The sequence below is a fragment of the Aegilops tauschii genome, chromosome 1 (genome assembly GCF_002575655.3).
Source record: "Aegilops tauschii subsp. strangulata cultivar AL8/78 chromosome 1, Aet v6.0, whole genome shotgun sequence".
Classification (NCBI taxonomy): Eukaryota; Viridiplantae; Streptophyta; class Magnoliopsida; order Poales; family Poaceae; genus Aegilops; species Aegilops tauschii.
This window is the reverse complement of record NC_053035.3, coordinates 126,452,933-126,525,021: the sequence shown is the minus strand read 5'-3', so window position 1 is coordinate 126,525,021 and position 72,089 is coordinate 126,452,933.

The following is a 72,089-nucleotide window of genomic DNA, read 5'->3' as shown; positions in this document are numbered from 1 at the left end:
TACGTATTGTTTTTTACGAACGCCTTTTGGGTTGAAGAGCGCTGGTTCAACATTTGCAAGAGCAGTCCAAATTGGTTTTGAGCCTCAGCTACATAGAAATATGGAAGCTTATATGGATGACATAGTGGTCAAAACCAAGGACAAGGCAACACTCATACAAGACTTAGAAGAGACGTTTGCGAATTTGTGCAAAATCAACCTCAAGCTGAACCCTGAGAAGTGTGTCTTTGGTGTTCCGTCCGGCAAACTTCTTGGGTTCTTTGTGTCACAGCGTGGGATCGAGGCGAATCCAGACAAGATCAAGGCCATTGAATAGATTGAGGCGCCCAGGCGGATCAAGGATGTGCGTCGGCTTGCTGGCTGTGTTGCCGCCATGAGCAGATTCATCTCCAAGTCTAATGAGCGCGCCCTTCCCTTTTTCAAAATCTTGAAAAAGGCGGGCCCAATGGAATGGACCCTAGAGGCCGAGGCAGCGCTGCGGGATTTGAAGAAATACCTCTCCTCCACGCCAATACTGGTTGCACCTAAACCACAAGAGCCGTTGCTGCTATATCTAGCGGCAACAAATCAAGTGGTCAGTGCTGCGCTAGTGGCGCAAAGGGAGGTCAATGCGAAAGTGATAGCAACGGCAGGGCTGACCAGTGGTGAGGTAGAGCACCCGGTAGAATCTGACGCCACCGGAGCAGAAGCGACACAACCAAATGAAGTAGTGCAGAAGAAGAAGATGATGCAGCACCCGGTCTACTTTGTCAGCTCCCTCTTGCAGGGGGCTAGGTCAAGGTACTCCGGTATGCAGAAATTGCTCTTCGGCCTCCTTATGGCCTCGAGGAAGCTGCGTCATTACTTCCAAGCACACGAGATCACTGTCATCACCCGCCTCCCGGTGCAACGGATATTGCATAACCCAGACGCAACCAGGAGGATTGTGGAATGGGCCTTGGAACTGTCGAGCTTTGGTTTGAAGTTTGAAAGAACTTCGACAATCCAGAGTAGAGTCTTGGCAGAGTTCATTGCAGAATGGACCTCAACGCCCGACGAAGAGATCCAGGAGACCTCTCTCCCCGGCAAGGAAACAAGTCGCGACTGGGTTATGTACTTTGACGGGGCTTTCTCGCTGCAAGGCGCCGGTGCTGGTGTGATGCTCGTCGCACCCACCGAAGAGCACCTCAAGTATGTAGTCCAGATGCACTTTCCCAGGGAGATGTCAACAGACAACACTGCCGAATACGAGGGGTTGCTTGCCGGTCTCAGGATTGCGGCAGACCTCGGAATCAAGAAGCTCATCATCAGGGGTGATTCACAGCTTGTCGTCAAGCAAGTTAACAAGGATTACCAGAGCCCGTTGATGGAGGCCTACGTAGATGAAGTGAGGAAGCTGGAGGAGCATTTTAATGGTATACAAGCGGAGCATGTTCCTCGAGTGGAGAACGGCATCGCTGACTACTTGTTGAAACGCGCTGCCCTCAAACTACCTGTGGAACCAGGTACCTTTGTGCTTCGACTAACTCAACCATCCATTGAGCCATCGACGAAGCAGAACAAGCGGAGGAAATCAGGTCCCGACAAGTACTTTTCCTCCAAGCTCCCAGGAGCCGCCGCCAGAAATGTTGCTGGGGACGCAGAGCCTGCCATGGGGCAACAGACTCCGGCAGGGCGTCAAGCCCTAGCCGTGGAGACAGCCGCCCCCATGGCAGAGGAGATGCATTTAGTCCTTGCCGTCGAGCCTCCGGCTCCAGCATGGGCACAACATACCGTTCGTTTTCTCCAAATAGGAGAACTCCCTGAGGAGCAGGAAGAAGAGGAAAAAGTAGCCCGTCGGTCTGCCATGTATCAGTTCGTCGATGACGTTCTGTACAGAAAAAGACCGAACGGTGTGAAATTGAAGTGCATTCCCCGGGAGGAAGGACTGGAGCTGTTGGCAGAGATACACGGAGGCGTATGTGGCTCCCACATAGGGCCAAGGGCCCTTGCCGGCAAGGCATTCCGGCAAGGTTTCTTCTGGCCCACAACCCTCCAGGATGCAACGACACTAGTAACCAAGAGTGAAGCGTGTCAGTTCCATTCAAAGAAGCTTCATCAACCAGCTCAAGCTCTCCAAACAATCCCTGTTTCCTGGCCATTCTCGGTCTAGGGGCTCGACATACTGGGGCCCTTCCCCCATGCTGTCAGGGGCTTTGAGTACTTGTACGTCGCAATCGACAAGTTCACAAAGTGTCCAGAGGTGGAAGCAGTGAGAAAGGTGATAGCACAATCAGCCGTCAAGTTCTTCAAGGGGCTAGTCTGCCGTTTTGGTGTACCAAACAGAGTCATCACCGACAATGACACGCAGCTCACAAACCGCACCTTCATGCAATACATTCAAGACCTCGGCAGCAAGGTCAGTTTTGCTTCTGTTGCACATCCTTGGAGCAACGTATAGGCGGAGAGGGCAAATGCTGAAGTACTGCGAGGCCTTCGGACAAGGACTTTTGACAGGCTACATAAGTGCGGAAGGCGCTGTATTGATGAATTACCAGCGGTTCTTTGGTCAATCAGAACGACACCAAATCGAGCCACCGGCCAGACACCCTTCTCCCTCGTTTACAGGGCAGAAGCAGTTCTCCCCACGGAACTCACATACGGATCACCCCGAGTGCTCGCTTATGATGAGCTTGAGAAAGAGCAATTGCGGCAAGATGACGCAACACTCCTTGAGGAAGATCGTCTTCGGGCGGCTGTGCGAGCAGCACCCTACCAGCAAGCCTTGCGCCGCTACCACAGCCGCAAGGTTCATGCCCGAAGCTTTGAGGAAGGCGACCTTGTTCTTCGGCGCGTTCAGTCGGCCAAGAATTCCAACAAGTTGACACCGAAGTGGGAAGGCCCTTATCGGGTAATACGAGTCACCAAACCCGGCGCAGTCCGCCTGGAAACTGAAGATGGTATTCCAATAAGCAATTCCTGGAACATCGAACATCTTCGCAAGTTTTACCCGTAAGGCGCGGTTGCTGGGCCCCCCGACAGACCACCTTTTTGTACAAGCCTTGCCGGCAAGGCATGTAACCCTTTGTACAAAGCCAGGCGCAGACCCTGAGCATAAATAAATGAAGCGCTGGCGCCCTAAGTTTTAGCATGCATGCTAGGTTGAGTCTCTCTCTCGGGTAGGGTTGATAGTGCTTAGCAGCGACTAACCCCTAGCATAGAGGTTGAGTGTGTGTCCTCTGTTCCTTCCCGTCCTTTTTGGTTTGCAGGGTGCATGGACGTTTCTGCCGAGCTGTTTGGAGGAAAGAGAATAGGCCGGCGCCCCAACCCCGGCAAGCCAAGGTTACCGGGGGCTGCAGATCCAAAGATCCGACCACGGCAAGCCAAGATTGCCGGGGGCTACAAAATCAGATGTCTTTCATCCCCCACTCCCTACTTCCATATGAAACTTGAACGTACGAGACTTCGCTCACTCTTATACCATCATGCTCCCTCTTTCCCGTGTCTAAAAACCTTACTTTGGGCCGGAACTTGGTCGTAGCGCAGTGGGAAGGGAGCGGGCGAAGGGCCCAATCCTACTTTGCCCCTATCTCCACCAAGGGCGTGAGTGTAGTCGAGCTATAGAGCAGCAGGACGGCAAGGTCTGTTGCCGGGTTACAATGTTTATCTTAAGATAACGAGGACTCGTTCCTTGGTGCGGGCCTCACCCACGCACAAAAGAAACCCGGCAAACACCCTTCTCTTCATTAATACGTTGTTAACGAGTACAATTCATACGGAATGCATACGTGAGCAAGGGGGTTACAAGGTTTAAATCTTACAAAGGCCCGTAGGCTTAAAAACTGAAAAGAGATAAGGTGCCCGTAATCCCTTTCTTGTCCCTCTCCTCAGGAAATAGAACAAGAAGGCGGAAGGGCAAAAGGAGTGCCTAGGCGAGGTACGAGCGGCAGGAGACACCAGGAGAACATCCTGGTGGCCGTCCCGAAGAGGGCTGGTGATGATAGTGCCGGGAGAAGAGCCGAAAGATGAGGCAGCGGGCCGGCAATACGCGATGAAGGCATCGGTGCCCGCGTACTCCGACTTGACGGCGCGCCACCCGCCTTTTTCGCCTTCTCCGGCCTTCCCACGCCAGCCGCCCAAGGAGGCGACCCCGAGAAGTTCAAGGAGCTAGCGATGTAGATGATGGTGCTGTCGGCGTCGCCCAGGGACGGTATGTCCGACGCCTGGTCGGACCCGTGCTACCTCTTGAGCACTGCGTTGGTTTTCCTTGAAGAGGAAAGGGTGATGCAGCAAAGTAGCGTAAGTATTTCCCTCAGTTTTTGAGAACCAAGGTATCAATCCAGTAGGAGGCCACGCACGAGTCCCTCGCACCTACACAAACAAATAAATCCTCGCAACCAACGCAATAAAGGGGTTGTCAATCCCTTCACGGTCATTTAAGAGAGTGAGATCTGATAGATATGATAAGATAATATTTTTGGTATTTTTATGATAAAGATGCAAAGTAAAATAAAAGGCAATAAAAATAGCTAAGTGTTGGAAGATTAATATGATGGAAAATAGACCCGGGGGCCATAGGTTTCACTAGTGGCTTCTCTCGAGAGCATAAGTATTACGGTGGGTGAACAAATTACTGTTGAGCAATTGACAGAATTGAGCATAGTTATGAGAATATCTAGGTATGATCATGTATATAGGCATCACGTCCGAAAAAAGTAGGCCGACTCCTGCCTACATCTACTACTATTACTCCACACATCGACCGCTATCCAGCATGCATCTAGAGTATTAAGTTCATAAGAACAGAGTAACGCTTTAAGTAAGATGACATGATGTAGAGGGATAAACTCATGCAATATGATATAAACCCCATCTTGTTATCCTCGATGGCAACAATACAATACGTGCCTTGCTGCCCCTACTGTCACTGGGAAAGGACACCGCAAGATTGAACCCAAAGCTAAGCACTTCTCCCATTGCAAGAAAGATCAATCTAGTAGGCCAAACCAAACTGATAATTCGAAGAGACTTGCAAAGATAACCAATCATACAAAAAAGAATTCAGAGAAGATTCAAATATTGTTCATAGATAAACTTGATCATAAACCCACAATTCATCGGTCTCAACAAACACACCGCAAAAGAAGATTACATCAAATAGATCTCCACGAGAGAGGGGGAGAACATTGTATTGAGATCCAAAAAGAGAGAAGAAGCCATCTAGCTAATAACTATGGACCCGAAGGTCTGAGGTAAACTACTCACACATCATCGGAGAGGCTATGGTGTTGATGTAGAAGCCCTCCGTGATCGATGCCCCCTCCGGCGGAGCTTCGGAAAAGGCCCCAAGATGGGATCTCACGGGTACAGAAGGTTGCGGCGGTGGAATTAGGTTTTTGGCCCCGTATCTGGTAGTTTGGGGGTACGTAGGTATATATAGGAGGAAGAAGTACGTCGGTGGAGCAACGTGGGGCCCACGAGGGTGGAGGGCGCGCCCAGGGGGGTTGGCGCCCCCCTACCTTGTGCCCTCCTGGTTGATGTCTTGATGTAGGGTCAGAGTCCTCTGGATCACGTTCGTTCCGAAAATCACGTTCCCGAAGGTTTCATTCCGTTTGGACTCCGTTTGATATCATTTTTCTGCGAAACTCTGAAATAGGCAAAACAACAACAATTCTGGGCTGGGCCTCCGGTTAATCGGTTAGTCCCAAAAATAATATAGAAGTGTATAACAAAGCCCATTAATCATCCAAAACAGAATATATTATAGCATGGAACAATAAAAAATTATAGATACGTTGGAGACGTATCAACCATCCCCAAGCTTAATTCCTGCTTGTCCTCGAGTAGGTAAATGATAAAAAGAGAATTTTTGATGTGGAAAGCTACTTGGCATAATTTCAATGTAATTCTCTTAATTGTGGTATGAATATTCAGATCCGAAAGATTCAAGACAAAAGTTTAATATTGACATAAAAATAATAATACTTCAAGCATACTAACTAAGCAATTATGTCTTCTCAAAATAACATGGCCAAAGAAAGTTATCCCTACAAAATCATATAGTCTGGCTATGCTCTATCTTCACCACACAAAGTATTTAAATCATGCACAACCTGGATGACAAGCCAAGCAATTGTTTCATACTTTTAATGTTCCCAAACTTTTTCAATCTTCACGCAATACATGAGCGTGAGCCATGGACATAGCACTATATTTGGAATAGAATGGTGGTTGTGGAGAAGACAAAAAAAGGAGAAGATAGTCTCACATCAACTAGGCGTATCAACGGGCTATGGAGATGCCCATTAATAGATATCAATGTGAGTGAGTAGGGATTGCCATGCAACGGATGCACTAGAGCTATAAGTATATGAAAGCTCAACAAAAAGGAACTAAGTGGGTGTGCATCCAACTCACTTGCTCACGAAGACCTAGGGCATTTTGAGGAAGCCCATCATTGGAATATACAAGCCAAGTTCTATAATGAAAAATTCCCACTAGTATATGAAAGTGATATCATAGGAGACTCTCTATCATGAAGATCATGGTGCTACTTTGAAGCACAAGTGTGGTAAAAGGATAGTAACATTGTCCCTTCTCTCTTTTTCTCTCATTTTTTATTTTTTTATTTGGGCCTTTTCTCTTTTTTATGGCCTCTTTTTTTTAGTCCGGAGTCTCATCCCGACTTGTGGGGGAATCATAGTCTCCATCACCCTTTCCTCACTTGGGACAATGCTCTAAAAATGATGATCATCACACTTGTATTTACTTACAACTCAATACTTAGAACAAAATATGACTCTATGTGAATGCTTCCGGCGGTATACCGGGATATGCAATGAATCAAGAGTGACATGTATGAAAGAATTATGAACGGTGGCTTTGCCACAAATACAATGTCAACTACATTATCATGCGAAGCAATATGAAAATGATGGAGCGTGTCATAGTAAACAAAACGGTGGTAAGTTGCATGGCAATATATCTCAGAATGGCTATGGAAATGCCATGATAGGTAGGTATGGTGGCTGTTTTGAGGAAGGTATATGGTGGGTGTATGATACCGGCGAAAAGTGCGCGGTATTAGAGAGGCTAGCAATGGTGGAAGGAAGAAGAGTGCGTATAATCCATGGACTCAACATTAGTCATAAAGAACTCATATACTTATTGCAAAAATCTACAAGTTATCAAAGCAAAGTATTACGCGCATGCTCCTAGGGGGATAGATTGGTAGGAAAAGACCATCGCTCGTCCCCGACCGCCACTCATAGGGAAGACAATCAATAAATAAATCATGCTCCGACTTCATCACATAACGGTTCACCATACGTGCATGCTACGGGAATCACAAACTTTAACACTAGTATTTCTAAAATTCAAAACCACTCAACTAGCATGACTCTAATATCACCATCTCCATATCTCAAAACAATTATCTAGTATCAAACTTCTCATAATATTCAACACACTCATAAGAAAATTTGTTTTACTAATCTTGAATGCCTATCATAATTAAAGCAAACTACCATGCTGTTTTGTAGGACTCTCAAAATAATATAAGTGAAGCATGAGATAACAATAGTTTCTATAAAACAAATCCACCACCGTGCTCTAAAAGATATAAGTGAAGCACTAGAGCAAAAACTATATAGCTCAAAAGATATAAGTGAAGCACATAGAGTATTCTAACAATTTCCGAATCATGTGTGTCTCTCTCAGAAGGTGTGTAAAGCAAGGATGATTGTGGTAAACTAAAAAGCAAAGAATCAAATAATACAAGATGCTCCAAGCAAAACACATATCATGCGGTGAATAAAAATATAGCTCCAAGTAAAGTTACCGATGGAAGTAGACGAAAGAGGGGATGCCTTTCGGGGCATCCCCAAGCTTTGGCTTTTAGGTGTCCTTAGATTATCTTGGGGTGCCATGGGCATCCCCAAGCTTAGGCTCTTGCCACTACTTGTTCCATAATCCATCAAATCTTTTACCCAAAACTTGAAAACTTCACAACACAAAACTTGGCAGAAAATCTCGTGAGCTCCGTTAGCGAAAGAAAACAAAACACCACTTCAAGGTACTGTAATGAACTCATTCTGTATTTATATTGGTGTTAAACCTACTGTATTCCAACTTCTCTATGGTTTATAAACTATTTTACTAGCCATAGATTCATCAAAATAAGAAAACAACACACGAAAAACAGAATCTGTCAAAAACAGAACAGTCTGTAGTAATCTGTAACTAACGCAAACTTCTGGAACTCCAAAAATTCAGCCAAAATAGGAAGTCCTAAATAATTTGTTTATTGATCTGCTGCAATTGGAATCAATATTTTATCACGTTCTGGTGATTTTTAAAAATTGTTTTCGTGTACAGAAAGTTTCTGGAATTTTCAGCAAGATCAAATAACTATCATCCAAGAAGATCCTATAGGTTTAACTTGGCACAAACACTAATTAAAACATAAAAAAAATCTAACCAGAGGCTAGATCAAATATTTATTCCTAAACAGAAGCAAAAAGCAAAAAACTAAAAATAAAATTGGGTTGCCTCCCAACAAGCGCTATCGTTTAACGCCCCTAGCTAGGCATAAAAGCAAGGATAGATCTAGGTATTGCCATCTTTGGTAGGCAATCCATAAGTGGCTCTCATAATAGATTCATAAGGTAATTTTATTTTATTTCTAGGGAAGTGTTCCATGCCTTTCCTTAACGGAAATTGGAATCTAATATTTCCTTCCTTCATATCAATAATTGCACCAATCGTTCTAAGAAAAGGTCTACCAAGAATAATAGGACATGAAGGATTGCAATCTATATCAAGAACAATAAAATCTACGGCACATAGTTCCTATTTGCAACAATAAGAACATCATTAATTCTTCCCATAGGTTTCTTAATGGTGGAATCCGCAAGGTGTAAGTTTAAAGAGCAATCATCAAAATCACGGAAACCTAGCAAATCGCACAAAGTTTTTGGGATCGTGGAAACACTATCACCCAAATCACACAAAGCATAGAATTCATGATCTTTAATTTTAATTTTAATAGTATGTTCCCACTCATCATAAAGTTTTCTAGGGATAGAAACTTCCAACTCAAGTTTTTCTTCATAAGATTGCATCAAAGCATCAACGATATGTTTACTAAAGGCTTTATTTTGGCTATAAGCATGAGGAGAATTTAGCACGGATTGCAACAAGGAAATACAATCTATCAAAGAGCTATTATCATAATTAAATTCCTTGAAATCCAAAATAGTGGGTTCATTAAAATCTAGAGTTTTGATCTCTTCAATCCCACTTTTACCAATTTTTGCATCAAGCTAAAAACTCTGAATTTTTGGAACGCCTTCTAGGTAAAGGTGGATCATATTTAGTCCCATCATTATCAAGATTCATATTGCAAAACAAATATTTAATAGGGGACACATCAATAACTCTTAGATCTTCATCTTTATTTTCATAAAAATTAGAAGAGCACGCTTTCACAAAGCAATCTTTCTTAGCACGCATCCTAGCGGTTCTTTCTTTGCACTCATCAATGGAAATTCTCATGGCTTTGAGAGACTCATTGATATCATGCTTAGGTGGAATAGATCTAAGTTTCAAAGAATCAACATCAAGAGAAATTCTATCAACGTTCCTAGCCAATTCATCAACTTTAAGCAATTTTTCTTCGAGCAAAGCATTGAAATTCTTTTGTGAATTCATTAACTCCTTAACACTAGTCTCAAATTCAGAAGGCATCTTATTAAAATTTCCATAAGAATTGTTATAGGAATTACCATAATTATTAGAGGAATTACCAGGATACGGCCTAGAATTAAAGTTTCCTCTATACGCGTTGTTACCAAAATTATTCCTACCAACAAAATTCACATCCATAGATTCATTATTATTCTCAATCAAAGTAGACAAAGGCATATCATTAGGATCAGAAGAAACACTTTTATTAGAAAATAATTTCATAAGTTCATCCATCTTTCCACTCAAAACATCAATTTCTTCTATCGCATGCACTTTCTTATTAGTAGATCTTTCAGTGTGCCATTGAGAATAATTAACCATAATATTATCTAGGAGTTTGGTAGCTTCTCCTAAAGTGATTTCCATAAAAGTGCCTCCCGCGGTCGAATCTAAAAGATTTCTAGAAGCAAAATTCAATCCAGCATAAATTTTTTGTATAATCATCCACAAATTCAAACCATGTGTAGGGCAATTACGTATCATTAATTTCATCCTCTCCCAAGCTTGTGCAACATGTTCATGATCAAGTTGCTTAAAATTCATAATATCATTTCTAAGAGAGATGATCTTAGCGGGAGGAAAATACTTAGAGATAAAAGCATCTTTGCACTTATTCCAAGAATCAATACTATTTTTAGGCAAAGACGAAAACCAAGCTTTAGCACGATCTCTAAGCGAAAAAGGAAATAGCTTCAATTTAACAGTATCATTGTCAACATCTTTCTTCTTTTGCATATCACACAAATCAACGAAGCTATTTAGATGGGTAGCGACATCTTCACTGGGAAGGCCGGCGAATTGATCTTTCATGACAAGATTCAACAAAGCAGCATTAATTTCACAAGATTCAGTATCGGTAAGAGGAGCAATCGGAGTGCTAAGGAAATCATTGTTGTTGGTATTGGTGAAGTCACACAATTTAGTATTGTCTTGAGCCATAGTGGCAAGCAAGCAATCCAACACACAAGCAAACAAGAGGCAAGCGAAGAAGAGGCGAACGGAAAAGAGAGGGCGAATAAAATGGCAAGGGTGAAGTGGGGGAGAGGAAAATGAGAGGCAAATGGCAAATAATGTAATGCGGGAGATAAGGGTTTGTGATGGGTACTTGGTATGTTGACTTTTGCGTAGACTCCCCAGCAACGGCGCCAGAAATCCTTCTTGCTACCTCTTGAGCACTGCGTTGGTTTTCCTTGAAGAGGAAAGGGTGATGCAGCAAAGTAGCGTAAGTATTTCCCTCAGTTTTTGAGAACCAAGGTATCAATCCAGTAGGAGGCCACGCACGAGTCCCTCGCACCTACACAAACAAATAAATCCTCGCAACCAACGCAATAAAGGGGTTGTCAATCCCTTCACGGTCATTTAAGAGAGTGAGATCTGATAGATATGATAAGATAATATTTTTGGTATTTTTATGATAAAGATGCAAAGTAAAATAAAAGGCAATAAAAATAGCTAAGTGTTGGAAGATTAATATGATGGAAAATAGACCCGGGGGCCATAGGTTTCACTAGTGGCTTCTCTCGAGAGCATAAGTATTACGGTGGGTGAACAAATTACTGTTGAGCAATTGACAGAATTAAGCATAGTTATGAGAATATCTAGGTATGATCATGTATATAGGCATCACGTCCGAAAAAAGTAGGCCGACTCCTGCCTACATCTACTACTATTACTCCACACATCGACCGCTATCCAGCATGCATCTAGAGTATTAAGTTCATAAGAACAGGGTAACGCTTTAAGTAAGATGACATGATGTAGAGGGATAAACTCATGCAATATGATATAAACCCCATCTTGTTATCCTCGATGGCAACAATACAATACGTGCCTTGCTGCCCCTACTGTCACTGGGAAAGGACACCGCAAGATTGAACCCAAAGCTAAGCACTTCTCCCATTGCAAGAAAGATCAATCTAGTAGGCCAAACCAAACTGATAATTCAAAGAGACTTGCAAAGATAACCAATCATACATAAAAGAATTCAAAGTAGATTCAAATATTGTTCATAGATAAACTTGATCATAAACCCACAATTCATCGGTCTCAACAAACACACCGCAAAAGAAGATTACATCAAATAGATATCCATGAGAGAGGGGGAGAACATTGTATTGAGATCCAAAAAGAGAGAAGAAGCCATCTAGCTAATAACTATGTACCCGAAGGTCTGAGGTAAACTACTCACACATCATCGGAGAGGCTATGGTGTTGATGTAGAAGCCCTCCGTGATCAATGCCCCCTCCGGCGGAGCTCCGGAAAAGGCCCCAAGATGGGATCTCATGGGTACAGAAGGTTGCGGCGGTGGAATTAGGTTTTGGCCCCGTATCTGGTAGTTTGGGGGTACGTAGGTATATATAGGAGGAAGAAGTACGTTGGTGGAGCAACGTGGGGCCCCCGAGGGTGGAGGGCGCGCCCCCTACCTCGTGCCCTCCTGGTTGATGTCTTGACGTAGGTTCCAAGTCCTCTGGATCACGTTCGTTCCGAAAATCGCGTTCCCGAAGGTTTCATTCCGTTTGGACTCCGTTTGATATCCTTTTTCTGCGAAACTCTGAAAGAGGCAAAAAATAGCAATTCTGGGCTGGGGCTCCAGTTAATAGGTTAGTCCCAAAAATAATATAAAAGTGTATAACAAAGCCCATTAATCATCCAAAACAGAATATAATATAGCATGGAACAATAAAAAATTATAGATACGTTGGAGACGTATCAACCCGTCATCCTCCCGCCCGCTGCCCGCTGCCCTCGTCGTCGCTGTCGCTGTCCTCCCGGTCACTGTCGCTCGAGGAGAAGCTTTCGTCATCGGACGATCTCTCCGCGCAGCACCCTAGCCTGTGTCCCGAGCGCCCGAAGACTTTGACGGAGAGCAGGTCGCTCTCCGCTAACTTGAAGCAGAGGACGTGCCCCTCCATCAAGCAGTGGGCACGCGCGAAGGTTTTCCAGCCCCGACGGAGGAGCATTACATGAGGGGCGGGGAACCTTGTGTTCGCCCACATGGCGCCATGGCAACACCCCTTCATGCGAACGCTTCAGGAAGACGGAGGCGGCTGCGCGGCGGCTCGCGCAGTTGCTGAATGAACTCTAGCGCGGTATCCCCGACATGGCCGCTTGATGAAGCGGGAGGAGACGGTGGAAGAGATGGAGATGGAGACGATGACGACGCGGGTGTCCCCCATCCACGCCCGCCTCTGCCTCGACCACCTCGCCGACCGTGGCCCGGCCGGCGCCTCTGCCTCTAGCGTGGCCTTCATCTTGGGCGTCCGGCTTCTTTGACCACCGCCGCCCTCTGGCGGGAGGAAGACCTGGTCGCCTCCGCAGGGGCACGGCCCCGACCATGCCCTCTCGCCATGACGAAGGGAAGAGAAGGGATCAGACTGAGAAAATATGGGTGCGAGAAGGCGCTGTCCCTCTCCCCTTATATAGAGGGACGAGGCCGAACGAGCCTGAACGCGACCGCCCCAATCGACCAATCCAGTCGCCGGAGGCACAAGGGGACGGGGACGACCCGCTGCCCCAATCAGCGGCGCCCGGCCCCCCGCCCCGGCATTAAAGCCCATGCCGTCTGTGTCCACCGCCTGCCCTTCCCGACGCATGGAGGACACGTGGCGGGCGAGCCAGGACCCAGATGGCAAGAAGAACGGTCGTTTCGCGCCCCGTGATCGTGGGGCGTGGGTGCCATAATGGCCACGACCCGAGTCCACTTAGTAAATGAACCGCGCCCCTGCGGCTTCCTCTATTCTTCATGCGGAAGGCGCGGGCCGCCTCTTTACCATTTACTACGATGTGACGCGTGAGGGCAGCAACCGCCCCACGCATGACCCCCACGTCACGCACGACCCCCACGTCGCACATTCAACGCAAATCGTGGGGAAGCGCAACCAGTGGAGAAGTTACCGCAGTAAAACTCCGCCCCACATGCCCGCGCACCGTTCTGGGCCCAGCCCAACAACGCATTGCGCTTATGTGTGGCCCAGGCCCGGGGGCTCCTGTCGGTGTACAAAAGTAGGGGCTCTCTTTTATACCCCTTCACTTGTGCGTGGGCAGTCAGAGCCGCGCCTGCGGCCACACTTAGCTGGGCAGAGGAGGGAAGCAGAAGTACAAGACTACCAAAGCGGCGCTCCAACCAAGGGCGCAGAAGATAGAGCAACAGGATGGGCTTTCCCCCGGCAAGACCCTTGCCAGGGCGGCCTACGCAGCCCCGACAAGAGCCTTGCCGGGGCAAGTTGCCCCAACGCCAGCATTGCAGCCACCCTTGAGCCTGAGAGTTCCGACACCATCGACAACGTTGGAACCAAGGCTCGAGAAGTGCCTGCATGGTGGCATGTAGATCTTTGTGAAGACAGAGAGCCTACAAATCCTAGATGAGGACCAGAAGACAAGGCAACCGCAAGGCTCCTTGCCGAGGATGCCCACGAGGCCCCGGCAAGGCACCTTTCCAAAGACACCCGCAAGGCCCCGACAAGATTCTTGCCGAGGGCGCTCACAGGGTCGCGGCAAGACCCTTGCCGGGAAAAAAACACAAGACCGCGGCAAGCCCTTGCCGCCCCATCGCCGCCCCCGAACAGCGGCCAACCTACCAACTAAAGCAAGTACCCACGTAGCAGTACGTGGGTACTAATCCAACTAGCCAAGCACCTGCGTGGTGGCATGCAGATCTTCATGAAGACCCTACCACCACGCCAACTCAGCAGCCTGCCAGCCTACATGGCGCTCGACGCCTCGTTGGCCTAGACGCGTGTCGAAGCAAGAAGGAGCGGCGACGGACGGGACGGGCCTCGTTACCGTCCCCGATAAAGCAGGGGGACACCTCAGGTGCGCATTTAATGCGTTTTGTCCCGTAATGACAGACGATAAGCTTGTACACTGTACATACCTTTCCACCTCCTGTGTGCCACTGTGGCGGCCCCTTTGACTATAAAAGGAGGCCCGAGGCATACTGAGGGAGGATTCGGATCTTTTGGAGGACGCGCACACCGTAGCTAGTTCAAGAGCTCAAGAACACTCAAATATACACCAAAGCATGACTAGGGTATTACGCATCCTCGCGGACCGAACCTGGGTAAACGATCCTCATGCTGGCTTCTAGACCCGCTCTTTGCACACCCCGCGCCCGCCAACCGTAGAAGGGATCCCAGTGATCCCATAGGTGTCATTTCCACCGACAAGCCCCATCTTTCGGGTGCCTCATATACCTATCCGCAATTCGCTCATCATGATGCCACCGCAACCTCTTTGCCTCTCTAGGGTTTGCAAACAAACGCCTTAACCTTGGAATTAAAGGCAAGTACCAAACAACCTTGAATTGAACTCCTGTCTTGATCTCGTCGTCCAATTTGTACTTGTCCTTTTCTCTCCTGCACTTGTATCGTGCATGCTTGCATGTGGGACATGCACGAAAATCTTTGTACTCACCACGGTACAATATACAATCATTCACACAAGCGTGTATCTTCTGTACTTCAAGTTCCAATGGGCAAACAATTTTCTTCGCTTCATTCGTGCTTATGGGGAGCACATTATCTTCCGGAAGAATTTCTTTCAAAAGACCTAACATCTCTGTGAAGCCCTTGTTTGATGGACCGTTTGCTGCTTTAAATCTGAGAAGCGCCAAGGTGGCACTCAACCTGGAATATTTCTTTTTGCAACCTGGATAAAATTCTTTCTTGGAGTCCGCATCAATGGTTGGCAAATCCTTGTACCCAATCATATGCTTATCTGGGCCCTCGAAATCTGCAATCATAGCAGCAAAATCTGGCATATCAAGAACGTCGTCATCTGCGTCGACGTCTTGGTTTTCCAGTGGGCGTTTCGGCTTTTCGGTGTTCCATTGGTAGCTTGACGCCTGTGCCCCGATGTTAGATTCAACATCCATGTGACACGGATCGGGGTTTGGCATCTCACTGCCCAGGGTATCTTCATCCATGACCTCCTCTTCACCGTGTCTGGTCCAACGTGTATATCCATCCATGAATCCCCTAGAGACTAAGTGCATCTGGACATCTGCAACTTCATGTGACTCTGTATTGGTACAATCAGTACATGGACACATGATGTAATCCGCATCACCAATTCTCCTCTTTGTACTTTTATCCAAATTCATGAACTCTATCACGCCACTGATAAAATCTGCGGTTTTCCGACTCTTCATCCATCGAGATCGTTCCATCTGCAGCACACGAATGGTAATTAAAAACAAAACAACAACATTAATACATAGATTAACTACTGTCCAAAGATGCATGCATAAATCACAAGGTTTTATTTTAATAATTCCTGAGGGCGCTCCATGTTGTTATCCAGACGTGCTATGACAAAAGTTAATGGCCAGTCAATTCACATACAGAGTAATAGTACAACACTACACTTAGGAATTGAATACCTAAATTTAGCCACTCACGAAAAGAATACCTTAATTAATTAGCCACGCGGCGACCTCCACCCAGCAGACAGACAAGCGCGATGCGGCGGCACACCGAGACAGCAGGGTCGAGGAGCAAAGCTTAGTGCGGCTGCCGCCTGAAGTTCGACCTCCACTATCCCGCCATCGACCGCGATGGATGTGCTCGAATCACGCCGCCACCGACCTCGATGGTTGAGCTCCTCCTATCTCCCACCGTAGAGCGAGGATTGACCTCCTATGACGCCGCCACCGCCCACCGACCGAGGATTGACCTCTTCTCTGGTAGCCGCTGCCTAGGCCGCCGCCGCCATCTCTATATGCAGAGCGGCTGTTTTTTTACGGATATCCGCGGAGCGGCTGTTTACACGGTATCTCACCGTAACTCAATTATATGGACAGGGTAGTACATCACATATGGTTATGTAACGGCACCCGTGTCTAACCTACGTTGTCTTCTCACACGGTTGGGTGCGGAAAGCGTGTGTGACGTTGTAATATCTAACACAAACGACATGTACAAACAGTGTGCCATATACAACTATATATAGTGTCATTAGTAGTTCCCGACCGTTAGCTTATCTCCACGGTTTCCCCATTTCCCCCAAATCCCTACATAGCCTCCAAATTCCCTCGCGTGGCGCTGACATTGGGGGAATGCGGACGAGTGGTGTTGATGGTTTCGGTGCGGCTACTCCTGCTCGTATCGCGGCCACGACGGCGGTCGCCGCCGAGCACTTGCCTAAGGTCATCAGAAGGCAGGTGTACTACGGATCCGAATCGTCTTGTCAGGTTCCAATCCATCCCGATCTTTTTTTACCATGTCCAAAGTATGGCTCCTTGCTGAATCCGTCCTGAATGACCCCCCCACCCAGGAAAGCGATCTGCCGCCGGATCCGGAGCTTGACTCCAGACTCCCGCAACACGAGTTCGACTCCGAGTTTTGCGCCGCCGAGAAGTACCAAAAGCTGAGTTGTGTGCACGGGCACACTCCCGCTCGACGTGTATGCAGGGATGGATTCGACATTGGCAGGCGGTTTCTCAGTTGCCCTTAGAGGTTAGTGCTAATTAAGTTCGTTATTTTACTTCATTTAATGCCACCGCTCATCCAGAATACTATTTAACATTGGCAGGGATATGAGGCTTGTGCCTTTGTTAACTGGCTGGATGAAGAATGGCATGGTAGGGCTCGGAGTGTTATCACCATGCTCGCAGAAGATAACGTAAAGCTGAAGAAGAAACTGGCTGATCTGGAATGTATCAGTACGATGAAGCAAGAAAGAATCAATCACAGGCAACAGATGAAAGCAAGAGACAAGAAGGAACTAGCATATGTAGTTGTGGTTGTCGCATTAGCCATGTTCTGTGCGCTGTTTGCAATCAATATTAGGGGTTTTGTTTGACAGTATTGCTAAAGCACATCTAGATGTGCTCTAAGTAATGCACATCTAGATCCTATATATGCCATTGATGTTACGCGAAGATTCGTGCAGATATTTTTCTTTGTCTTTTTTCTTTTCCTTTCTAGTTTGATTATTATTGGCTTTATCAATAAGAAGAGCTCAGTGTATTGCTTGCCAACTGTCCTACTCTGTTCGTACTGGTACCGGTGCATAATCCCAAAACTCGTTCCTTGTTTTTGTCCTGAAAAAGGAAACCAGCCAAATAGCCAATAGGAGTCCTACGCAACCCCGGGAATTTGGAGCGACTGGGTACAAATAATTACGGTTGATTATATCAGCGGTTAGATAATACGTCAACCCCCGCTTCAATCCCCGCTTCAATTGGAAGTTCCTCTTCTCTGCATACCCCGCTTAAGTGTCCACCATCTTCATCGTCCCCGGCAGGCCGCGCTACACACTGGCACACACTCTACAGCCATGTCGAGCGATAGCGAGGACGACAGTTCGGCCAGCAGTCTGGCGCCCGATGATAGGTCAACATCAGAATCATCCCGCTCGTCTTCCATGAGTCCGGCGTCGAGCCCAGACCTCGATTATATCTGGTTCATGGAAGGGACGCCGCCTCCGGAGTCGTCAGATGACAACCAGACGGATGAGGAGCCGTCGGAAGACGAAGAAGAGGACGACGATGATGAGGAGGAATGGTCGAACGAGGAGGAGGATGACGACAGCAACGACGATGATGACGGCGACGGCGATGAAAAGCCAACGGTCAGCGGCAAGAAGCGTCCTCGCCAAGACGATGTCGCGGGGCCATCCAACAAGAACAACAAGAAGAAGAAGGACTAAATTAAGCAGACTGTATATATCTCTGTTTATCCTGTCAATCTCATCGCAGACGGTTAGTAATATGTATTCGACAGAGATCTTCTACATTATCGCCAATAGGTTGGTTTGTTGAACTGTGTGCCCTGACGAGCACACAATTCACAAAAAAAGACCGTATGGGCTGTCTATAATGATCGCACACAATTCTTATTACCGACCTGTTTGCTGGGTATCACACACATCTTGTTACACCGAATTGTTTGTGTTCACCTCACTCATCGCAAATGGTTCATCAGAGTGAACTGTATGTCGTATATCGCACACACCTTGATCTGGCTGCCCGTTTCTGTTGTTCTGTCTCATCGCAAATAGTTTGTACAGATCAACCATATGCCCCTCATCGCACACGCAACTATAATCTGAACCGTGTTTGATGTATCATTCATCGCAAACGTTTTGCATCATTTCTGACGGTTTTCATACACCACCGTTTGCGATTATTGCATTGCACATAGTTTCTCGAAGGGTCTCTGAACGTAGTGTCGCGTTAGCAGCATCCTGCAGTAGTGGGTACCCATGAGAGGATATGATATTGAGTTGCCACCTGCTTTTCTAGATTATGAGGCTATGGTACGCTACCAGTTTCTTGAGATGAATGACCAGTTCCTCCAGTATCGACTAATATTTGACAGATGGCGTGCCGTCTATGTTACCCTTCCTACTCCTGCTTTCTTTAACTTTCAGGCAAATGGGAGATATTTTATAACTAGAGAGGAAGCAAACGAGTATGAGAGGACAAGGGAGGCTGCTCGTCTTCAGGAGGCAGCTCGCCTAGCGGTAGCTGCTGCAGCACAGTACGACCCAACTATGATTCCAGATATCATCCAGGCCAGTGGTGGCCATAGACCAACTTAGGCCAAAAGCCTAAGCTTGGGGGAGTACGTATTTCTCACCGACATTGCATTCATGTTCACACACTCATTTCAGTTGTCGGTGTTCATACTTTTTCATTGTAATATCCATGATTAGCTTATTTCTTTTTCCGCTTTCTTCTTCTATGTTTGATTAAACCTTAAGAAAAACCAAAAAAAAAGTTAGTTTACTTTCTCTGCATGCTTAATAGTAATATTAAAAGAAAACCGAAAAAGATTTCCCGTTCTTCTTTTGCTTGTTGGGAGCTTTCTCGTGTAAATAGTCTTTCTCGTTCTTGTTTTACTTTCTTCAGAAAAACAAAAACTCCCAAAATATTTCAGTGTGTATCTTTGAAATTCTTTTCTTTTCTTTGGGGGTCGAGAGGAGAAGACAACGATGAAAATGTTGAGTGGCTCTCATATGCATTATTGTTGATCTAACAAAGAGCCCATGTTTCCTTGTCTTCTCCTTTGAATAAATGTTTGCAGATTCCAGTTTAGTCCAATGCACGTGCACCATTATTATTACCCACACCGTTCTGTCGTGCGAGTGAAAGGCAAGAATGACGGTATATGATGAAATGATTGATATGAGGAAAAGTTGGTATGAACTCGACCTATCTTGTTTTTGTAAATATGATTAGTTCATCGTTCCTGATTTAGCCTATTATGAATGAAACATGTTTGCAATGACAATTAGAGATTATAGTTACTCATGCCATGCTTAATTAGCTAGGAGTTTATAATGGTTTACCTTGCGTGCCAACATGGAAATTAAAATGGTTGTGATGTAGTATGATAGGATGGTATTCTCCTTTAAATGATTCGAGTGGCTTGACTTGGCACATGTTCACGCATGTAGTTGGAACAAAGTCAACATACCCTCTACGATATTTATGTTCATGGTGATTTATATCCTACTCATGCTTGCACTCAATGTTGGTTAATCTCAATGCATGTTTATGACTGTTGTCGCTCTCTATTTGGTCGCTTCCTAGTCTCTTTCTAGCCTTCACTTGTACTAAGCGGGAATACTACTTGTGCATCCACTTCCATAGACCCCAAAGTTGTTCCATATGAGTCCACCATACCTTCCTATATGCGGTATTTATCTGCCGTTCCATGTAAATTTGCATGTGCCAAACCCTAAACCTTCAAATGATAATCTGTTTTGTATGCTCGAATAGCTCATGTACCAACTAGGGCTGTCAATATCTTCCATGCTAGGTGGGTTATTCTCACGATGAGTGGACTCCGCTCATCATTCACGAGAAAATGGCCAGTAACCGGGATGCCCAGTACCATGCTCAAATCAAATCAAAATAATTGCAAACAAAACTCCCCCGTGACTGTTGTTAGTTGGACGGTACCCGTTGTTTCAGACTAGCCGTGGAGTGTGCTTGTTGGTGGTGGGGGAGTATAAACTTTACCATTCTATTTGGGAACCACCTATAATGTATGTAGCATGGAAGATACCGAGGTCTCTTAGTTGTTATGTTGACAATGAAAGCATACCGCTCAAAATATTATTTATCTCTATTTCAAAACTCGAGCCCTAGCACCTCTGCAAATCCCTGCTTCCCTCTTCAAAGGGCCTATCTATTTAGTTTTACTGATGAGTCATCATCGTCTTATAAAAAGCACCAGTTAGAGAGCACCATTGTCGTTTGTATGCATTATTATTAATTTATATTGAGTATGACTGTGACTGGATCTCTTTTACCATGAATTACAATTTCTAGCCAGTCCTTGATTTTCAGGGTGCACTGCATTTATGTTTTGCGGTCTTAGAAAGGGCTAGCGAGATACCATCTTGTTATATCATATCATGATTGTTTTGAGAAAGTGTTGTCATCCGAGATTTATTATTATTGCTCACTAGTTGATTATGCCATTGATATGAGTAAATGTGAGACCTAAATGTTATTTTGAATATGGTTAGTTCATGATCTATGCTGAAAACTTGAATGCCGGCTTTACATACTTGCAACAACAAGATCAAACAGAGTTTGTAAATTTTTTTCTTTATCACTTTCAGTTTGTCAACTGAATTTCTCGAGGACAAGCAATGTGTTAAGCTTTGGGAAGTTGATACGTCTCCATCGTATCTACTTTTCCAAACTCCTTTGCCCTTGTTTTGGACTCTAACTTGCATGATTTGAATGGAACTAACCCGGACTGGCGCTGTTTTCAACAGAATTTCCATGGTGTTATTTTTGTGCAGAATAAAAAGTTCTCGGAATAACCTAAAAGTTCACGGAGATAACTTTTGGAATTAATAAAAAATATTGGCGAAATAATCAACAAAAAGGGGCCCACACCCTGGTCACAAGGGTGGGGGCGCCCACACCCCGGGGCGCGCCCTCCGACCTTGTGGGCCCCCTGCACCTCCACCGACCTCAAATCCAACTCCATATATTCACATTCGGGGAGAGAAAAATCAGAGAGAAGGATTCATCACGTTTTACGATACAGAGTCGTAGCCAAGCCCTATTCTTCCTCGGGAGGGCAGATCTGGAGTCCGCTTGGGGCTCCGGAGAGGGGAATCCATCGCCATCATCATCATCAACCATCCTCCATCACCAATTCCATGATGCTCACCGCCGTGAGTGAGTAATCCCATCGTCGGCTTGCTGGACCGTGATGGGTTGGATGAGATTTACCATGTAATCGAGTTAGTTTTGTTAGGGTTTGATCCCTAGTATCCACTATGTTCTAAGATTGATGTTGCTATGACGTTGCTATGCTTAATGCTTGTCACTAGGGCCGGAGTGCCATGATCTCAGATCTGAACCCTTTATGTTTTCATGAATATATTTGTGTTCTTGATCCTATCTTGCAAGTTATAGTCACCCACTACGTGTTATGATCCAGCAACCCCAGAGTGACAATAGTCGGGACCACTCCCGATGATGACTGTAGTTTGAGGAGTTCATGTATTCACTAAGTGCTAATGCTTTGGTCCGGTACTCTATTAAAAGGAGGCCTTAATATCCCTTAGTTTCCAATAGGACCCCGCTGCCACGGGAGGGTAGGACAAAAGATGTCATGTAAGTTCTTTTCCATAAGCATGTATGACTATATTCGGAATACATGCGTACATTATATAGATGAATTGGAGCTAGTTCTGTGTCGACCCAGAGTTAATTACATTGGTTGAATCTAATCCTTCCCATGGTTATGAAACTAAAACTGTTGTGGCACATCTTACTAAGTTGAATGACATAGCCACCCTTTTTACTCATGATGAGAAGACTCATTATTATTTTATTCTCAAATTATTTCCATTCTCATTAAAGGGTGATGCTAAAGCTTGGTACAATACTCTTGCTCCTGGTTGTGCGCGTAGTCCCCAGGATACAATTTAGTACTTCTCTAAAAAATATTTTCCTGCTCATAAGAACAAGCTGCCTTACAGGAAATATTTAACTTTGTGCAAACTAAAGAAGTGAGTCTCCCACAAGCTTGGGGGAGGCTTTACCAGTTACTTAATGCTTTGCCTGATCATCCTCTGAAGAAAAATGAAATATTTGATATCTTCTATAATGGACTAACTAATGCTTCTAGGGACTTCCTAGATAGTTGTGCTGGTTGTTGATATGTCTCCAACGTATCTACTTTTCCAAACACTTTTGCCCTTGTTTTGGATTCTAACTTGCATGATTTGAATGGAACTAACCCGGACTGACCCTGTTTTCAGCAGAATTGCCATGGTGTTATTTTTGTGCAGAAACAAAAGTTCTCGGAATGACCTGACACTTCACGGAGATTATTTTTGGAAATAATAAAAAATATTGGCGAAAGAATCAAGGCTAGGGGGCCCACACCCTGTCCACGAGGGTGGGAGGCGCGCCTGCCCCCTGGGCGCGCCCCCTGCCTCGTGGGCCCCCTAGAGCTCCACCGACCTCAACTCCAACTCTATATATTCGTGTTCGGGGAGAAAAAATCAGAGAGAAGGATTCATCGCGTTTTACGATACGGTGCCGCCGCCAAGCCCTAATCTCTCCTGGGAGGGCTGATCTGGAGTCCGTTCATGGCTCCGGAGAGGGGAATCCGTCGCCATCGTCATCATCAACCATCCTCCATCACTAATTTCATGATGCTCACCGCGGTTCGTGAGTAATTCCATCGTAGGCTTGCTGGACGGTGATGGGTTGGATGAGATTTATCATGTAATCAAGTTAGTTTTGTTAGGGTTTGATCCCTAGTATCCATTATGTTTTGAGATTGATGTTGCTATGACTTTGCTATGCTTAATGCTTGTCACTAGGGCCCGAGTGCCATGATTTCAGATCTGAACCTATTATGTTTTCATGAATATATGTGAGTTCTTGATCCTATCTTGCAAGTCTATAGTCACCTACTATGTGTTATGATCCGGCAACCCCGAAGTGACAATAATCGGGACCACTCCCGGTGATGACCATAGTTTGAGGAGTTCATGTATTCACTATGTGTTAATGCTTTGGTCCGGTACTCTATTAAAAGGAGGCTTTAATATCCCTTAGTTTCCAATAGGACCCCGCTGCCACGGGAGGGTAGGACAAAAGATGTCATGCAAGTTCTTTTCCATAAGCACGTATGACTATATTCAGAATACATGCCTACATTACATTGATGAATTGGAGCTAGTTCTGTGTCACCCTATGTTATAACTGTTACATGAATAATCGCATCCGGCATAATTCTCCATCACCGATCCAATGCCTACGAGCTTTTCACATATTGTTCTCCTCTTAGTTACTTTTCCGTTGCCACTGTTACAATCACTACAAAACTATCACTGTTACTTTTGCCACCGTTACCGCTACTATCATACTACTTTGCTACTAAATACTTTCCTGCAAATATTAAGTTATCCAGGTGTGGTTGAATTGACAACTCAACTGCTAATACTTGAGAATATTCTTTGGCTCCCCTTGTGTCGAATCAATAAATTTGGGTTGAATACTCTACCCTCGAAAACTGTTGCGGTCCCCTATACTTGTGGGTTATCAGTTGTGTTTTCAGGGAACGAACTATTGGACAGGCTGAAGAATTATTGATAACATATTGAAAAATTATGATGATTGGACTCTTCCTGAACCACCACCTAAACCCATTCCGAAGAAGAGGGGTATATTATATTTCAGTCCTGAAGATATGCAAGAGGCAAAGAAATCTATGAAGGAAAAAGGTATTAAAGCTGAAGATGTTAAGAATCTACCACCTATTGAAGAGATACTCGGGCTTAATACGCCACCACCGCCTAAGGTGGTAGAGGTAAATTCTCTAATGAAGTTCAGTGATAATGAAAATCCTCACAATATGCACCCTAGCCAATGCCTTTATGAGTTTGAAAATTACATTATAAAACAAGATCACTTCAATGCAAATGTTAGGAAACAATTGGAATACAATTCTCATATGATTGCTCACTTGAGTGACTTGTTATTTAGAATCTCAAATGATGTTAGAGGTGTTGGAAAACATGCTTCTATGGTTCAAACCCAGTTAGAACAAGTTGCTAAATCTCAAAGAGAGTTGCTTGATGAAATGAATAATAATATACATGACTTTGCTATTAGAGTTGCAACTAGAGAAGGTAAAGTGACTCAGGAACCACTTTATCCCGAGGGACACCCAAAAAGAATTGAACATGATTCACAAAGGAACAACACCACTGCACGTAGTCCTTCTAAAAAGAAGAAGAAAAAGGAAAAAGATAGGACTTTGCATGCCCCTAGTGAACCTGAAATAGAAAAACCTCCTGATAATGATAATGATGTTTCTATCTGTGATGCTAAAACTCAATCTAGTAATGAACATTCACCTAGTGATAATGAAAAAGATAATGCTGATGTTCATGAAGACACTTGAACAAATGAAAAAGAACTAGATAATGATGTTGAGATAGAACCTCCAGTTGATCTTGATAACCCACAACCTAAGAATACACAATATGATAAAAGAAACTTTGTTGCTAGGAAACACGGTAAAGAAAGAGAATCGTGGGTTCAAAAACCTATGCCTTTTCCACCCAAGTCAAGTAAAAAGAAAGATGATGAAGAATTTGAACGCTTAGCTGAAATGCTGAGGCCAGTCTTTTTGCATACTCGCTTGACTGATATCCATAAAATGTCTCCCTATGCAAAGTAGATGAAAGACATCATCACCAATAAAAGAAAAATACCGGAAGCTAAAATCTCCACTATGCTTGCTAATTATACTTTTAAAGATGGAGTACCTAAAAAACTTGGAGATCCGGGAATACCAACTATACCTTGCTCTATCAAAAATAATTATGTGAAAACTGCTTTATGTGATTTAGGAGCTGGTGTTAGTGTTATGCCTTTCTCTTTATATAAAAGACTTGATTTGAATAAGCTCACACCTACTGAAATATCTTTGCAAATGGCTGACAAATCAGCTGCCATACCTATCGGTATTTGTGATGATGTGCCCGTTGTTGTTGCTAATGTTACTATTTTGACTGACTTTGTTATACTTGAGATGCCCGAGGACGACAATATGTCGATTATCCTTGGTAGACCCTTCTTGAATACTGCAGGGGCTGTTATTGATTGCAATAAAAGCACGGTCACTTTTCATATCAATGGTAATGAGCATACGGTGCACTTTCCGAGAAACAATTCCAAGTGAATGGTATTAATGTTATTGAAAAATCTCCGACAATCACTATTGGAAGTTTTCAACTACCTCTACCTACTGCTATGAAGAAATATGAAATGCTTATTGTTGGGGATATTCACATCCCCGTTGAGGTAACTTAGTGATTTACAAAAGTTCTTCTGTTTCATGCTAATCGAAAGTGGTTGTTAATAAGACTTGATCAACCTTAGTAATGGATCATTTTTGAGAGGTATGAAGTTGATGAATTTAGTAAGCACTACCTTCTGTCCCTATCTTTTGTTTTTTGTTTTTATTAGTTAAATAAAATAAAATTCCATGTTTTGTCTGTTTTCTGAATTTCTCGTGCAATAAAAAATGACCCAAAAATAAAAGTTCTCAGAATGCTCTGAAAATTTAATACTATTTTTTCCGAATATTTAAGAATTTCTGGTGCAAATAATATCAGATGGAGGTGCACCAGGTGGGCACAACCCACCTGGGCGCGCCAGGACCCCCAGGCGCGCCCTGGTGGGTTGTGGTCCCCACGTGGGCCCCCTCACTTATCCCTTCACACCACATCATCACTTACCTCCAGAAAAATTCTCCATTGCTCTCTCTCTCTCTCTCTTGTGTTCTTGCTCTCAAACCCGCAGATTTCGATCTATTTGCTCAAAGCTTCATTCCCGAAACTGTTTCGGGAGATTGTTGCTTGGTATGTGACTCCACCATTTGCCCAATTAGTTTTTGTTTTAGTGATTTATATTTTGAATAATTAGCTACTCTTGGTGCTGCTGTAGATGAGCTTGCATGCTGAATTCTTAGAGTTCTAAGTAGTTTGAATGCCTACTATGGCCTTTATGTATCTCTTTGAGTAGTTGCTATTAATTGTATAAAGTTTTGTTGATAAATTTTTTTCACCCAAAAAATTTCAGAAATTTGTACGCAAACATGATGAACCTATTTGGAAGGAGTTCTTCGAGGAGGAGATCCTCCGGGGCATCTTCTAGTGACAACTCTGCTCGCCGGTCTTATGTCGAACCAAGTGAAAGTTCCGTTCGAGATGCAGCCACCAAAACATGCTTATGGCCTTGCGATGACTATATGATGCGTGTGGGAATTAAAGAGGAATTTGAGCAATATGTTCACAATGCTGGTGTCGGTCCCTACATTTCAGATAAGTGCGAGCAACACCACACCCTCACTGAATCATTTGTCAAAGGATTTAAATTCCATCCCCGTGAGTCTAGGGTGTCATTTAAACTTTATGAAAATCCATTTACCATTTCATTAGAGAATTTTGCTCACCACTGCAAACTCCCATTCTGGGGTTCGCTTGATGAACCGCCAAGCGCTGAGTACCAATCATTCTTGACTAGTCTTTGCTACGGTGAGACGAGGGGAGTGACACAAGGTAGAATAAAGAGCATTCATTTTCCCGCAATTCAGTACTTTGCTTTATTTAATGAGAAATGTATTGTAGGCAAACAAGATTGTAGCACACTTTGTGCTCCAGACTTGAGCCTCATACACACCGCTCTCACCGGTGATTGGAGTTATAATCTTGGAGTGATTGTTGCACGCAGACTGCAGCATAACACTAATAGTGGCTATTTCTATGGTGGAATTTATGCCACGCATTTAGCACGAGGGCTGGGTGGTTCACCTTTGCCCTTTGACCCTATCCTACCTACGCAGTATTTATACTTTGATGCTTTGAAAATTCATAAGATCCTCAAAGGAAAAATCATAATTTCACTTACAATCTGCTATTTAACCAAGAATCTGTTGTGCACACATATTTGCTTGCGCCTGCTCTTTTTGACTATCACAACAAAGGAAGATATTTTGTCCTTGGGAGAGAGGCCCGAGCTCACAACGCGGCAGTGGAGGCAGCACGGCAGGCCGAGGCATCCACACCTAGAGCCTCCGTGAGCTACCACTCCGACTACTATCCAGGCTACTGATCGATTACCAAGTTAGGCCAAAAGCCTAAGCTTGGGGGAGTACGTGTTTCTCACCGACATTACATTCATGTTCACACATATCATTCCAGTTGTCGGTGTTCACACTTTTTCATTGTATAATTCATGCTTAAATTTATTTTCTTGCTTTCTTCTTGTGTGTTTGAAAAACCTTAGAAAAACAAAAAAATTAGTTGTAGTTAGTTTACTTTCTTTGCATGCTTAGTTGTAATACTTAAAAGAAAATCCAAAATATTTCTTTTTTCTTCTTTTGCTTGTTGGGAGCTTTCCTGCGTAAATAGTTTTTTCTCGTTTTTGCGTTTTCCTTTATTTGCTTGTTCAAGAAAACTAAAAACTCCAAAAATATTTCAGTGTGTTTCTCTGAATTTCTTTTTCTTCGAGACATACCAAGGAGACGACCACGATGAAAATGTTGAGTGGCTCTCATAAGAATAATTGTTGACCTAATAAAGAACCCATTTTACCTTGTCTTATCCTGTTGAATAAAATGTTTGCAGATTCCAGCTTAGTCCACGGCACTCTTGCACTACTATTATTCCCCTATCGTTCGGTCGTGCAAGTGAAAGGCAATAATGACGATATTCGATGAACTAGCCATGGCAAAGAGAAACGGGTATGAACCTGACTTGTTCTGTTTTTGTAAATATGCTTAACCTAGTATCCATGATTCAGCCAATTATGATTAAACATGTTTGCAATGAAAATTAGAGATTATAGTTTCTCATGCCATGCATAAGTAGCTGGGAGTGGATAATGATTTATCTTGGATATCAACATTGCATTAAAATGATTGTGATGTAGTATGATGATATGGTATCCTCCTCTGAATGGTCGAGTGGCTTGACTTGGCACATGTTCATGCATGTAGTTGAATCAAAACCAACATAGCCTCTATGATATTTATGTTCATGGTGTTCATAACCTACTCATGCTAGTGTCCAATGTTACTTATGCATAATGCATGTTCATGACCGTTTTTGCTCTCTAGCTGGCCGCTTCTCAACCTATTTGCTAGCCTTCGCCTGTACTGAGTGGGAATTCTGCTTGTACATCAAAAACCTTGAACCCAAAGTTATTCCAGACGAGTCCACCATACCTACCTATATGCGGTATTACCCTGCCGTCCTAAGTAAATTTGCATGTGCCACCTCTAAAAACTTCTAATAAATATCCTTTTTGTGTGCCTAGATCGTTCATGGAATGACAGGAGGTGGTTGGTAACTTCCATGCTAAGCGGGTTATTCTCAGGTCGAGTGTTTATTCACACGCCATCGCACGAGAAAAGGGCAGTACTAGGGATGCCCAGTCCCAAACTGCAAACAGAAAAAGCTTATAAATAATCAAACAAAAACTCCCAATGGAGTCAAAACCTTTACTTTTATCGCTTGGGAACCGCCACTAGCTTGCTTAGCATGGAAGATATTGATAACTGATGGTCGTCAAGTAAATGATAAGGGTGCATGTCTCAAAATATCATTTACCTCTGTTTAAAAACTTGAGTTGTGGCACCTCTGCAAATCACTGCTTCCCTCTGCGAAGGGACTATCTATTTACTTTTATGTTGAGTCATCACCTTCTAAAATAAGCGCCAGAACCTGAGAGCACTGCTGTCATGCTTATGCATTGTGTGTAGATAATGTTGGGTGCATCATGACTGGATCTTTTCTAGCATGAATTACAATGTTTAGTCGCTGCTTGAACTTTGGAGGTGCTCTGCATTTATATTTTGCGGTCTCAGGAAGGGCTAGCGAGATACCACTATTGTCATATTATATAATGGTTGTCTTGATAACGTGTTGCCGTTTGAGATATCTTATTATTGCTCGCTAGCTGATTATGTTATTGATATGCGTTAATATAATTTTTAAGAGTTATTGCCGGCATGGTTAGTTATAATGTTGGCTGAAAACCTGGGTGCTGTTTAACCTTATCTATGCAAACAAGAGCAAAAGAGTTCGTAAAAGTTTTTCTTTTTCACTTTCAGTTTATCAACTGAATTGCTTGAGGACAAGCAAAGGTTTAGGCTCGGAGGAGTTGATACGTCTCCAACGTATCTACTTTTCCTGACACTTTTCCTCCAGTTTTGGACTCTAATTTGCATGATTTGAACGCAACTAACCCCGGACTGACGCTGTTTTCAGCAGAACTACCATGGTGTTGTTTTTGTGCAGAAATAGAAGTTCTCGGAATGGAACGAAACTTTGCGAGGATTTTTTATACAATAAAAGAGAATTTCTGGAGCCAAGAGACACTGGAGGAGGGCACCTGGGTGGGCACAACCCACCAGGGCGCGCCTGCCCTCCCAGGCGCACCCAAGTGGGTTGTCCCCACCTGGTGGCCCCGCAGACCCTGAAACCGACGCTATAAAATCCTATTTTCCCAGAAAAAATCAGGGAGAATGAATTATCATGATCCACGAGATGAAGCCGCCGTCACCTCCTGTTCTTCATCGGGAGGCCAGATCTTGAGTCCGTTTGGGGCTCCGGAGAGGGGTATCTTCGTTCTTTGTCATCACCAACCCTTCTCCATCACCAATTCCAAGATGCTCCCCGCCGGGAGTGAGTAATTCCTTCGTAGGCTCGCTGGTCGGTGAGGAGTTGGATGAGATTCATCATGTAATCGAGTTAGTTTTGTTAGGGCTTGATCCCTAGTATCCACTATGTTTTGAGATTGATGTTGCTATGACTTTGCCATGCTTAATGCTTGTCATCTTGGGACCGGGTACCATGAATTCAGATCTGAACCGTTTATGTTATCACCATTATATCCATGTCCTACATCTGATCTTGCAAGTTATAGTCACCTACTACGTGTTATGATCCGGCAACCCCGGAGTGACAATAGTAGGGACCACTCCCGGTGATGACCGTAGTTTGAGGAGTTCATGTATTCACTGTGTGTTAATGCTTTGTTCCGGTTCTCTATTAAAAGGAGGCCTTAATATCCCTTAGTTTCTAATATGGACCCGCTGCCACGGGAGGGTAGGACAAAAGATGTCATGCAAGTTCTTTCCATAAGCACGTATGACTATTTACGGAATACATGCCTACATTATATTTATGAACTGGAGCTAGTGCCGTATCGCCCTAGGTTATGACTGTCACATGATGAATATCATCCAACAAATTACCGATCCAATGCCTACGAATTTATCTATATTGTTCTTGCTAAGTTACTACTGCTATCGTTACTGTCGCACTTGCTACAAAATTACTGCTATCATTGTTACCGTCACCGTTGCTGCTGCTACTATTATCAAAACTATCATACTACTTTGCTACTGATCACTTTGCTGCAAATAATTAATCTCCAGGTGTGGTTGAATTGACAACTCAGTTGCTAATACCTTCAAATATTCTTTGGCTCCCCTTGTGTCAAATCTATAAATTTGGGTTGAATACTCTACCCTCAAAAACTGTTGGGATCCCCTATACTTGTGGGTTATCAGCCACTTATGCTTATAATGTCATCAATCATGCAAACCATGTTTATCATATTCCCTGCACACAAGCAGATAACAAGTGCCCTGGATGTTTACCCCAGGGCGGGTCATAATACCCCACATAAAATCCACTGGTGATTGTATAGTCCATAACCAGGGCGGGATTATCAAAACCTCATATATTCATAACAAGTAAATATCATACCTGTGATATTTGTTCATACTGCCAGCTTACCACGCCATATGCAATAAGGGTAACAGCCCAAAGACTTAGTGAACAGCGCCCTGTGCAATTTATTCATACTGCCGGCTTAAAACGCCATATGCAGCAAGGGTAACATCCCAAAAACTTAGAGCGCAAAACTCCAAGCGCATAATCAACACACACTGGCGACTTATTGTCCGAAGCTAGGCCGGGTTAACAAAACTCCGGATAGATACAAATATTAATCATAAAGATCAAGGCGACATGGCCCTAACCAATTTCCAACCATATATCAATACGGCACAAAAGATGAACCCAAACAATGTTCAAAGGAAATGTAAACCAGAAAAACAAGGCCTTCATAGGCTGCCAAGCCTCAATACCAAGTGCTATTCAAGGGTCACACAACCACTGAGTTAATCCTTAATTCAAACGTATAAGTCGGGCCTCACATGACCAATTGCCATTTTAACTTTGACAAGTTTAGGGTCTTTATAAGATTGTCTGTCAAGAGTACGGCGAGTCATTCCAGGATTACCTGGTCGGAGTGGCAGGCATACAAAGGCAGGATAACCCAGATTTCTGGTGAATACACCTGGCATCCAAGCCAATTAAAAGGGTAAACAAAGCTCGGTTCATTAAACAGGAAGCCCCCAAATAATATTTCAATCCAGGCGTTCAAGCCGAATCAGTAGGGTAATCATAGTTATGCTCAATGAGCAGGAAGCCCCCTAAGTTATTTGCAAACAAGGCGTACAAGCCGAATCAAGAGGGTAGTCATAGCTATGCTCAATGAGCAGGAATCCCCCAAGTGACCTTATGAAGTGACAATAAAGACTCAGATTCTCATAAATGAAATGACAGAGGCCCTGAATTATCAGGGATGACGGCTTTATTATACTAATCATAATATATACATTGGTAGAAGTATGTACATCACTAGAGCCAGTGGCTCAGGTGTAATAAGGCCGAAGATGAGCAATGTTCCATGGTTGACGAGTCTCCTCCTCGGATTTGCATGAGTCCTTGTGCTCTCGAACATCAATGAGGTAGTAGGACCCGTTGTTCAAATTTTTGCTGACCACAAAGGGCCCTTCCCAAGGTGGGGACAACTTGTGCATGTCAGTTTGATCCTGGATGAGCCGGAGGACCAAATCTCCTTCTTGAAAGGTCCGGGTTTTAACCCAACGGCTATGATAACGATGCAGATCTTGCTGATAAATCGTCGAACGAGCCGCCGCAAGGTCACGCTCCTCATCCAAAAGGTCAATAGCATCCTGACGTGCTTTTTCATTATCGGCTTCAACATAAGCCGCCACAAGGGGTGAGTCGTGATGGATGTCACTAGGGAGAACCGCCTCTACTCCGTAAACCATGAAGAAAGGCGTGTAACCCGTAGATCTGTTGGGGGTAGTATTGATGCTCCATAACACTGAGGGCAACTCCTCCACCCAACAACCCGACGTCCTCTGAAAAGGGACCGTAAGCCGGGGTTTTATGCCTCTCAAGATTTCTTGATTGGCTCTTTCAGCTTGACCATTGGACTGGGGGTGGGCCACAGATGAAACATTAAGACGAATATGTTCATGTTGACAAAATTCTTTCATAGCACCTTTAGACAGATTAGTGCCATTATCAGTGATGATGCTGTGAGGGTAGCCAAACCGGAAAATCACCTTTTTGATGAATTGAACCGCCGTCGCTGCGTCACACTTGCTGACCGGCTCTGCCTCAACCCACTTTGTAAACTTGTCAACCACCACCAAGAGGTGGGTCTTTTTATCCTTGGATCTTTTAAAGGTCCAACCATATCCAGCCCCCAGACTGCAAACGACCAAGTAATTGGAATCATCCTCAATTCTTGAGCCGGCACATGAGCTCGTCTTGAAAATTTCTGACAACCAACACATTTACTGACCAAATCCTCTGCATCAGTATGAGCCGTTAGCCAATAAAACCCATGAAGAAAAGCCTTAGCCACGAGAGATTTAGAGCCGGCATGATGGCCACAATCTCCTTCATGAATCTCTCGTAGAATCTCACGACCTTCCTCAGGAGAAACACAACGTTGAAACGCCCCTGTGACACTGCATCAGTGCAACTCACCATTGATAATAGTCATTGACTTAGACCGCCGGGTTATCTGCCTGGCCAGAGTTTCATCTTCAGGTAACTCGCCCCGGGTCATATAAGCCAAGTATGGAACGGTCCAATCAGGAATAGCATGAAGAGCCGCTACCAACCGCGCCTTTGGGTCAGGAACAGCAAGATCTTCCTCCGTAGGCAATTTAACTGAAGGATTATGCATAATATCAAGGAAAACATTAGGTGGTACCGGCTTGCGCTGGGACCCTAGCTGGCTTAAAGCATCAACCGCCTTATTTTTCCTGCGATCAACATGTTCCACTTGATAACCTTTGAAATGACCAGCAATAGCATCAACCTCTCGGCGATAAGCCACCATGAGTGGATCTTTGGAATCCCAAGTGCTTGAAACTTGCCGAGCCACCAAATCAGAGTCACCAAAACACCTCACCCGGCTTAAATTCATCTCTTTAGCCATCCGAAGACCATGGAGCAAGGCCTCATACTCAGATGCATTGTTAGTACAAGGGAACATCAACCTTAAAACATAGCAAAATTTATCACCTCGTGGGGAAGTCAAAATAACTCCAGCCCCCGAGCCTCTCAACTGCTTGGATCCATCAAAGTGAATAGTCCAGTATGTGCTATCCGGCTTCTCCTTAGACATCTGCAACTCGGTCCAATCATTAATGAAATCCACAAGTGCTTGAGACTTGATAGCTGTCCGAGGCATATACTTCAAACCATGGGGTCCAAGCTCAATGGCCCGCTTGGCTACCTGACCTGTGGCTTCTCTGTTTTGAATAATATCCTCCAAAGGAGCAGAACTGACCACAGTGATGGGATGACCGAAGAAATACTACTTCAATTTACAACTAGCCATGAACACCCCATAAACCAGCTTGTGCCAATGTGGGTATCTCTGCTTAGATTCAATGAGTACCTCACTGACATAGTAAACCGGCCGCTGAACCGGATACTCCTTGCCTGATTCCTTCCTTTCCACAACAATTGCCACACTGACGGCTCGGCTATTAGCAGCCACATATAACAGTAAGGGCTCCTTATCAATAGGTGCATCAAGGATTGGCAGCTCAACCAACTGCTTTTTCAATGCCTCAAACGCCTGATAGGAAGCATCACTCCAGACAAAGTGATCTGTCTTCTTCATCATCTGATACAGAGGGATAGCCTTTTCGCCCAAACGGCTTATAAATTGGCTTAAGGCCGCAATACGACCCGCCAGACGCTGAATACATGCCGGTTTAGCCAAAGAAATAATAGCCTTGATTTTCTCCGGGTTAGCTTCAATGCCTCTTTCAGAAACCAAAAAACCCAAGAGCTTGCCTGCTGGCACACGAAAGACACACTTGGCCGGGTTATGCATCATCTTGTAGACCCGAAGATTGTCAAAGGTCTTTTTCAAATCATCTATCAATGTCTCCTTCTTCCTGGATTTCACAGCAATATCATCCACATAAGCGTGAACATTGCACCCAATCTGGTCATGAAGGCAATTTTGAATACACCGCTGATAAGTCGCCTGGGCACTCTTGAGCCCAAAAGGCATAGACACATAGCAGAAGGCTCCAAAGGGAGTGATGAAAGATGTCTTCTCCTGGTCCTTAACTGCCATCTTGATCTGATAATAACCAGAGTAAGCATCCAAAAAGCTCAAACGCTCATAACCCGCCGTAGCATAAATGATCTGATCAATACGGGGGAGAGCAAAAGGGTCAGCCGGATAGGCCTTGTTAAGGTCTGTGTAATCCACACACATACGCCAAGTGCCATTCTTCTTAAGTACCAGCACCGGGTTAGCCAACCACTCAGGATGAAAAACTTCCACAATAAACACAGCCGCCAAGAGTCGGGCCACTTCTTCACCAATGGCCTTGCGCCTCTCTTCATTAAAACGACGAAGGAATTGCTTGACCGGTTTAAACTTTGGATCAACATTGAGAGTGTGCTCAGCGAGTTCCCTCGGTACACCTGGCATGTTTGAAGGTTTCCATGCAAAGATGTCCCGGTTCTCACAGATGAACTCGATGAGTGCGCTTTCCAATTTTGGATCCAAATTAGCACTGATACTGAACTGGTTGTTGATACGTACATTTTGCATCATGTTTTCTTACTGTTATTTATAATGTTTTTATCCATAATAATGCTTTTTGGAGTAATTCTAATGCATTTTCTCTCATAATTTGCAAGGTACACACCAAGAGGGAGAATTCCGGCAGTTGGAAATCTGGACCTGAAAAAGCTACGTCAGGCCACCTATTCTGCACAACTCCAAATTAGCTAAAACTCCACGAGGATTTTTTGTGGAATATTTAAGAAATACTGGAGCCAATAAACACCAGAGGGGGCCACCAAGTGGGCACAACCCCCCTGGCGCGCCCTGGTGGGTTGTGGCCTCCTCGAACCACTTCCGGTGCCCATTTTCTGGTATATAAGTCATTTTGACCTACAAAAAATAGAAGAAGACTTTCGGGACGGAGCGCCGCCATCCATAGCGGAACTTGGGCAGGAGCTCTTTAGCCCTCTGGTGGAGCGATTCTGTCGGGGGAACTTCCGTCCCTGGGGGGGAAATCATCATCATCATCATTGTGACGCCCTCGATTCAATCGTACACTAATCATACACGCAAATGTGTACGATCAAGATCAAGGACTCATGGGAAGATATCACAACACAACTCTAGACACAAATTAAAATAATACAAGCTTTATATTACAAGCCAGGGGCCTCGAGGGCTCGAATACATGAGCTCGATTACACAAGAGTCAGCGGAAGCAACAATATCTGAGTACAGACATAAGTTGAACAGGGATGCCTTAAGAAGGCTAGCACAAAAGCAACACGATCGAAGAGGCAAGGCCTCCTGCCTGGGAGCCTCCTAACTACTCCTGGTCGTCAGCGGTCTCCACGTAGTAGCAGGCATCGGCGATGGCATCTGGCTCCTGGGCTCCGACATCTGGTCACATCAACCGGAAAGAAGAAGAAAGGGGCAAAGGGGAAGCAAAGCAACTGTGAGTACTCATCCAAAGTACTCGCAAGCAAGGATCTACACTACATATGCAACATTATCAAAGGAAGGTTGTATATGTGGACTGGGCTGTAGCAATGCCAGAATAGAGCGAAGGCCTAGTCCTATCGAAGACTAGCATCTTCTAAAAACCACCATCTTGCAGCAACAGGAGGGAGTAGAGTAGCATAACTAAAGTAGTAGTAGTGTTATCAACCTCGGCCAGAGATCCTTTCTTGACTCCCTGTGAGAAAGCAATCCCAGAGCCATACTATCCAGTTCCAATTATAATCCAATTCTCATATCCAAGTCTCATCACAAGTATCCAGTTCTAGTTGTATCGATCGGGATACAACTCCAAGTGTCCGTTACCGTAGGACAGGCTATCGATAGATGTTTTCTTCCCTGCAGGGGTGCACCAACTTACCCACCACGCTCGATTAACTCTGGCCGGACACACTTTCCTGGGTCATGCCCGGCCTCGGCCAAACAATACGCCGCAACCCGACCTAGGCTTAATAGAGAGGTCAAGCACTCCGGACTAAACCTATGCCCCCAGGGGTCATGGGCCATCGCCCCGGGAACTCCTGCATATTGCGTGGGCGGCCGGTGAGCAGACCTAGCTACCTCCCTAAAAAGGTAGGAGCTTACCAGTCCAACCCGGCGCGCGCCGCTCAGTCGCTTGACGTCTATTAAGCTTCGGCTGATGCATACGACGCAGAACGCCCATACTATGCCCACGTGATGGTTAGTGCTAACAGGCCAGAGGCCCCTTGGATCAAATATCCAAATCGTAGTGGATTAGGAACGCGCGGTAACAAGCAGAGACTCACGAAAAGATGTGACCCCGTCGCCCCGTCTCGAGGAATTGCGGCAAGGGCTAGGAATGCCCGGCCACGCCTCGTAATTATCTCGCGGGCACCTTCCAGGTCAACCCGACTCCACATCACTCGCAATTAAGCTCGCGCGGGTACCCCTCAGGGCCGACCCGTCTCTAGTAACGTGGTTCAGTGTAAAGTCATAGTAACCATAGTAACTGTGTGTCCAAACATCAAGGGGAAAACCGGAGGAATCACCCCCGGTGAATTCCACTCGATGTAATCATCAAGGTGAACGTAAGAGGAATCACCCCCGAGGTTCACACTTGAGGGGTTGCACGACAGAGTCGTATCGGAAGTGGTTAAGGCGGAATCACCCTCGATGACCACGACCGAATAGCTACACTACAGGGTTAACATCAGAAGTGCTGTAGAGGTCTCACCCTCGGCACTCGATAGTAACCCAGCAGTGTCGAGCAACTAAGGAGAAAGTGATGCGCGATGCCGGGGCCTGGTCTTCGATCCCGTTGATCGGGTCTTCGATGATGAAGCAGGGGCAACAAGGTCATGGTGGGGGTCACTGATGGATCACTAACCAACCTATACTAAGCAGTTTAGGATAAGCAGGTAAGATACAATGAGCAGGTTACAAAAGCAGGCTATGCATCAGAATAGGAGCAAACAATAACAGCAGCAAAATCTAATGCAAGCATGAGAGAATGGAATGGGCGATATCGGGATGATCAAAGGGGGGGCTTGCCTGGTTGCTCTGGCAAGGAGGGGTCATCGTCGACGTAGTCGATCACAGGGGCGGCATCAGTCTCGGGGTCTACCGGAGAGGAGAGGGGGAAGAAACAGTAAATATAAAGCAGACAAAGCATCACAAAGCATAACATGGCAATATGCGGTGACGGGTGTGACCTAACGTAAGGCTACATGATATATGTGAAGGGGGAATTCAACCATGAATGTTTTCCCGGTTCCGGACCTGTGTCACACAGATGATCGGAGGGGGAATGTTCCATGTTCAGATAGTTAGAGTCATCTGACTGATGAATGGACCGCGTATTCGGATTCGTTGGATTTTTCTGAGCAACTTTCATATAGAAAACATTTTCATCCGAGTTACGGTTTATTTTCTATGAATTTTCAAAGATTAAACCATTTTCTGGATTTATTTAAATTAACAGAAAAGATAAAATGACGTCCGCATGACGTGCTGATGACGTCAGCAGTCAACAGACTCGCTGACCAGGTCAAACTGACCAGTGGGTCCTACATGTCATAGACAGAGGGCTAACAGTGGGTTATTTTAATTAAACATGGTTAATTAGCAGCTAGGTCCCACATGTCAGTGACTAATTAGCTAAACTAATTACTTTTAATTATAAAATCATTTTAATTAGTTATTTAAGTGGTGGGGCCCGCACGTCAGCGGCTGGGGCCTGCCCAGTCAGCACGTTGACTGGGTCGACCCAGTCAACGGGGGCCCCAGGGCCTACGAGGCAGTGACCAGGGGAGTGGCCCCGGCCGGCCACGTCGGCGCTGGCTACCGGAGTTGCTCCGGCGAGCCTCCCGCGGCGGCGCACGTTGGGAGAGGGGTCGGGTTCCGCGCACAGGGGGTTTCCGGGGTCGTAGCTAGATGCGTTCGACGCGGCTCGACGTCGCACGCAAGAAGGAGGCGATGGCTTGGGCCGGGAACGGCCGGAACGACACCGGCGACGAGCAGAAGCGGCGCCAGAGTTCGGGCTCGAGCGGGTGCGGCGTTAGAGCGTGCGAGCGGCCAAACTAACCAGCTAGGCGGGTGCTGCATGATGCGGCCAAGCTAACGGGCATACGCCCATGACCAATTGGTCACTAGAGACCCGCCGGCGACGAGCTCCGCGGCGCTGCGTTCGGGCGCGTGAAGGGAAAGCAGCTAGGGGGCGCGCCAAAGTCAACAAGGAGAGGGAGAAGGATGAGGGGCTCACCGAGCGGCACACGGAGGCCGGTGATAGGTTTAGTAGCAGCAGGGGTCGCCGGAGAGGAGGAAGATGGCGGCGCCCGTGGCGGACGGAGGTTGAAGACGGGGAGGCAGTGGGTTCCCTGGTGGCTTCCGACCCGAGCCCGTGGTCGGGGAGGGCGTAGCAGAGGCCGGCGAGGCAGGTGGACACGCCGGAGGCGCCCGGGGACGGCAGTGGCCGCGATGGTGGCGCGGCGATGGCGACGAAAGCGTCGGCCCCTTTCTCCAGATCGGCAGAGTGGGAGTGAGGAAGAGGGGATATGGAGAGGGCAAGTGGGTGAGGGGAGACGAGGGGAGCCCAAGGCGTCGCCCTTATCCTCTCCCGGCGAGGCCGGCGAGGTGGTCGGGGTCGACCTCGCCCCTGTAGCGACATGAAGCAGAGGAACAGGAAGGGGAGGGAGCGACCGGTGAAGGGGGGGAGTGGGTCGGCCTGCTGGGCCAGCTGGCTCGAGTGGGCCGAAGCCCAAGTGGGGCAGGGGCTTTCTCTCTCTCTGCTTTTCCTTTTTCCTTTTTGTTTCTTTTTATTTTCAGCAGCTTTTGCATTTTCTTTTTAGCCAATAATTACTTTGCAAAATTATGCCACTGGCCAAAACAATTTCAAAGAATTAAAGTGCACTGCCACAAAAATATTGTGAGACTTTTGAAATAGTTTGCCAATTTTATAAATTAAAAAGGCATTTAATTTATTGCTTAGGTCACTGTTTTACGTAGTTTAGGCCACTTAAACCCTTTGCAAAAATGTTGGTTCACCACCAATATTACCAGAAGAATATGTTTCACATGATGAACATTTTAGTTTTCATGTTTGAGCAATTTTGAATTTCACTCAGAATTTGAAATTGAATTCAACTGGAATTTGAAATGAGAGAGAACCAAGGGTGATCAAACACTTGTTAAGCAAAATGATTAACTTAACCCCAGGGTTACTGTAGCATCATTACACCGGGGTGTTACAACTCTCCTCTAAAAGAAATTCTCGTCCCGAGAATTAAGAGGTAGAAGGGAACAGGTCGGGGTATTCAGCTCGGAGGTTATCTTCGCGTTCCCAAGTGGCTTCCTCTTTAGTATGATTCGACCAGTGCACCTTGAGGAACTTGGTAACCTTCTGGCGTGTTCGACGTTCAGCTTCTTCAAGAATGCAGATCGGATGCTCTTTGTATGTGAGATCATCTTGAACTTCAGTCAATTCCGGAACCACTTCACGTTCCGGATCCTTGAAGCAACGACGAAGTTGTGACACATGGAAGACGTCATGGACATGAGAGAACTGAGGTGGCAACTCAAGTTGATAAGCCACCAGCCCACGACGGGCCAGAATGCGGAAAGGACCAATGTAGCGCGGAGCTAGCTTGCCCTTGACTCCGAACCGATGAGTGCCTCTCAAAGGAGTGACACGCAGATAAGCTTGTTCACCAGGTTGATAAGTTGAACCCCAGTGTTTCCGGTCATAGTTGCTCTTCTGGCGGGACTGGGCCGCCTTGAGATTATCCCGGACAATGCGAACCTGCTCTTCAGCTTGTTGAATAATGTCTGGACCAATGAGCGTCCGTTCCCCAGTTTCTGACCAATTCAGAGGGGTTCGGCACTTACGTCCATAGAGCACTTCAAAGGGTGCCATCTTCAAGCTGGCTTGATAACTGTTGTTATAAGAGAACTACGCATAAGGGAGAGATTCTTCCCACTTCTTGCCGAAAGAAATAACACAAGCCCGAAGCATGTCTTCAAGAATTTGATTGACTCGCTCGACTTGGCCTTGGGATTGGGGATGATAAGCAGTGCTCCAGGTAATATGAGTTCCCATTGCCTCTTGGAAACTATCCCAGAACTTTGAAGTGAATATACTGCCGCGATCTGAACTGATCTCCTTCGGAATGCCGTGGAGTGACACAATTCTGGAGATATACAAGTTTGCTAATTGACTAGCAGTGATAGTCTCCTTGACTGGCAGAAAGTGAGCAACCTTCGAGAATTGGTCGATGACGACAAAGATAGCATCGTTACCTTTCTGAGACTTGGGAAGGCCAGTGACAAAGTCCATTTGGATCTTATCCCACTTCCATTCAGGAATCGGAAGTGGTTGTAGAAGTCCAGCCGGTTTCTGATGTTCGGCTTTGACGCGACGACAAACGTCACATTCTTCAATATATTGAGCAATGTCTTGCTTCATATTAGACCACCAGTACTTCTGACGGATGTCTAGATACATCTTGGTACTTCCCGGATGAATAGAGAGAGGGGTGTCATGCGCTTCTTTCATCACCTTCTCTATCATAAGCTCGAACCGGGGTACTACAATGCGTTCTCTGAAGTATAAGGTTCCATCTTCACCAAGTGAGAAATCTCTAGATTTCTCTAATGCAAGATCCTTTTTCATCAGATCAACATGTGCATCTTTGGCTTGAGCAGACTTGATTGCTTTCAGAAGAGTTGGTTCCAAGACAAGGTTATTCAGAGAACCCTGTGGAACTAGTTGAAGGTTCAGCTTGCATAGCTCTTCATAAAGGCGGGGTTGAGCTTTGAAGACCATGTGATTGTTGCAATAAGGCTTACGACTCAGGGCATCGGCCATTACATTAGCCTTGCCAGGGGTATAGGATATACCGCAGTTGTAGTTAGCAATAGCTTCCATCCATCGCTGCTGACGGAGGTTCAGATCTGGCTGAGTAAACAGGTACTTCAGACTCTGATGATCGGTGAAAATCTCACAACGATTACCGAGAAGGTATTGTCGCCATAGCTTCAGTGCAAAGATAACCGCAGCAAGCTCGAGATCATGAACTGGGTAGTTCTCTTCATGAGGACGCACTTGACGGGAGGCATACACAATTACTTTGCGCTCTTGCATTAGGACACAGCCTAATCCTTGACGTGAAGCGTCGCAATAGATGACAAAGTCCTTGCGAGAATCAGGGGGAGCAAGCACTGGGGCAGAAGTCAGCTTGTCCTTGAGTGACTGGAAACTTTCCTGACATTTGTCTGTCCAATCGAACTTAACGCCCTTGTGAAGCAGATTGGTCAGTGGCTTGGCAATCTTTGAGAAGTTCTCGACAAAGCGGCGACAATAGCTGGCAAGTCCGAGAAAGCTTCTGACTTGCTTGACAGTCTTCGGAGGGGTCCAGTCAAGAATAGCCTGAACGCGCTCTGGGTTGCCGGCAATACCATCCTTGGACATGACATGACCAAGGTAGGTGACTTCGGGTAACCAGAATTCACACTTGGAATACTTGGCATAAAGTTGATGCTCTCGAAGCTTCTCTAGAACAAGTCGAAGATGCTCAGCATGTTCTTCTTTGTTCTTCGAATATACCAGGATATCATCCAGATAGACTACGACGAACTTGTCGAGGTAATCCATGAATATGTAGTTCATCAGACGGGAGAATGTAGCTGGAGCATTGGTCAAGCCAAAAGACATGACGGTGTACTCGTAAGAACCATAACGAGTGACGAATGCGGTCTTTGGAATATCCTCTTCACGAACACGGATCTGGTGGTAACCCAACCTCAAGTCGAGTTTAGAGAAAATCGATGAACCAGCCAGTTGATCATACAGATCATTGATCCAAGGAAGGGGATATTTGTTCTGAATTGTAGCTTGGTTGATAGGACGGTAGTCTTGGACCAAACGGTTCGTTCCGTCCTTCTTCTTGACGAAGAGAGAAGGTGCTCCCCAAGCAGAGGAACTTGGACGAATGAAACCCTTGCGAAGAGATTTGTCGATTTCCTCCTTAAGTTCAAGGAGTTCATGAGGTGGCATCTTATACGGTCGTTTGGCAATAGGAACGGTGCCTGGTTTCAAGTCGATGACGAACTCGACAGCCCGGGCAGGGGGTATTCCTAGAAGTTCTTCTGGAAATACGTCTTGGAAGTCACGAACGACTGGAATCTTTTCAATTCCCTCAAGAGGTGCTGCGTTCAACACATTCAAAGCATAAAGTCGTGCTTCAACGTTTTGAACAAGCTGAGCATGGTAGGTTACTATCTCATCGGAAGGATGTAGGAGGTGAACGACCTTGGTGGCGCAAACGATAGAGGCAGTATGCGCTTTCAACCATTCCATTCCCAGAATGAGGTCAATATTGTAAGACTCCAAGATAATGGGAGAAACAAGGAATTCCAACCCTTCAATTTCAACGGGGACGTCACGACCAATCATGGTAGTTCGACACTGACCCGCAGGGGTGCGTACCACTATCGGGGTGTTCATGGGCTCGCATCGAATGTCGTGTGCGTATGCAAAATTTTCTGACATGAATGAATGCGATGCTCTTGAATCAAATAAAACAGAAGCCGGTACTGAATTAACGAGAAGAGTACCCATCACAGTGGCAGGCTGGTCTTGAGCTTCATTCAGATCAACATGATTAGCCTGACCACGACCATAAGGTCTGGCATTGTTGTTATGGGGCTGATTTTTACGGCCAGTTGAAGGCAGAGCCAACTGGCTCTTTTTCTGATGGCATTCTTTAGCAAGGTGGCCTGGGCGGCCACATCTGAAGCACATACCATCATTGGGATCGGGAGCAGGAGCTTGGGATGGTACATCTCGAAGAGGCCGCCTCTGCGGTGGAGGAGGCAAACGAGGTGCAGCATAGGACTGTCTTGGTGCGGGTGCAGTTGGACGATACATGCTGTGGGGGATCCATATCCGACGCTTCTGCGCGGACGGGCCCGAAGATGAGCCAGCGTCACGGCTGCGCCTGAGGGATCCCTGGTGTTCCTGAAGACCAGTCTCAACCTGAATAGCCTTGTTCACCAAGGTGGCGAAGTCGGCAAGGTCATGAACGAGCAGTGCTAGCTTGATATCAGGGTGAAGTCCATCACGAAACTTCTCTTGCTTACGAGCATCAGTTGCAATGTCTTCTTCAGCGTAACGTGACAATTCGAAAAATTCCCGTTGATAAGCATCTACAGACTTGTTGCCTTGGGTGAGGTTACGGAAATCTCGCTTCTTCCTGTCCATGATTCCCTAAGGAATGAAGCGGGCACGGAAGGTAGCTTGGAAATCCGGCCAAGTGATGACCGTTCCAGCAGGTAGGGTACGCCTGTGGCTGTCCCACCATTGAGCAGCAGGACCCTTGAGGAAGAAGGATGCGAAGGTGACATAGCTGGCAGGGGCAACACTAGCAGACTCCATTTCATACGTGATGTCGCAGAGCCAGTCATCAGCATCAAGGGGTTGAGTTGAGCCGCGGTAGATAGTTGGGTTGAGGCGCATGAAGTCCTGTAGAGTTACTGGGGTTGGCTGTTGATTCATATTCGGACGAGGAAACTGAGCCATCATTCCTTCCATGAACTGGCGGTTCAGCTCAAATTGTTGCATCATTCCGGCAAAGAATTCGGGCGGTGGTGGATCGTTGGCACCACGGCCACGACCAGCGGGTCAAACCATCCTGCTAACATGTAACAGGGGGGTAGTTCAGCATTGAGCATTTGCAAAGACAAGGACCATTCATGATGAAACATGCATAATGAAAGAGGTACGATGGATACCACTTCGTAGTCAACACGACAGTGTGTGTACTATTCAGAATACTATTCTAAGGAATAACTATGGCTTATCCAACTTTGGGGTGAATGTGGTCACGGGATCCTAATGTTAGAGTTAGTAAATTCGTTTAACCCGAATGGAAGAGAGATCAGAGTCCCAGAGTATAGATGAGGAGTAAAAGATCCTAATACCACCCAATGGCGACGTGGGCCCATAAGCCACACAGCCAATGTTAGTAAAAGTTTTTCAGTGACTAGACTCAACTTCGGCCAAGGAGTTGGAAAGGGGGCTACCTACAGGCAGTCGGCTCTGATACCAACTTGTGACGCCCTTGATTCAATCGTACACTAATCATACACGCAAATGTGTATGATCAAGATCAAGGACTCACGGGAAGATATCACAACACAACTCTAGACACAAATTAAAATAATACAAGCTTTATATTACAAGCCAGGGGCCTCGAGGGCTCGAATACATGAGCTCGATTACACAAGAGTCAGCGGAAGCAACAATATCTGAGTACAGACATAAGTTGAACAGGGATGCCTTAAGAAGGCTAGCACAAAAGCAACACGATCGAAGAGGCAAGGCCTCCTGCCTGGGAGCCTCCTAACTACTCCTGGTCGTCAGCGGTCTCCACGTAGTAGCAGGCATCGGCGGTGGCATCTGGCTCCTGGGCTCCGACATCTGGTTGCATCAACCGGAAAGAAGAAGAAAGGGGCAAAGGGGGAGCAAAGCAACCGTGAGTACTGATCCAAAGTACTCGCAAGCAAGGATCTACACTACAATGCAACATTATCAAAGGAAGATTGTATATGTGGACTGGGTTGCAGCAATGCCAGAATAGAGAGAAGGCCTAGTCCTATCGAAGACTAGCATCTTCTAGAAACCACCATCTTGCAGCAACAGGAGGGAGTAGAGTAGCATAACTAAAGTAGTAGTAGTGTTATCAACCTCGGCCAGAGATCCTTTCTCGACTCCCTGCGAGAAAGCAATCCCAGAGCCATACTATCCAGTTCCAATTACAATCCAATTCTCATATCCAAGTCTCATCACAAGTATCCAGTTCTAGTTGTATCGATCGGGATACAACTCCAAGTGTCCGTTACCGTAGGACAGGCTATCGATAGATGTTTTCTTCCCTGCAGGGGTGCACCAACTTACCCACCACGCTCGATTAACTCCGGCCGGACACACTTTCCTGGGTGATGCCCGGCCTCGGCCAAACAATACGCCACAACCCGACCTAGGCTTAATAGAGAGGTCAAGCACGCCGGACTAAACCTATGCCCCCAGGGGTCATGGGCCATCGCCCCGGGAACTCCTGCATATTGCGTGGGCGGCCGGTGAGCAGACCTAGCTACCTCCCTAAAAAGGTAGGAGCTTACCAGTCCAACCCGGCGCGCGCCGCTCAGTCGCTTAACGTCTATTAAGCTTCGGCTGATGCATACGACGCAGAACGCCCATACTATGCCCACGTGATGGTTAGTGCTAACAGGCCAGAGGCCCCTTGGATCAAATATCCAAATCGTAGTGGATTAGGAACGCGCGGTAACAAGCAGAGACTTACGAAAAGATGTGACCCCATCGCCCCGTCTCGAGGAATTGCGGCAAGGGCTAGGAATGCCCGGCCACGCCTCGTAATTATCTCGCGGGCACCTTCCAGGTCAACCCGACTCCACATCACTCGCAATTAAGCACGCGCGGGTACCCCTCAGGGCCGACCCGTCTCTAGTAACGTGGTTCAGTGTAAAGTCATAGTAACCATAGTAACTGTGTGTCCAAACATCAAGGGGAAAACCGGAGGAATCACCCCCGGTGAATTCCACTCGATGTAATCATCAAGGTGAACGTAAGAGGAATCACCCCCGAGGTTCACACTTGAGGGGTTGCACGACAGAGTCGTATCGGAAGTGGTTAAGGCGGAATCACCCTCGATGACCACGACCGAATAGCTACACTACAGGGTTAACATCAGAAGTGTTGTAGAGTTCTCACCCTCGGCACTCGATAGTAACCCAGCAGTGTCGAGCAACTAAGGAGAAAGTGATGCGCGATGCCGGGGCCTGGTCTTCGATCCCGTTGATCGGGTCTTCGATGATGAAGCAGGGGCAACAAGGTCATGGTGGGGGTCACTGATGGATCACTAACCAACCTATACTAAGCAGTTTAGGATAAGCAGGTAAGATACAATGAGCAGGTTACAAAAGCAGGCTATGAATCAGAATAGGAGCAAACAATAACAGTAGCAAAATCTAATGCAAGCATGAGAGAATGGAATGGGCGATATCGGGATGATCAAAGGGGGGGCTTGCCTGGTTGCTCTGGCAAGGAGGGGTCGTCGTCGACGTAGTCGATCACAGGGGCGGCATCAGTCTCGGGGTCTACCGGAGAGGAGAGGGGGAAGAAACAGTAAATATAAAGCAGACAAAGCATCATAAAGCATAACATGGCAATATGCGGTGACGGGTCTGACCTAACGTAAGGCTACATGATATAGGTGAAGGGGGAATTCAACCGTGAATGTTTTCCCGGTTCCGGACCTGTGTCACACAGATGACCGGAGGGGGAATGTTCCATGTTCAGATAGTTAGAGTCATCTGACTGATGAATGGACCGCGTATTCGGATTCGTTGGATTTTTCTGAGCAACTTTCATATAGAAAACATTTTCATCCGAGTTACGGTTTATTTTCTATGAATTTTCAAAGATTAAACCATTTTCTGGATTTATTTAAATTAACAGAAAAGATAAAATGACGTCAGCATGACGTGCTGATGACGTCAGCAGTCAACAGACTCGCTGACCAGGTCAAACTGACCAGTGGGTCCTACATGTCATAGACAGAGGGCTAACAGTGGGTTATTTTAATTAAACGTGGTTAATTAGCAGCTGGGTCCCACATGTCAGTGACTAATTAGCTAAACTAATTACTTTTAATTATAAAATTGTTTTAATTAGTTATTTAAGTGGTGGGGCCCGCACGTCAGTGGCTGGGGCCTGCCCAGTCAGCACGTTGACTGGGTCGACCCAGTCAACGGGGCCCCCAGGGCCTACGAGGCAGTGACCAGGGGAGTGGCCCCGGCCAGCCACGTCGGCGCTGGCTACCGGAGTTGCTCCGGCGAGCCTCCCGCGGCGGCGCACGTCGGGAGAGGGGTCGGGTTCCGCGCACAGGGGGTTTCCGGGGTCGTAGCTAGATGCGTTCGACGCGGCTCGACGTCGCACGCAAGAAGGAGGCGATGGCTTGGGCCGGGAACGACCAGAACGACACCGGCAACGAGCAGAAGCGGCGCCGGAGTTCGGGCTCGAGCGGGTGCGGCGTTAGAGCGCGCGAGCAGCCAAACTAACCAGCTAGGCGGGTGTTGCACGATGCGGCCAAGCTAACGGGCATACGCCCATGACCAATTGGTCACCGGAGACCCGCCGGCGACGAGCTCCGCGGCGCTGCGTTCGGGCGCGCGTGGGGAAAGCAGCTAGGGGGCACGCCAAAGTCAACAAGGAGAGGGAGAAGGATGAGGGGCTCACCGAGCGGCACACGAAGGCTGGTGATAGGTTTAGTAGCAGCAGGGGTCGCCGGAGAGGAGGAAGATGGCAGCGCCCGTGGCGGACGGAGGTTGAAGACGGGGAGGCAGTGGGTTCCCTGGTGGCTTCTGACCCGAGCCCGTGGTCGGGGAGGGCATAGCAGAGGCCGGCGAGGCAGGTGGACACGCCGGAGGCGCCCGGGGACGGTAGTGGCCGCGATGGTGGCGCGGCGACAGCGACGAAAGCGTCGGCCCCTTTCTCCAGATCGGCAGTGTGGGAGTGAGGAAGAGGGGATATGGAGAGGGCAAGTGGGTGAGGGGAGACGAGGGGAGCCCGAGGCGTCGCCCTTATCCTCTCCCGGCGAGGCCGGCGAGGTGGTCGGGGTCAACCTCGCCCCTGTAGCGACACGAAGCAGAGGAACAGGAAGGGGAGGGAGCGACCGGTGAGGGGGGGGGGAGTGGGCCGGCCTGCTGGGCCAGCTGGCTCGGGTGGGCCGAAGCCCAAGTGGGGCAGGGGCTTTCTCTCTCTCTGCTTTTCCTTTTTCCTTTTTGTTTCTTTTTATTTTCAGCAGCTTTTGCATTTTCTTTTTAGCCAATAATTACTTTGCAAAATTATGCCACTGGCCAAAACAATTTCAAAGAATTAAAGTGCACTGCCACAAAAATATTGTGAGACTTTTGAAATAGTTTGCCAATTTTATAAATTAAAAAGGCATTTAATTTATTGCTTAGGTCACTGTTTTACGTATTTTTTTCCACTTAAACCCTTTGCAAAAATGTTGGTTCACCACCAATATTACCAGAAGAATATGTTTCACATGATGAACATTTTAGTTTTCATGTTTGAGCAATTTTGAATTTCACTCAGAATTTGAAATTGAATTCAACTGGAATTTGAAATGACAGAGAACCAAGGGTGATCAAACACTTGTTAAGCAAAATGATTAACTTAACCCCAGGGTTACTGTAGCATCATTACACCGGGGTGCTACAATCATCACCAACAACTCTCCCATTTTGGGGAGGGCAATCTCCATCAACATCTTCACCAGCACCATCTCATCTCAAACCGTAGTTCATCTCTTGTATTCAATCTTGTTACCAGAACTATAAATTATTGCTAGGGGGTGACTAGTAGTGTTGATTACATCTTGTAGTTGATTACTATATGGTTTATTTGGTGGAAGATTATATGTTCAGATCCATTATGCATATTAATACCCCTCTGATCATGAGCATGTTTATTGTTTGTGAGGAATTACTTTCGTTCTTGAGGTCATGGGATAAATCATGTTGCAAGTAATCATGTGAGTTTGATATGTGTTCGATATTTTGATGGTATGTTTGTTGTGATTCCCTTAGTGGTGTCATGTGAATGTCGACTACATGACACTTCACCATATTTGGGCCTAAGGGAATGCATTGTGGAGTAGTAAATAGATGGTGGGTTGTGAGAGTGACAGAAACTTAAACCCTAGTTTATGCACTATTCCGTAAGGGACCGATTGGATCCTAGAGTTTAATGCTATGGTTAGAATTTATTCTTAATACTTTTCTCGTAGCTGCGGATGCTTGCAGGAGGGTTAATCATAAGTAGGAGGTTTGTTCAATTAAGAACAGCACCTAAGCACCGGTCCACCCACATATCAAATTATCAAAGTAGTGAAGACAAATCAAACCAACATGATGAAAGTGACTAGATGAAATTCCCGTGTACCCTCAAGAACACTTTGATTATTATAAGAGACCGTTTTGGCCTGTCCTTTGCCTCAAAAGGGTTGGGCTACCTTTCTGCATACTTGTTTCAATTATCATTACTTGCTCATTACAAATGACCTTGCTATCAAACTACTCGCTACTTACAATTTCAGCACTTGCAGACATTACCTTAATGAAAACTACTTGTCATTTCCTTCTGCTCCTTGTTGGGTTTGACACTCTTACTTATCGAAAAGAGCTACAATTGATCCCGTATACTTGTGGGTCATCCAGGCTATTTTCTGGCGTCGTTGCCGGGGAGTGAAGCGCCTTTGGTAAGTGGAATTCGGTAAGGAAACATTTATATAGTGTGCTGAAATTTATTGTCACTTGTTACTATGGAAAATAATCCTTTAAGGGGTTTGTTCGGGGTATCTTCACCTCGTCCGGAACCACAATTAGCTACCCCTCAACCTACTGCACCTACTGAAAATATTGAATATGAAATTCCTTCGGGTATGATAGAACAACTGCTAGCTAATCCTTATGCAGGAGATGGAACAGAACATCCTGATATGCACTTGATATATGTAGAACAAATTTGTGGATTGTTCAAGCTTGCAGGTTTACCTAGAGATGAGGTGATGAAAAAGGTTTTCCCTTTATCTTTGAAGGGAAAAGCATTGGCATGGTATAGGCTATGCGATGATATTGGATCATGGAATTGGAATCATTTGAAATTGGAGTTCCACCAAAAAAATTATCCTATGCATCTAGTTCATCGTGATCGGAATTATACATATAATTTTTGGCCTCGTGAAGCAGAAAGTATCGCTCTATCTTGGGGGAGGCTTAAGTCAATGTTATATTCAAGCCCCAATCATGAGCTCTCAAGAGAAATTATTATTCGGAACTTTTATGCTCGGCTTTCTCATAATGATCAAACCATGATGGATACTTCTTGTGCTGGTTCTTTTATGAAGAAAACTATCAAATTCCAGTGGGATCTTTTGGAAATAATTAAACGCAACTCTGAAGATTGGGAACTCGACGAAGGTAAAGAGTCAGGTATAAAGCTTAAGTATGATTGTGTTAAATCTTTTATGGATACCGATGCTTTTCAAAAGTTTAGCACTAAATATGGACTTGAATCTGAGATAGTAGCCTCCTTTTGTGAATCATTTGCTACTCATGTTGAACTTCCTAAAGAGAAGTGGTTTAAATATCACCCACCCATTAAAGAAGAAATTAAAGAACCGGTACCAGTTAAAGAAGAAACTATACTCTATAATGTTGATCCAGTTGTTCCTACTGCTTATATTGACAAACCACCTTTTCCTGTTAGGATAAAGGAACATGCTAAAGTTTCAACTGTGGTTAACAAAAGTTTTGTTAGAACACCTAAACCAGATGAACAAATTAAAGTAGAACCTAATGTTGCTATGGTTAAAGATCTCTTAGAAGAATACATAGATGGGCATGTTATTTACTTCTGTGCAGAAGCTGCTAGAATTGCTAAACCCGAAAAAGGGATAAAAATAGACCAGTTGTTGCCCTACCTGTCATTTCAGTTAAAATAGGAGATCACTGTTATCATGGTTTATGTGACATGGGTGCTAGTGTGAGTGCTATTCCTTACACTTTGTATCAAGAAATTAGGAAAGACAGAGCACCTACAGAGTTAGAAGACATAGATGTTACTATTAAACTTGCAAATAGAGACACCATATCATGTTGTGGGATTATTAGAGATGTTGAAGTCTTGTGTGGGAAAATAAAATACCCTACTGATTTTCTTGTTCCTGGTTCCCCACAAGATGACTTCTGCCCCATTATCTTTGGTAGACCTTTCTTAAACACAGTTAATGTTAAGATAGATTGCAAGAAACAAACTGTTGGTGTTAGCTTTGGTGATGAGTCTCATGAGTTTAATTTTTCCAAGTTTAGTAGAAATCATCATGAAAAAGAATTGCCTAGTAAGGATGAATTAATTGGTCTTGCTTCTATTGCTGTGCCACCTACTGATCCTTTAGAACAATACTTGCTAGACCATGAAAATGATTTACATATGCATGAAAGAAATGAAATAGATAAGATTTTCTTTGAACAACGTCCTCTGCTTAAACACAATTTGCCTATTGAAACTCTAGGAGGTCCACCTCCACCTAAAGGTGATCCTGTGTTTGAATTAAAACAATTGCCAGACACTTTGAAATATGCTTATCTTGATGAAAAGAAGATATATCCTGTTATTATTAGTGCTAACCTTTCAGAACATGAAGAAGAAAGATTATTGAAAGTTCTAAGGAAGCACCAAGCTGCTATTGGATATACTCTTGATGATTTAAAGGGCATTAGTCCCACTCTATGTCAGCACAAAATTAATATGGAACCTGATGCTAAACCAGTTGTTGATCACCAACGTTGGTTAAATTCGAAGATGAAAGAGGTGGTAAGAACGGAAATATTAAAACTTCTGGAAGCAGGTATAATCTATCCTATAGCTGATAGTAGATGGGTAAGTCATGTTCATTGTGTCCCTACGAAAGGAGGTATTACTGTTGTTCCTAATGATAAGAATGAACTTATCCTACAAAGAATTGTTACAGGCTATAGAAAGGTAATTGATTTTAGAAAAATAAATAAAGCTACTAGAAAAGATCATTACCCTTTGCCTTTTATTGATCAAATACTTGAAAGATTATCTAAGAACCATACCCTGCTTTGGGCTGGAATGATGTTCCACCACCTCCACCTGAGCACCCTGACATGGGAGACAATAACAGGGGAAATGTTGTTTGGGGTGAGGAAGAAGTACATCAGGAAGAGGAGGAGGTTGAGCAAGAATCGATGGTGCTTGATCATTCTGAAGTTCACTTTGTTTCTGATGAGCAGCAGAACATCCAGCCAAATTTTGTGCTTGTTTATGATGTGGATAATCCAGCTATGCCTCATGAAGAATGATCAGCCTGCAGTTGAGGATCATCACCAGAACCAGGTTGTCCAACATGCTCCAAACTACAACCCTGATGATTGGTCCTTAGTGGTTTATCAACCTGCAATGCCTGTTTTGGAGGATTTTCCTATTGTGGAAGAACTTGAGGATTCCTTGTTAATGGCCTCCAATAGCAAGGCTAGCAAGGTTTTTTGTGGACCTGAATTGCCACCAGAGATAGCTTTCAGGAGGGCTTTTGAGGATATTCTCCATTCTGACTTTATATATGACATTCCTAAGCCCATACAGATGATTCATGTTCAGTCAGCATTGCTCTCCAAAAGAAGTTGGGATTCAGGTTTTGAAGTCCTAAGGTTGACACACAATGACACTACAGAGCAGGTGCATCGACCAGTGGCTAGGGCCCTCTTTCCAGCTATGCAGACTATTGACAGCCATGATACAGTGACACAGCAGCCCATTGAGGACACTGAACTTAATGTTTCCTCCACTGCCAATGAACAGAGAAAGGCTAGGAAGCCCAGGAAGACTTTGGCGCATACACCTGTAGTGGAAATTTCAGTTAGAAGGTGCACTCATGGCTCTGTGCAGAGGGATGGTTTTAAGCCCACCTTTGTGGAATTACCAATGCAGTCCAAGAGGAGGAAGCCAAAGGCAAAACCTTTTACAGCTACTCTATCTGAGAACTTGCAAGATGAGCAAATGGATGATCTGCCACCTCCAACTCCCATCAACAAGCTGCAGCAAATTGGTCATGAGTTGGGAATTACTGAAGACTTGATCACTGTGGAGAAGCTTATGGCTGATCCTTCTACTCCCACTAACACTGGTGCTAATGTTTAGTTGCCAGTTGGTTTTCTGGGGGGGCAGGGTTTATCTTTTACTCTTATTTTGGCAGGGCTTTTGCCTTATGCAGTACCCTGTAATAATTTGATTAAGTCATGCTGGACATGTGGTTTGTGTTCTATTAGTGGCATTGTATGTCATCAGACTCAGTTCTCTTCTCAGACTTGTTTTAATGAGTAATGCATGTAAGAATTGGAGTGTGCTATGTTGGAATGTGAGGGGTCTGAACTCTGATGCTAGGCAAAGGGCTGTCAGGCAGAAGCTGGATGAAAGTCAGTGTGCCATTGCTTGTTTGCAAGAGACCAAGTGCTCTTCTTTTGATTTTAGGTCTATTAGATCTTTTTGCCCTAAAAGATTTGATATATTTGCTTTCTCTCCCTCTGTGGGTGCTTCTGGGGGTATTTTAATTGTGTGGAATTCCTTTGTTTTCCGGGGAAATCTGATTGAAGTCCAACAATTTGCGGTTATAGTTCAATTCACCTCCAAGCAAAATAATGAACAGTGGACTTTAACTTCTGTTTATGGCCAATGTCAAGGTGAAGCCAGGGATAATTTTGTAGTTGGCTATATAATATGCAGATTCCATTGGGGGAAACTGGCTTGTGCTTGGTGATTTTAATTTCCTCAGATCAATTGATAACAGAAACCTGCCTGGAGGGGACTTGAATGATATGTTTATATTCAATGAAATCATTGCACATCTTGGGCTGCTGGAACTGCCTCTAAAGGGGAGGGCATATACATGGTCTAATATGCAGGATAATCCCCTTTTAGAGCAGCTGGACTGGTTTTTCACATCTGCTGATTGGATCTCCTCATACCCTATGACTGAAGTTTTGCCTTTAGCCAGAACAGCATCTGACCATGTGCCATGTGTAGTGACCATCAAAACTTTCATCCCAAAATCTAAAATCTATAGATTTGAAAATTGTTGTGTTGAGTTAGAGGGATTTATGGATTGTGTTAAAAAAATCTTGGCAGAAACCATCCCATAAGTCTCACATCACTGCTCAGATTGCAGATAAGTTTAAATGCCTGAGAGGAGCTCTTAAAAAATGGCAGCTTAATATATATAAACTGAAAGTTTTGATCTCAAAATGCAATGAGGTAGTGTTTTATCTTGATGGTTTGGAGGAACTTAGGCCCCTATATAGACCTGAATTTAATTTCAGGAAGGTGGTCAAGCTTGAAAGGATCGATATAGTTGACTAGAGGGGGGGGTGAATAGGCAACTAACAATTTTTAGCTTTTCTTTACCAAATTAAACTTTGCATCAAAATAGGTTGTCTAGATATGCAACTAAGTGAGCAACCTATATGATGCAACGACAACAAGCACGCAAGCAAGTAAGAGATATAACACAAGTAAACTAGCGAAAATAAAGGAACAAGATAACCAAGAGTGGAGCCGGTGGAGACGAGGATGTGTTACCGAAGTTCCTTCCTTTTGAGGGGAAGTACGTCTCCGTTGGAGCGGTGTGGAGGCACAATGCTCCCCAAGAAGCCACAAGGGCCACCGTATTCTCCTCACGCCCTCACACAATGCGAGATGCCGTGATTCCACTATTGGTGCCCTTGAAGGCGGCGACCGAACCTTTACAAACAAGGTTGGGGCAATCTCCACAACTTAATTGGAGGCTCCCAACGACACCACAAAGCTTCACCACAATGGACTATGGCTTCGCGGTGACCTCAACCGTCTAGGGTGCTCAAACACCCAAGAGTAACAAGATCCGCTAGGGATAAGTGGGGGGAATCAAATTTCTCTTGGTGGAACTATAGATCGTGGCCTTCTCAACCAATCCCGAGCAAATCAACAAGTTTGATTGGCTAGGGAGAGAGATCGGGCGAAAATGGAGCTTGGAGCAACAATGGAGCTTTTGGGGGAAGAGGTAAGTCAACTTTGGGGAAGAAGACCCCTTTATATAGTGGGGAGAACAAACCAACCGTTACCCCCCCTCTGCCTCGAAGAGAGCGGTAGTACCGCTGTGCCAGCGGTACTACCGCTTGCAACAATAAGCGGTACTACCGCCCAAAAGCGCGGTACTACCGCTTGGTCCACAGCGGTACTACCGCGGAGGGAGGGCGGTACTACCGCACAAGAGCGGTACTACGGCCCCCCACAGCCGCGGCCAGTACCGTAAAACCCGACACGAAAAAGGAGCCCTTGAATCGAGGCGGTACTAGCACGAGACCAGAGCGGTACTACGGCTTGGGGCCACCAGCGGTACTACTGCTCTGGAGCGGTACAACCGCGCCCAGAGCGGTACTACCGCTTGTGGCACCCAAGCGGTACTACCGCTCCGTCCCGCGGTACTACCGCTGGGACCAGAGATAGCACACACACGGAGCTACTAGCGGTACTACTGCTCTGGGTGGTACTACCGCTCCAGAGCGGTACTACCGCTTGTACCACCCAAGCGGTACTACCGCTCTGGCCCGCGGTACTACCGCTGGGACCAGAGAGGGCACAAAGAAAGGAGAACCAAGCCCATCATCGAAACGGAAAGGCTCGGAGGGAGGGGCAAAGGAAGTGTACGTGATGATTCCGCCCTAGCCTTTCCAAAACGGACCCCCTCTTGATAGTACGGTGATCCCTATGAAACTAGTCCACCAAACTAATCCGAAAGGACTACACCGTCTTCGCTTTAAGCTCCGAGGGGAGGATATCGTCTCGTGCCCAAAAGAATGAATCTCTGAAAAACACTCAACGCACACGATTAGTCCGCAAAAGCATTGTCATCAATCACCAAAACATCTTAGGGATAAATATGCCCTTACAATCTCCCCCTTTTGGGTGGATTGATGACAATACGGGATTTGCACAACTGGGAAAAAACAAAGGGCATAAGCAAACCCCAAGTCTCTAAAATATAGACGGGCTCCCCCTAGATGTGTGCCATCAAGATAGGTGCTTTGAGCTGCACGACACACATACTAGGATCAACACTCCCCCTGTATTTTAGAGACCAACAACCTAAGCGAGAAACAAGATAGCAGGATATATAACATAATGAAGCATATAACTCAAGAGATATCAATGAAGCATATAACTCAAGAGATATCAAATGACTAGAGACAAAGATAAAGATATTATAATGATAGGGTAGCATATGTCTCACACCATATGACGCGAACTAAAGTCTTACTGAACACAAAACCAAGCAAAGCGCAAGTTCCAAGCAAAGCACAAAGTAGCACATAACGAAAGCACAAAGGCAAAGACACACTCGCAACACAACGACGCAAATCCCTAAACTCTCTCCCCCTTTGGCATCGAGACACCAAAAGGGGCAAAGAGCTAACCTACGGCTCCAGGTGAGAGCATGCTGAGGATCTCGAACATCAGGACTCTGCGTGATCATCTGCACTGTCGTCCGCGCCCGGAAACTGCTCGGCATCTGAGTCGGTCCATGGACAGTGCTGCTGGATCCACTCCTCCTCCTCAGTAATCTGACCCTCTGAGCCGCTGGTGACCGTCGCACCCATCTGACGCATCAGCTCCTTGTGTCGTCCTCTTGCCTTCTTCTCAGCCACATGAGTCATGTACTGACCATGAGACTCCATGCAGAACAGCTTCTTCATCTTGCGTTTCAGCTTCTTTGCCCAAGAGGGCTCTGCTGCAGAAGGCTCTGTCCCAGGTGGCACATACTCCTCATCATCATCCCCGGCATCAGCCTCGTCCTCGGTCTCCATGGCAGCAGCAGAAGATGGAGCTCCAGATCTACCCCAATTATCCTTCTTCCTCAGACGTTTGATCTCATGAGAGACCAACTCTCCAGTTTCCAGCTGCTCATCAGGATAGGTACGTCTCCAGGCCCTCTCAATAAGCAACATGATGAACGGACCATAAATTGGGCACTTGCGCTCAGAAACAACCGCCAAAAGCTCAGACCACATGACATGAGAGATGTCCAGAGACTCGCCGGTGTTTGCGTCCTTCTCACGCTGGCAGAAGAGAAGCACGTCCACAAGGTAAGAGTGCACCATGTCCAGATTCCCAATACGAGGGAAGAGAGTCTCGCGGAAGATGCGGTGAAGGATGTCCAAATAGGTAGACAACTCATAGGTTTCCTTCCTGGTCTCAGGGTGGACCTTCCGAGTACAGTAGGGCCAGAGGGCTTGCTTGTGAGTGGAGGTGGTATTCTGGTGAGGACGAAAACCAACTGGAGTCTCGAGCCCTTGATCTTCCACCTCAAGCAGCCCCATGAAGGCCTGCCACTTGACAGCTAGCACCTTTCCATTTGTCATCCAAGTCAGAGTCCTGTCTGCGTCAGTCCCTAGGTGAACAGTGGCAAAGAACTGTGCCAGCAAATCTGCATCAAAGTCCTTGTTGAACTGCATGATCCTGAGAATGTTCAACTGAGAGCACATCTGTAGAGCATCACCAAAGTACTCAAGGTCCTTCTCCATAGCATCCGTGTTGATGGAATGAACATTGACAAAGAGATTCTTCTTAGCCTTGATCACATCAAAGTATGTGGAATACTGAAACCGGTTCCAGAACGGGCGGTTGACAAGATTGGGTTCTTGTTCTTCCTCATAGGGGTTGCGCCGACGCCTGTCCCAGAATTCCCTGCTAGACATCTCAGTCACTTTCCTGCCACTTGGCTTTGGTCGGCTCGCAATCTTCTTCGTGCGAGGAGGATTAGCAGTTGAGGAAGCACCCCCTGCCGGCTGTGGGGCACTGGAAGAACCACCTGCAGTCTCAGATGAGCGGTACCGCTTCGACGTTGAACGCCCGGGGTTGACACGACGGACTTGCTGCTCAGGATGTTCATCACCTGGAACCAAACACACGGACACAAGAAACAACCAGTAGAAACGATCAAAACCAAATAAACACAACAAAGATGGATCAACATGTGGTAGGAAACAATGGAACTGGGCATCCAGCGGTAGTACCGTGCCTGCTTAGCGGTAGTACCGCTTATCCACATAAGCGGTAGTACCGCTCCGTGGAGCGGTAGTACCGCTCCAGCGGTAGTACCGTGCCATATGGGCGGTAGTACCGCTCGAGACGGGGCACGGCGGATCCCTACTGCCGTGGTCAGATCCGGCACTACCGGGGATGCCAAATTCAAAAATAAACCTACCAAACATCAATCCAAAGAGTCTAGTTGCCTTCTCCAACCTACTCAAGCCTAGATTTGGCCAAAAATCTAGAGATGCAACTACTATTGCCCCTAAAACGCAAGATCTGAAAACTAGACACGAAGAGAAGAGGAACGGGGGCAATACCGGCATCCATGGCAAGAGGACGAGGTGGGGATCGACTCCACCGAAGGAAATGGAGAGGAATGGTCCGGAGACGGAGGGCCGCCGGAGCCTTCCCGCGGCGAGATGGCGCTGGAGAGAGGAAGAGGAACCAGGGGACGAAGCAAATGGGTATGGGGTGGAGGAAACCACCCCTGCCCACGACTTAACCCCCTGGCCCCGCCCCTCAGCGGTAGTACCGTGGTGAGGGGCGGTAGTACCGCTTAGCCGTATAAGCGGTAGTACCGCTCTGTTGAGCGGTAGTACCGCTCCAGCGGTAGTACCGCTCCTTCACAACGGTAGTACCGCCCAGCGCAACACAAACCAGACTCAACACACATGGTGCAAAACGAAAGACGGGAAACAACGGCAAGAAGACCAACAAGAGCACTAGCAAGAGAACAAGAATCACACACCTCTATACGAGAGGGCGGTGGCCGAGGCCACCTATGTTTGAGTCACTTGGTATGGCACCGCGAAGAATTATCCTTGGGCCCATGACCAAAGCTCGTCTATGAAGCACAAGTACCATCAAAAATGGCTAATGTGAAAGAGTGAGATCAGTTTATGCATTGTGGGGGGAGGGAAAGTTCATTGAGAGAACAACACTCCCCCTACGTCCATGCCTACACCTAGACAAGAAAGCACAATGAATGTGAGGGGTGTGCAAAGGTTCAAACCACATTGCTCGAATCAATGATATTTAGCTCATGCCTTAACTCGCGAAATCTTGCTTCATCCAATGGCTTCGTGAAAATATCTGCAAGGTTATCATGAGTGTTGACATAGTTGAGCTCGATCTCCCCTCACCTAATATGATCCCGGATGAAGTGATACCGAATCTCAATATGCTTTGTCTTGAAGTGTTGCACCGGGTTGAGAGAAATCTTGATAGCACTTTCATTGTCACACCAAAGAGGCACTTTGTCACAAATGACACCGTAATCCTTTAAAGTTTGCCTCATCCATAAGAGTTGTGCACAACAACTTCCGGCCGCCACATACTCCGCTTTGGTGGACGAGAGAGACACACAACTTTGCTTTTTGGAAGACCAACTTACCAAAGAGCAACCAAGAAATTGGCACCCTCCGGAAGTGGACTTCCTATCCACTTTGTCTCCCGCCCAATCGGAGTCCGAAAAACCTACAAGCTTGAAGTTTGCTCCTCTTGGGTACCATAGGCCAAAGTTTGGGGTATGAGCCAAATATCGAAAGATTCGCTTGACCGCCACAAAGTGGCTTTCCTTAGGTGCGGCTTGAAACCGTGCACATATTCCCACACTCAACATGATATCTGGTCTAGATGCACAAAGGTAAAGCAAGGATCCAATCATAGAGCGATATACCTTTTGATCCACCGCTTTACCATTGGGATCAATGTCAAGTTGGCACTTGGTGGGCATTGGAGTGGAAGCCGGCTTGACATCACTTAGCTTGAATCTCTTTAGCATGTCTTGAGTGTATTTGGCTTGGTTGATGAAGGTTCCTTCTCTTCTTTGTTTGATTTCGAGTCCGAGAAAGAACTTCAACTCTCCCATCATAGACATCTTGAACTTTGAGGTCATGAGAGCGGCAAATTCTTCATTGAAAGCTTTGTTAGGGGAACCAAAAATAATATCATCAACATATAGTTGGCACACAAACAACTCCCCTTTGACCTTCTTAGTAAAAAGAGTGGGGTCGATTTTCCCGATTTCGAATCCACGATCTTGTAACAACTCCGTAAGATGCTCATACCACGCACGTGGGGCTTGTTTAAGGCCATAGAGCGCCTTGTGGAGTTGATACACATGATCGGGGAAATAGGGATCTTCGAACCCGGGGGGTTGTTTGACATATACCAACTCATTTATGGGACCATTAAGAAAGGCACTCTTCACATCCATTTGTTGCAAAGTGAAATTATGATGAGAAGCATAAGCAATCAACAAACGAATAGATTCAAGGCAAGCAACGGGGGCAAAGGTTTCACCGTAGTCGATACCCTCGACTTGGGAGTAGCCTTGTGCCACTAGACGAGCCTTGTTGCGAACAATGATTCCATGAGCGTCTTGCTTGTTCTTGAATATCCACTTGGTTCCAATGACATTATGATTCCCGGTTGGCCTTGGCACTAACTTCCACACTTGGTTATGTTCGAAGTTGTTGAGTTCTTCATGCATGGCGTTGAGCCAATCCGGGTCCTCAAGCGCTTCATAAACCTTTTGGGGTTCGACACAAGAAACAAACGCATGATGTTCACAATAGTTTGCTAATTGTCTATGAGTGCTTACCCCCTTTCTTAGGCTTCCAACCACATTCTCCATGAGATGACCTTTGGTGGTGAGCTTGGAAGCGATCTTAGCGGCACGACGCTCCAATTCCTCCTCGGAAGTGAAGTGAGGAGGGGTAACTTGATCATCTTGAGCATCGTCTTGAGCTTGTTCTTGATCTTGAACTAGCTCGAGGGGAAGAACTTGATGTTGGGCATCATTTGGTGGATCACCACCATCTTGAGGTTGATCTTGCCCTTGATCTTGTTCATGAGGTTGAGGGCCTTCACTTTGTTCTTCGGAAGCGTGTGGGTCTTGGGTTGGTGATGGCTCCACTTGAGTGGAGCATTGTCCTTCTCCTTCGGCCACAAGGGGTTCCTCAATGGGTAGGATATAACCAATACCCATTCTTCTTATGGCCTGGGGAGGAATTTCATCACCTACATCACAAGTACCACTTTGCTCCACTTGGGAGCCGTTATTTTCATCAAACTCCATGTTACACGTCTCCTCAATAAGTCCCATGGACTTATTGAGAACACGGTAAGCATGGGAGTTTGTAGCATAACCAACAAATATGCCCTCATGAGCTCTAGACTCAAATTTAGACAAACGAACACCTTTCTTGAGAATGAAACACTTACACCCGAACACCCGAAAGTACTTGAGGTTGGGCTTGTTACCGGTGAGGATCTCATATGGAGTCTTGTTCAAGCCTTTGCGAAGATAGAGCCGATTTGAAGCATGACACGCGGTGTTGATGGCTTCGGCCCAAAAGTTGTATGGAGACTTGAACTCCGCCATCATGGTCCTTGCCGCATCCATCAACGTCCGATTCTTCCTCTCCGCAACACCATTTTGTTGAGGGGTGTAAGGTGCGGAATATTGATGCTTGATCCCCTCATCACTGAGAAACTCATCCAAGGTGTAGTTCTTGAACTCGGTGCCGTTGTCACTTCTTATTGTCAAGATCTTTATATTGTGTTGACGTTGGGCTTCATTTGCAAAGTCAATGACTGTTTGTTGGGTCTCACTCTTCCTCTTGAAGAAATACACCCACGTGTATCTAGAATAATCATCCACAATTACCAAGCAGTACTTTCTACCCCCAAGACTATCAAAGGATGGAGGCCCAAAGAGATCCAAATGAAGGAGCTCCAACGGCCTCTTCGAGTAAATAAGAGTCGTGGGAGGGTGAGCCTTCTCATGAAGCTTTCCTTCGATACAAGCACTGCAAGCACGATCTTTGGCAAAACTAACATTCGTTAGTCCACGGACATGGTCCCCCTTGAGAAGAGTTTGCAAAGATCTCATATTGACATGGGCTAAACGGCGATGCCACAGCCACCCCACGTCAACTTTAGCCATTAGGCATGTCGCGGTCTTAGTGGGTTGCTCCGAAAAGTTAATCACATAGAGACCGTTCTCGACATGCCCAACAAAGGCTACTTTAAGAGTCTTGCTCCACAAGAGGGCCATGGTATCAATATCAAAGAAGGTGGCAAAGCCCATGATAGCAAGTTGACGAACGGAAAGTAAATTGTATGCAAGGGACTCAACTAGCATGACCTTCTCGATCGTGAGATCATGAGAAATGGCAACTTTGCCGAGTCCCAGTACCTTAGAAGACGAGGCATCACCCCACTCGACATTGGTGGGCATAGATGGATTCTTGTGCACGTCCACCACCAAGTCCTTGCTTCCGGTCATATGATTTGTAGCTCCACTATCGAGCAACCATGATCCCCCACCGGAAGCAAACACCTACAAGAGATCAATGCTTGGTTTTAGGTACCCATTTTGTAATGGGTCCTTTGATGTTAGCAACAAGGGTCTTAGGAACCCAAATAGACCATTCAATGTACTCATGAGGAGAACCAACGAATTTGGCATAAACATGCCCATCACTAGCACGGCATAACACATAAGAAGGATTAAAGTCGCCGGCTTTGTTGGAAGGAGTGGCATTGCTCTTCTTGACACCTCCACCCTTCGCATTGTTCTTCTTCTCCTTGGAAGCACCCTCTCCCTCCTTCACAAAAGTTTGCTTGAGAGGAGGAGGTCGCTTGGTCTTGTCATTCTTCTTCTTGTTCTTGGGATTGGGTGCGAACCCAATCCCCTCCTTGGCCACAACTTCCTTTTGATTGCTCAAGAGGTCGTTGAGGTTCTTCTCACCTTGTATGCATGACATAAGGCCTTTCTCAAGTTGCTCCTTTAGCTTAGCATTCTCCTCAACAAGATGCACATGCTCACAACACGGGTTAGTAGCATTTGCATTATCAATTAACACCATATGAGGAAAGGTGGCTTTCTCCTTTGTTAGCTTCACTTGGAGTTGATCATGAGACTCCTTGAGGCTAGCATGAACACCCTTCAAGACTTTGTGAGCCTTGTCGAGAATTCCAAACTCCTCTTTGAGTCTAGCAAGATCAACCCCAAGTTTTGCCTTCTCGGAATTTAGCACACGAGACACAACAAGAGCATGATCAAGATCCTTCTTTAACTTAGCATGATCATCGTTGTATGACTCCTCAAGAGCCAAACGAAGACCACGCTCTTCGTCAAGAGCATTGGAAAGATCCGAAATCTCATCGGCATAGTCACGACTATGCCCCTCCATCTTAGAGATGGTATCTTCGTGAGCTTCGATCATGTCATTGGCTTCACCAAGTTGTTCCAAGAGAGCAACGAAGTGCTTCTTGGATTTACCCTTGAGTTTACTCATAAAGATCTCAAACTCATTTTCCTCCACATTTGTTCCCTCATGTTCATCAATGCTATCCGTCGAAGAAGGATGATTAATGATGGTAGTTTTGATGTTGGAGGTTACCTTATTGGTGGCTTTTAGCCATGAGGCACTTGGCGGTGATGTTCTCATTGGGTGAGTCGAAGAGAGACACCCGTGGAGTCTTCGCAATGGCAACGGAGGCCATGGCAACCGACTCACTATCTTCATCATCGTCATCATCCTCATTGTACTCTTCTTGAACCACCAACGCCTTGAAGGGAGTCTTCTTGGTGAAGTTGCTCTTGTTGGGGAACGACTTGGCCTTGTCTTTTCTAATGAGCTTGCCACCATTGTCTTCCCTCTTCTCGTAAGGGCACTCCGCAACAAAGTGGCTCACATTGCCACAATTGAAGCAAGTCCTCATCCGTTGCTTGCCCTTTGCGCCACTTGAGTTGCTTTTGTTGAAGTTTGGCCTCATGTTCTTCTTGCTCCAAAATTGCCTTGAAGCAAGAGCCATGTGTTCATGATAGGCATACTTCGTATCTTCGAGGTTGCCCTCCTCTTCTTCCTCTTCATCCTCTTCCTCCATACTAGCCTTGGCCTTTAGAGAAAGGTTGGGCTTCTTTACTCTTTGAGAGCGAAGAACCGCATTGTCGGCGGTCTTGTCCAAGATGCTCATAGCAACAAACTCATCCAACACTTCACTTGATGACAAAGTGTGGAAGTCCGGCCTTTGACGAATTACAGAGGACATGGCTTTGTGGTAGGGCATCATTGCCTTGAGGAATTTGCGCTTGATCCAATTGTCATCCGTGTCCTTACTTCCATGATCTCGGAGAGAGACCGCGAGTTTGGCCACTCTCCGAAAAAGCTCACGAGGTTCTTCATCTTCTTTCATTGCAAACTCGTCGGCTTCATCTTGCACCACTTCATAGTTGGAGCGTTGAATGCTTGCCCTTCCCCGATAGAGGGAAACAACTTGGAGCCAAGCATCTTTGGCCACGGTGTAAGGCCGGAGATGAGGAAGATCTTCGGGCGGGATTGCTTCTTGGATGATGAAGAGAGCATTCTCATTGAATTGATGATCCACAACTTCTCTAGGAGTGAAGTTGCTTCAGTCATGCGGATAAAAGCCTTCTTCAATGATTCCCCAAAGGTTAGTGTTCACATGATTTAAATGACGCTTAAAACGATAGACCCAAGAATCAAAATCTACATTCTTCTCAATCTTAGGGGCCGGGCCGACATGATTCAAATGAGTGGAAGGAAGCGGTCCACCATAGACGGGTGGAGGTTCCACATGGGCAAAGATGTCGGTCCCATTTTTATCACTAGAACAAGGAGCCTTCTCGCTCGAAGCTTCCCCCTTGTCGGAGGTAGCATCCGTCACCTTGTTAGCGGGATCACCCACTTTCAACGGTGCGGTTGTAAGTTTAAGCCCTTCTAAGAATTTATTCAACATGCTTTCGACCTTGGTCGTCATGGAGGTTTTCAATGTGTCCAACGCCACATTGAATTCCTCACGAGAGACCGCGGTTCCCCCATCTCCCGTAGACGAGACAGGATTCTCACCGGAGTGCTCCTCCGCACCGTCTACGACGTCAACCATACTCTTTGGACGGTAAAGTCCTTAATAAAGAGACGAGGTTCTGATACCAATTGAAAGGATCGATATAGTTGACTAGAGGGGGGGGGGTGAATAGGCAACTAACAATTTTTAGCTTTTCTTTACCAAATTAAACTTTGCATCAAAATAGGTTGTCTAGATATGCAACTAAGTGAGCAACCTATATGATGCAACGACAATAAGCACGCAAGCAAGTAAGAGATATAACACAAGTAAACTAGCGAAAGTAAAGGAACAAGATAACCAAGAGTGGAGCCGGTGGAGACGAGAATGTGTTACCGAAGTTCCTTCCTTTTGAGGGGAAGTACGTCTCCGTTGGAGCGGTGTGGAGGAACAATGCTCCCCAAGAAGCCACAAGGGCCACCGTATTCTCCTCACGCCCTCACACAATGCGAGATGACGTGATTCCACTATTGGTGCCCTTGAAGGCGGTGACCGAACCTTTACAAACAAGGTTGGGGCAATCTCCACAACTTAATTGGAGGCTCCCAACGACACCACAAAGCTTCACCACAATGGACTATGGCTTCGCGGTGACCTCAACCGTCTAGGGTGCTCAAACACCCAAGAGTAACAAGATCCGCTAGGGATAAGTGGGGGGAATCAAATTTCTCTTGGTGGAAGTGTAGATCGTGGCCTTCTCAACCAATCCCGAGCAAATCAACAAGTTTGATTGGCTAGGGAGAGAGATCGGGCGAAAATGGAGCTTGGAGCAACAATGGAGCTTTTGGGGGAAGAGGTAAGTCAACTTTGGGGAAGAAGACCCCTTTATATAGTGGGGGGAACAAACCAACCGTTACCCCCCCCCCCTCTGCCCCGAAGAGAGCGGTAGTACCGCTGTGCCAGCGGTACTACCGCTTGCAACAATAAGCGGTACTACCGCCCAAAAGCGCGGTACTACCACTTGGTACACAGCGGTACTACCGCGGAGGGAGGGCGGTACTACCGCACAGGAGCGGTACTACGGCCCCCCACAGCCGCGGCCAGTACCGTAAAACCCGACACGAAAAAGGAGCCCTCGAATCGAGGCGGTACTAGCACGAGACCAGAGCGGTACTACGGCTTGGGGCCACCAGCGGTACTACTGCTCTGGAGCGGTACTACCGCGCCCAGAGCGGTACTACCGCTTGTGGCACCCAAGCGGTACTACCGCTCCGTCCCGCGGTACTACCGCTGGGACCAGAGATAGCACACACACGGAGCTACTAGCGGTACTACTGCTCTGGGCGGTACTACCGCTCCAGAGCGGTACTACCGCTTGTACCACCCAAGTGGTACTACCGCTCTGGCCCGCGGTACTACCGCTGGGACCAGAGAGGGCACAAAGAAAGGAGAACCAAGCCCATCATCGAAACGGAAAGGCTCGGAGGGAGGGGCAAAGGAAGTGTACGTGATGATTCCTCCCTAGCCTTTCCAAAACGGACCCCCTCTTGATAGTACGGTGATCCCTATGAAACTAGTCCACCAAACTAATCCGAAAGGACTACACCGTCTTCGCTTTAAGCTCCGAGGGGAGGATATCGTCTCGTGCCCAAAAGAATGAATCTCTGAAAAACACTCAACGCACACGATTAGTCCGCAAAAGCATTGTCATCAATCACCAAAACATCTTAGGGATAAATATGCCCTTACAAAGCTGCATGTTGAAAAACTCCTCCATCTTCAGTTTATTTACTGGAAAAAGAGGTGCACGATCAGGTATATTAAACTTGGTGGGGAGAACACCAAGTTTTTTCATGCTATGGCTACTGAGAGACACAGGAGAAATTCAATTGCTAGCTTGAAGGATTTGGATGGGTATGTGGTATCCCAGCATTCTCACATGGACGGCATCATATGGCACTGTTTTAAAAATAGAATGGGGGTGTCTGCTAGAATTGTAATGGGTTTTGATTTGAGTACTTTGCTTGTTCCAGTCGATGGGCTTGACTTCTGATACGTCTCCGTTGTATCTACCTTTTCAAACACTTTTGCCCTTGTTTTGGATTCTAACTTGCATGATTTGAATGGAACTAACCCGGACTGACGCTGTTTTCAGCAGAATTGCCATGGTGTTATTTATGTGCCGAAACAAAAGTTCTCAGAATGATCTGAAACTTCACGGATATTATTTTTGGAAATAATAAAAAAACTGGCGAAAGAATGAAGGCCAGGGGGCTCACACCGTTTCCACGAGGGTGGGGGGCGCGCCTGCCCCCTAGGGCGCGCCCCCTGCCTTGTGGGCCCCCTAGAGCTCCACCGACCTCAACTCCAACTCCATATATTCGTGTTCAGGGAGAAAAAATCAGAGAGAAAAAGATTCATCACGTTTTACGATACGGAGCCGCCGCCAAGCCCTAAACTCTCACGAGAGGGCTGATCTGGAGTCCGTTCGGGGCTCCGGAGAGGGGAATCCGTCGCCGTCGTCATCATCAACCATCCTCCATCACCAATTTCATGATGCTCACCGCCATGCGTGAGTAATTCCATCGTAGGCTTGCTGGACGGTGATGGGTTGGATGAGATTTATCATGTAATCGAGTTAGTTTTGTTAGGGTTTGATCCCTAGTGTCCACTATGTTCTGAGATTGATGTTGCTATGACTTTGCTATGCTTAATGCTTGTCACTAGGGCCCGAGTGCCATGATTTCAGATCTGAACCTATTATGTTTTCATGAATATATGTGAGTTCTTGATCCTATCTTGCAAGTCTATAGTCACCTACTATGTGTTATGATCCGGCAACCCCGAAGTGACAATAATCGGGACCACTCCCGATGATGACCGTAGTTTGAGGAGTTCATGTATTCACTATGTGTTAATGCTTTGGTCTGGTACTCTATTAAAAGGAGGCCTTAATATCCTTAGTTTCCGTTAGGACCCCGCTGCCACGGGAGGGTAGGACAAAAGATGTCATGCAAGTTCTTTTCCATAAGCACGTATGACTATATTCGGAATACATGCCAACATTACATTGATGAATTGGAGCTAGTTCTGTGTCACCCTAGGTTATGACTGTTACATGATGAACCGCATCCGGCATAATTCTCCACACCGATCCAATGCCTACGAGCTTTTCATATATTGTTCTTCACTTATTTACTTTACCATTGCTACTGTTACAATCACTACAAAACCCAAAAATATTACTTTTGCTATCATTACCGTTACTTCCATACTACTTTGCTACTAAACACTTTGCTGCAGATACTAAGTTATCCAGGTGTGATTGAATTGACAACTCAACTGCTAATACTTGAGAATATTCTTTGGCTCCCCTTGTGTCGAATCAATAAATTTGGGTTGAATACTCTACCCTCGAAAACTGTTGCGATCCCCTATACTTGTGGGTTATCAAGACTATTTTCTGGCGCCGTTGCCGGGGAGCATAGCTCTATTCTTTGAGTCACTTGGGATTTATATCTGCTGGTCACTATGAAGAACTTGAAAGACGCGAAAACAAAAATTTATCCCTCAACTACGAGGGGAGGTTAGAAACTGCCATCTAGCTCTGCACTTGATTCACCTTCTGTTTTGAGTAAGCTTGCGACACCTAAACCTGCTTCTGCTATTGATTCTGATATGTCGCATGTTATTGATGATGCCACTTCTGCTATGCATGATACTTATGATGAAACTACTTCTATGCTTGACACTACTGTGCCACTTGGTGAATTTCTTGATGAACAACTTGCTAGAGCTAGAGAGAATGAAATTATTGAAACTGATAATATTGATGAAAGTGTTGGTGAAGATTCTCCCCCTAGATATTAATTGCCTGTTGTGCCTGAGGGCTATGTTATGGATGAAGAAACTGCTAGAGACTTTCTTGCTTGCAATGATAGAAGTGATCTTAAGAAATTATTAGCTAAGCTGAAACAAAACACTCTGAATGCTAGAATGAAATATGATCCTGCTTATGCTACTTCACCTATCTTTTTTACTGATAAGGATTACGAATTCTATGTTGATCCTGATATAATTACTTTGGTTGAATCTGATCCTTTCTATGGCTATGAATCTGAAACTGTTGTGGCACATCTTACTGAATTAAATGATATAGCCACCCTATTCACTAATGATGAGAAAACTCGCTACTATTATATCCTTAAATATTTCCGTCCTCATTAAAGGGTGATGCTAAGATATGGTTTAATTCTCTTGATCCTGGTTGTGTGCGTAGTCCCCAGGATATGATTTATTACTTCTCTGGTAAATATTTCCCCGCTCATAAGAAACAAGCTGCATTAAGGGAAATATATAATTTTGTGCAAATTGAAGAAGAGAGTCTCCCACAAGCTTGGGGGAGGCTTCTCCAATTACTTAATTCTTTGCCTGATCATCCTCTCAAGAAAAATGAAATACTTGATATCTTTTATAATGGACTAACCGATGCTTCCAGAGACCACCTGGATAGTTGTGCTGGTTGTGTTTTCAGGGAAATAACACCAGATGAAGCAGAAATTCTATTGAATAATATGCTGACCAATGAAAATAATTGGACACTTCCTAAACCAACGCCTAAGCCAACTCCAAAGAAAAGGGGTGTTCTATTTCTCAGTCCTGAAGATATGCAAGAGGCAAAGAAATCTATGAAAGAAAAAGGTATAAAAGCTGAAGATGTTAAGAATTTACCTCCTGTTGAAGAAATACATGGTCTTAATTTACCGCCTGTTGAAGAAATACATGGTCTTAATACATCACCTATTGAAGAAATACATTGTCTTGATAACCCGACACAGGTAGTAAAGGTAAATTCTCTCCATAGATACGATAAAGCTGAAATCCCTCCTACTAAGTTCGCTAGCCAATGCCTAGATGAGTTTGATAATTTTATGGTTAAGCAAGAAAACTTCAATGCTTATTTTGGTAGAGAATTAAAATGCAATGCTTATATGATTGAACACTTGAGTGATTATATGTCTAGAGTTAAAGGTGAACTTAAACTCATTAGTAAACATGCTTCTATGGTTAACACTCAAGTAGAACAAGTACTTAAAGCTCAGAATGATTAGCTCAATGAATTGAATAGTAAGAATAATGATTTTGCTATTAGATTTGCAACTAGAGGGGGTAAAGTGACTCAGGAACCTTTGTATCCTGAGGGTCACCCTAAGAGAATTGAGCAAGATTCTCAGAGAAATAATGTTGATGCACCTAGTTCTTCTAAGAAGAAGAAAAAGAAAGATGATAGGACTTTGCATGCTTCTAGTGAACCTGTTATTTACACACCTGAGAATCCCAATTATATTTCTATTTCTGATGCTGGAACACAATCTGGTGATGAACATGAACCTAGTGATAATGTTAATGATGATGCTCATGTTGATGCTCGACCTAGCAATGATAATGATGTAGAAATTGAACCTGCTGTTGATCTTGATAACCCACAATCAAAAAATCAATGTTATGATAAGAGAGACTTTATTGGTAGGAAGGACGGGAAAGAAAGAGAGCCATGGGTTCAAAAACCCATGCCTTTTCCTCCCAAACCATCCAAGAAAAAGGATGATGAGGATTTTGAGCGCTTTGCTGAAATGATTAGACCTATCTTCTTGCATATGCGTTTGACTGATATGCTCAAAATGAATCCTTATGCTTAAGTATATGAAAGAAATTATTACTAATAAAAGAAAGATACCGGAAGCTGAAATTTCCACCATGCTTGCTAATTACACTTTCAAGGGTGGAATACCTAAGAAACTAGGAGATCCAGGAGTACCAACTATACCATGCTCCATTAAAAGAAACTATGTTAAAACTGCTTTATGTGATCTTGGAGCCGGTGTTAGTGTTATGCCTCTCTCTTTATATCGTAGACTTGACTTGAATAAGTTGACACCTACTAAAATATCTTTGCGAATGGCTGATAAATCAACTGCTATACATGTCGGTATTTGTGAGGATGTGCCTGTTGTGGTTGCAAATGTTACTATTTTAACAGACTTTGTTATTCTTGATATTCCCGAGGACGATAGTATGTCTATTACTCTTGGAAGACCCTTTTTGAATACTGCAGGGGCTGTTATTGATTGCAACAAAGGCAATGTCACTTTTCATGTTAATGGCAATGAGCATACGGTACACTTTCCGAGGAAACAACCTCAAGTTCATAGTATCAACTCTATTGAAAAATTTCCATCGATTATTTCTGGAGGTTTTGAATTTCCTCTACGTACTGTCAAGAAGAAATATGATATTCTTATTATTGGGGATGTGCATATCCCCGTTGAGGTAACATAGTGTTATTAGAAATTTCTCCGGTTCCATGCTATTCGGAATGAGTTTGTTAACAAGACTTGATCAACCTTGTT